Below are 72089 nucleotides of genomic sequence, written 5' to 3'. Positions count from 1 at the left end.
GCTCTTACAGTATAATCATGTGTGCATATTGATGATGATATGTGATGAAAGACTGTCTCCGCTGTTACTTGTAGCGGATGTTGCCCAGATCCGGGCCTGATCTGACCTCAGGGGTGTATAATAAAACAAGAGTTGGTTAAGCTATGAACTCTGTTATGACGGTGAAGTTGGTTCTGATTCTGTATGAGATTAAAAATTGTTTGATTCAGTATAACATGAATGAGAGTACTAATAAAGCATGTGTCTAGAACACAAATTATCGTGCGTGTTCTGTGTCACCCCCCAACACACACACCATTACACCCCACACAACCAGTAGGCGTAAGTCATTTAGAGAATGTCAGAAGGAAGTAGGTACATAATTGACTAATCTTTATGGAGAATACGGGGGGGGGGGGGGGGCTTGTTTCCTTTCAGTCTATGGAAAAAAGTGACTGCATGTAGAACGCACATTATTAAATAATAGATTGCGCCTGCGCCAGCTGACATGACTCACAGCAGATATGGAATTTTGTCTGCATTGGCTATGGTGCAAATTCCCTTACTATTCATTAAATTGAACATTATGACTGACCATATAAATCACTATATGTTTACTTAATAAACCATTGTAGGCATACATTTAAAAAGTCATTATATCACACAATTTGGTTAATTAGATTTTCTGTAGGCTAGCCTAACCATTATACCATACCCCCTCCCTACACACACTATTTCATCACACCCCATTATTATTACTTATACCGGTAATTCCGTTGGAGTAGCACGACAATGAACTACTTGAACTGATTAGACAGTGTTATTGTGTGTTCAATTTGCCCATACATGTAAATGTATGAAATTATTTAAAAAAAAGAAACTCAGAATGAAGAATGTTTTTATTTAAAAACTAAAAAGTCTGCATCATGAACAACAACGACATCATTCTGTTTAGTATTTTTTTTTTTTTACATTTTGGGACTAAACATTCAATTGATCCAATTTCGCGCACAGCACGGAAAGAACATGGACCAGTGCAGCTGGTCCGAACGAATGGGTCTCTAAACTAAAAGCAGAGTCGCAATCGTACATTTTGGCGTTTTGGATCATCTTCATCAGAGTCTGTCTGTGAAAAAAAAACATCAATCACAGCAAAACAACAAATTATTATAAGACCTATGGTATGGCATATGGTTTAAAACTAGGGCTGTGAATCGATTAAAAAATAAACTAAATCACATGCATCCATTTTTGGCTATTACATATTTTACATATTTAGACATATTTTAAAAACAATTTTGGCAGACGAGTGAATCAATGAAAAGCCAAACTAACATTATACACTTTTCTACAACTCAATGACTGAACTGAAGTGATATTAATTTGGCTACCCCAGCATCATTAACAGCTCAATCAGCACACTAGGCCTCCTTTCTGCATATCTGCAAACTGTAGTTAAAAATATTGGTGTCCTAGTTGATAGTTCTTTAAATTTTAGTAAACTAGTGAGCAGTGTGGTGAAGGGCCGCTTTTATCATCTAAGAACTTTAGCTAAGCTCAAACCTTTTTTTTTTAATATCACAACAATCACAAAAAACAATTATCCATGCTTTTATCACATCCCGCCTTGTAAATGTAAATCAGGTTTGGCATCAGTGTAGTGCCTAGAATCAGATTTTTAGCATGATAAATGCAAATGACTGAAGTTTCCATTCACTGTCAAAGATTAGTTTAGGTTAGATTCAACTTCATTGCCATTGATTGTGAAGAGTACAAGTACAAAGACAACAAAATGCAGTTTGCGTCTAACCAGAGGTGCAAATAAGCAGAAAAGTGCAATGTGATGATATACAGTACAGACAGGTGCATTGAGGTGATACTTCAGACTTGACGAACTATAATACTGTGATTGAATCATAATACTTACTTTGTTTTGTCTGCCATGTCTTCAGTGACACCCTGACAGATGTCAGCTGAATTGACATTGTGGACCAGGCTCCCTGCAAACCCATCCGCCAAGTCCATGGCCTCTCCCTCTGTAAGACAGCTGAAAATTGTCATTTTTGTTTTCTTTTTTGGTGGCTGCTGCAGTACCACTGGAGGCAGGTTTGCCCTTCTTCCCTAGAAAGAGAATGAAATTGAAAATTGTAAGGACTCTATTTCTTTTTGAATCTATAGCTTAAAAGTAAAAAAAGAGTCCCTATCTTTGTAGGATTTGGCAGCACAGTGGTAATTTGAAGAAGCTTGTTGGAGCCATTTTGGGTTGAATTTAGTTAAACCACATCTTGTTTTATATAGTGCGGTCTAAATTGGGTCAGGTACACTGTTTCTTGAAAAAAAAAAATAGTTAAACAATATCAAGAGGGGGTTGGATAATTTCACTGGCAACTGTATAGTGGGTTGAGGCAGCCGTGGCCTACTGGTTAGCGCTTCGGACTTGGAACCGGAGGGTTGCCTGTTCGAACCCCGATCAGTAGGCACGGCTGAAGTGCCCTTGAGCAAGGCACCTAACCCCTCACTGTTCCACGAGCCACTGTTGTTGCAGGCAGCTCACTGCACCGGGATTAGTGTGTGGTTCACGGTGTGCGGAGAGTGTTTCACTAATTCACAGATTGGGATAAATGCAGAGACCAAATTTCCCTCACAGGATCACAAGAGTATATATACTTATACTTACTTATCCTCAATGTGATTAGGAATATAAATTGGCACTACAGACATTTCATGAAAACCTACCCCAATAAGACTCCTGAAGACATTGGCCGACATGTTTTCACCTTTAATTCTTCGCTGTATTTCCGCCGGAGTCATTTTGTACATTTTTTTTTGGCCCCCGTGACCGCTAGGCGACCAGGGACTGCAATACTGCCTTGCTCCTCCTTTTCCTGGGCCAGTCTCTGGCCGTCCTCCTTTTCCTGGGCCAGTCCCTGTTCTTCTTCCTCCTTTTCCTGGACCTGTCCCTGTTCTTCTTCCTCCATTTCCTGGACCTGTCCCTGTTCTTCTTCCTCCATTTCCTGGACCTGTCCCTGTTCTTCTTCCTCCTTTTCCTGGACCTGTCCCTGTTCTTCTTCCTCCTTTTCCTGGACCTGTCCCTGTTCTTCTTCCTCCATTTCCTGGACCCTGCCCTGGTCTTCGTCCTTGCTGTCACTGCCCTCAAGGTTTCCCTTTCCCTGATCTTCTCCCCCTTCATCTCCTAACATATCTTCCTTCCTCCTTCCTTTCCTTCCTTCTTCTTCCATGTCTTCTCCCCATATACTCCCAAAAATCTGTCCCTTGTCTGCTAAATTTTTTCTGATCTCTGAAGTATAAAGATGAATGTAAGTGCTCTGTAGCATTTTAGAATCATGAATTCAAGTTCAGTACAACTAAGTTCACAATCAGTTCACATGCAGTTATCAATCATCTGTTAATGTTAAAAAAGTTTTATACTAAGTAAAATTAGAGTGATAAATTGTTGAACAGAATATGTACTCACCTTTACAATAGGCGCAAATAGGACACACTTTTGTTGCACAGCGTGCATGCCTGTAGGCAGCACAGCCATCACACTTGACCTTAAATGGAAAGAAAGTTGTCAAATACTAATAAAGTTACACTTTAAGGATTAAGGTTTTTAAATTTAGGAAGGTGTGTTAATTGTCATTCCTACATGGTGTACATCAGGGGTCTTCAATTGGCGGGCCGCGGTCTGGGTCCGGACCCGGACCCTGACGTGATCCTATCCGGACCCGGACCATATTGAGATTTTCACTACAGATTTTCACAGCTGCGCTAAATGTTTCGTAGGCTATAACACAGTGGTCTCCAACACAGTGCCCGCGGGCACCAGGTAGCCCGCAGAACGGCTATGAGGCGCCCCCAGCTCACCTTCTAAAAATAGCCATCAGGTCCCCTGCAGATCACGCTCTAAAAACACATTGTGAAGTTTTCAATAGATATTCTAGACCAGAACCATTTTAAGAATGTACAGTATGTAGCCACACATCTGTAACATTAAATTGATATTGGTGATACCTTACAAAAAACATTTAAAGTTGTTGATGGATGGGTTCAAGGAACCAGCTGTGGAATATCCCTCCTTGTCTCAGCTTAAATCTTATTTCAAGTTCACGTTAAGATCTTAAAATAGCTCAGGCTACTCTGTTTTACTCCCAAAAGCCGGATATATAGACAGAGACTTTCTAATAAAGAGACACAGCACTCAGAAAATCCTCTATAGAAATGCATTGGGTTAGTCTGTCTACACATATCCCACCCCTTCCGCGGCAAAACGTGGACATGTGAATACATTGAGCCAATCATGTGGTGTGTTGTGAAGACATTGTGCCAATCATGTGTTGTGATCTCGCAGCTGGAGCAAAGTTGGTGTTGTGAAGCCATGCGCATTTCTGCCGAATAGATGCCCGATAAGTCCCCAAAAAGCATTGAGATATCGCCGCCGAGTGGAGGGACTTGCCTAAAAGGACTTTGATATAGATAGATAAATAAAAAAGATAGATAGATAGATAGATAGATAGACAGATAGCCTATACAGGCATGTTAATCATTCAAATATTATGATGCTCCGGGCCATTGCTTGAGGAGGGCTTAAGTAATTGAATACCCCTGGTGTACATGAAGGGACGAAATAAGGGTACTCGAAGCAAAGTGAGAACGGAGAATAGGTCAAACAAATGATAGTTACACTCAAACATGATTTTTAAACTGCCCCAATAAAGATTATTCCCATAAATGGTTACATGGTATACTTCACCTTTGTTTCAGATCGCATTATCCGCCGGCAGTCGCTGCACTTTTGTGTCCTGTCTACAGATGAAATTAATTTAAAGTTAATACATAGAAACCATGCTGATGGTTAACCAATTTCATGTATACCATAAATTAACATGATTTGTATTCAGGGTTTCTTCCTCATCCTGTGTGTACTCACATCATCAGAATGTGTTGGTGGTAAAGCATAGTGGGCATTACAAAAAAAAAAGGTTATTTTTAGGCCTTTATAGTCCTAAAAGCGAAGGTGGAAGTCAAAGGTGGAAGTAAATAGCCTATAGCAAACTTATTTGGTGTCATTTGAATCATCTTTTTATGCACATTAAGAATATCAGGTGTCAGTGCCCAAATATTCGACAGAGCTACATAGAACAGAACAGATGTGGAATACAGTTACAAACTCGACTTTTGCCGCAGTGGGACTTTAAGTAAAAGCATAAACAAATCTATCCCATTTACTATGTATACTATGTATAATGTTAGATAACTGAAATACTTTACCTAATGACCTGAAAAGATCATGGCACAGCTGTGCTCGTATTTCGGACATCTCCCATCCAAAGTCCTTCACAATGCCCTGCTCAACTGCCCCACCATGTAAGAGCGCTTGTGCATACTGGGGAATGAAGAACAAAGTGGCCTAAAGATTAGAGAAATAAGCTTGTGACCAAAACCTTCTCCAGCAGACATGCTAAATGTTCCGGAAGATTGAACTGTACTTATAAGTAGCTTCCAGGTTTGAATATGTACAGTATGTGATGAGGGCACTGAAGAAATATAGTGAGTGCTATGTTGACAAAAATAATCACTGATTTAGTGCAACAATGCAATGCAATATCAACAAAAATTACCAGAATGACATGGACACCACAAGAGTGTCCATCTGTCTGCATTGGATGCTGGACATTAACAATCTCCCAGGGCCCATCACAGCCCCTCGCTGCAGCAAATGAGCTGGTCAGAATGGAGAAAAGATAATGAGGTAGTTATTTTGTATAGATTCAAGGAGTTATAACTGTAACTCGGCTACCACAGAAGGTGCATCATAGTTAGGAACTATGCATTAGGGAAATGGACCCCAGTATAGTGTTAATCAGGTAAAAAATAGGTTGCCACTGTTTGCGGATATCACCTCCAGTTGTTCAGGATATCCTGTTCCTTGGCTTTGGACTCTCCAAGGGAGTTCATATAAACTACAATTCTCCGTTCTATGCCTGCATACTAGAGCAGAGAACATTGTGAGTTTTACAGATTCCAAATTTCAACAGTTTTTATGCACGGAAAGCATGTGAAAAAGAGCAAGCAGCAGAGCACTTACAAAAAGAGTCCAATGGTTGCTGTTCTCCAGCATGGCTCCCACGACATACTTCTGGAAGATGTTCATCTAACAGGAGAGAAAGAAGAAGTTAAAAACGTCAAAATTTAAATGACCACAATAGGTATAGTAAGCCCAAGTCTGCTGACCTACTGCACATTAAGAAAATACACACACACACCTTCAAAAAGTAGGAGTTTCTGGCTCTAGAAGAACCCTCCGAGATTTTGGTCATTATGTGGCTTGGTACATTAATGGTACCTGGAGAGTCCTGCGTCAAACAAAAACACAGAAATAGTGAGATTACATTTAAAAACTTAGCCAAAGTATATTATCACATCCTGCATCTGCCTCATGAGTACTGATAATTAAATGCTCAGTATTAATAATAATACCTTGCAGAGCAGAAAAAGGAAAGAATCGATCACCTGTTGAAGAAACATAGTTAGATCAATTCAAATTCCTGCATGCATTCCAATGATTTTCTTTCAAATTACTCTTTGAACCCAAAATTTGCTGTACATTGTTTGCTGAACAGCACTAGTAGGTTAATAGGCAAATTCTACCATGCCCCCCCCCTCCAGCTTTTAATGTTGTATTTACATATTTTTTCAAATAGTAAAAGTAGCAATTTATCTGGTTTTAAAACTTAAAATCATATGTGACATAATTTCCATGCATCTACATTAACATATAGACACATGGCTGAAAATTAGTTGGAACCTCATCTGAAATATATGCGTCCTCGAAAAGATTCTTCAGACTAGACACATAGATAGTGTGAGGTCCAACCGTTCCAACAAGGTTATCTAATAAAAAGGAAAAGGATATCTTTAATTTGACATAATTTGAAATAAACTAATGATGACACTTTTTATCACGCAGCCTTTCACACTTACCAGGCATCCTGAAAGGTTTCCCAGTTTTCTGAAACATAGATTCAAATGATTAAAATAAGGTGTGGACAAAATAAGGATGAATGTCACTGTCATATGTGGGCCCAGGCTAAACATAATGCTGGTGGTCCTGGATCAACACTTAATGACAGCATAGAATAACTGCGGCTGTGATTGTCCAGGACTAACAATAAACAACAGTCCAGGATGAATGTCACTCTGTGATGGTCCTGGATCAACACTTAATGACAGCATAGAATAACTGTGGTTGTGATTGTCCAGGACTAACAATAAACAACAGTCCAGGATGAATGTCACTCTGTGATGGTCCTGGATCAACACTTAATGACAGCATAGAAAAACTGTGGCTGTGATTGTCCAGGACTAACAATAAACAACAGTCCAGGATGAATGTCACTCTGTGATGGTCCTGGGCTAACATTTTGCGATACCACAAGATAAATGTGATTCTGTGATGCTCCTGGACTAACGCTTTATTTTTTATTGCTTATCCGTTTCAATTCAAATTCACTTTCATCACCTCCACTGCTATCAATGAAGGTGTGATATTTCTGTCTGTCAGAAATAAATTGCCCCCCAACACCACCACTTTCATGTGAGGCGGGAGACTTGCAGCTAATTGTAGCATCGCGTGCATGCGTTGCTAATGCCATAAAGTTTGATTAAAACACACATTGCTAAGGAGTTTTGTCTGTAATGTTATTTATGCAAACATGTCTACAGACTCACACTGGCTATTAGCTTGAACATTTTAGTAGTAAGCTACCTTTAGGCTAGTTCATACCACCACAAGTCTGCTATTGCACTAGCTGGTCATGCTAGGTAGCCTGTTTTTCATAGGATCAAAGTGCTTAGCCTACAGCCTAATGACAGGCATTCCATCATGTTAAGAGATATAACTGGGCACTAATATTTTTTTTCGTATCAATATCAGACTTGGTAGCTCAACCTTTTCCAAATTTAGAACAGCTAACACACTACCTAGTTATGCTAGATATCATTATTAGATTGTTTTTAGACACATCCCTGATAGCACAGGGGCGTTGAATCCACGTTGAATCAACCTCCGCCGCTTCAAACAAACGTGGATTCAACGCCCCTCAACGCTCCTTTGCTATCTGGGATTAACTCTATAATGGTTTTGAAAACGTTCAAGAGGCAAATAATCGTTTTGAGTGCTTAAAACTCTTGGAAATAGGCTCTTACCTGTAAGGCACGATTGTAAAGAATCAAGAATCACACAGTGAAGAATCCACTTGTCTGCGATGCACGGCTAGTAGCTCTGAAATGTGAAATTGGCGGGAGCCTGTTTTTTTCACCTTCACGTCGCACTTTTAATCACATCACAATCCAAACTTGCCACTTATTGGTTGGTTGTAATGTTCATCCAGGGCAAATAACTTCGTTATTGATCCTGGACTGTTAGTTACTTGGTGATATCAGATCGTGCGTGGTGCCACGGAGACTGACAAATTACCTTGAAAGGAATAAACTAATTGATACCACGGTGCAAAAAGCTGGAATTCCTGGCTTCTCCGGGTGCTTAGAGCATACCAGCATGATTTGGCACCAAATTCAATTAGCAAAGCGTGAGAAGAGAGACCTGCACGTTGTGTTCTTGGATTTGGCTAATGCTTTTGGGTCTGTGCCGCATAGTCTGTTGTGGGAGGCCTTTGATTATTTCAGAATCCCAGGTAGCATTAAAAGCCTAGTAAAAGCATACTTTCTGGATATTCAATTATGTTTTACTACAGCTGATTACACCACAGGTTGGCAACAACTTGAGATAGGAATCATGGCCGGATGTACCATCTCCCCACTTGCTTTTACAATGGCAATGGAGGTCATTATTAGGGCCTCAAAATGGGTAGTGGGCGGGGAGAAGTTGCAGGGAGGGCCACGCCTCCCCCCGATTCGGGCTTTCATGGACGACATGACAACCTTGACGACAACCGTTCCATGCACCAACAGGTTGCTGGGTAAGTTAAATAGTAATCTGCAATGGGCCAGAATGAAGGTGAAACCAAGTAAGTCTAGGAGTCTCTCAATTATTAAAGGGAAGGTAACAGATAAGAAGTTTGCTATAAATAAGGAGGTGATTCCCACAGTTCTGGAGAAACCAGTGAAGAGCCTGGGAAGGTGGTATGATGCAAGCCTTAGTGATAAATCACAGGTTGAAGACTTGAGACAGGTCACTAGGCAAGGTATTGCAAAAATTGACAAGTCGGGGCTGCCAGGTAAGCTCAAGCTGTGGTGTTTGCAGTTTGGTTTGTTGCCTCGGCTAATGTGGCCATTGACAGTTTATGAAGTTCCTCTGTCAAAGGTAGAGAGGTTGGAAAAAATGATCAACTCCTTTGTCAGAAAATGGCTCGGAGTCCCACGCTGCTTAAGCAGTGTAGCCTTGTATGGGAAGGGTATTGTAGAGTTGCCAATATCTAGTCTGACAGAGGAATTTAAGTGTGCTAAGGCTAGATTGGAATTGACTCTTACTCAGTCCAAGGACCCAGTGGTGAGGAAAGTTGCACCCTCCGTTAATGCAGGGAGGAAGTGGAACCCAGAGCAGGCAGTTAAGCAAGCTCAATCAGCATTGAAGCATAGAGATATAATGGGCCATGTGCAGCACGGGCGGGGGGGTCTAGGGGTGGGTGCAAGTAAACCCTTGTGGAGTAAGGCTTCTGCAGGAGAAAAGAGGAAAATGGTAGTGGAGGAAATGCATAGACAGGAGGAGGCTGTAAGATGTACTAAGGCAGTGTCGCAGGCAAAACAAGGGCAGTGGGTGAACTGGGAAGGGGTGGAAAAAAGACAGATTAAATGGAAAGATCTATGGGGCATGGAAGCTAGTAAGATCAGATTTATGTTAGGTGCTACATATGATGTGCTCCCATCTCCCAAGAATTTAAGTCAATGGTTTGGTGAGGATGATAAATGCATACTTTGCTCATGTGTGGGCAGTCTCCACCATATCCTATCAGGATGCAAGGTAAGTCTCACCCAGGGGCGGTATACGTGGCGTCATAACCAGGTATTGAAATGTATGGCAGCGGCAATAGAGGATAAAAGAAGAGAAGTCAATTCATTAGCAGCTAGTAAAGGGGTAAGGCAAATTAACTTTGTACGTCAGGGGGATAAACCTTGTTCCGCGAAGGCCAGGTGTAAAACCGGCCAGTTGAAAAATGGGGTGGGCTGGGAAATGAAGGTTGATCTTGGCCAGCAGATGGCGGTACCTCCACATATAGTGAGTACTAAGCTACATCCTGACGTAATTCTATGGTCGGATTCAGAGAAGATAGTTTACTTCATTGAACTCACTGTTCCTTGGGAAGACAGAGTGGAAGTGGCCAATGAGCTGAAGAGAGCTAAATATACTGAAATAACAGAGGAGGCAGCTAAGCGAGGTTGGAGTGCACGATTAAGGCCTATTGAAATCGGTGCACGTGGGTTTGTGGCCAGATCTGCTATTGGCTTGCTGTCTGAATTGGGCATTTGTGGTCGAAGTCTAAGGCAGGTGGTTAGTAACATGTCCTTAGCAGCAGAACGGGCAAGCGAATGGTTGTGGGTAAGGAGAAGTTACCCTTCCTGGGGCGCAAGCTAAGGTAAGCTAACTGGCTCATTTGTTTTGGTGGTGGGTAAGGAGAAGTTACCCTTCCTGGGGCGCAAGCTAAGGTAAGCTAACTGGCTCATTTGTTTTGTGTTTGTGATGGACTGTGCCTAGGTTGATGGTACTTGGCTAAGGTTCTTTATGGTTTATGGTTCAGTCCACATCAACGGGACGGACCGACCTAGCCAACTTAAACCATGCCTAGGTTGGTTAAGGGTATTTGGATGCTTGTTGTGGTAATATAGGGCAGCATGGGGCGTAAGCTAACTGCTAACTGCTGGCTAATTTGTTTTGTGTTTGGGATGGGGCCTAAGATAATGGGCTAAGCTAACTGGCTAATTTGTTTTTTGTTTGTGATGGGCTGTGCCTAGGGTGATGGTACTTGGCTAAGGTTCTTTATGGTTTATGGTTCAGTCCACATCAACGGGACGGACCGACCTAGCCAACTTAGACCATGCCTGGGCTGGTTAAGAGTATTTTGAGTATTGGATATTTCAATGTGGTAATATGGTGGTAGCATGGAGGGGAGTGTCTCCAGGACGCTGGTTTCACTGTTAAGCCTTCATGAGGTGTCGTGGGCCTAACTTAACGAAACATCGGTGAATGAGGGTGCCCACTTGATAACCCCAATGACATGCCGCATACTATATAGGCTACTGCTGTTGGATAGGCCATTTGCATTGTGCTTGTGACCATTTGTTGGCGGATTTGTGGGTAGTGTGCTTGAGCAGGGGCTTCTGAATGTGTTTTTACCTTGGATTTTGGCACAAGGGATTTTAACATCTAATCCTGTGTATTAATGTAAAGCACTAAGCTACACTGAATGCATGGAAAGTTGCTAGCGGAGTTTACAGTTAGTCACGTTAGACTCGTGTGTATGAACTCGGTCATAATGAAAACATTAATAAACGTTCTCTAAGTTGCTAGAATTGCTACCAAATCCTAACAATACATGTAAAGTAATATAATACAGGTGGTATATCGAAGTTTTTAACGTAAACAACATTTTACAGTTACAAAATTAAAACAAAGTGGAGAGTGCCTTATACAGTCAACCTACCCAATGCAAAGCATACCGCTTCTGATCAGCTATTGCAACAATGCAAGGACAAAACGCAGCAGAGCTGCAGTATACCGTTTCTCCTAAGGGGGCTCCAAAACACCAATCTCAAAAAAGCTGCTTAATTACGGCGAAAATCACATACAAACACTAAACTATATTTCTAACTCTGTTACACCCCTCCCCCGAATTTCACCAAATTCAAGCAGCAACCAAATAGTACTTCCAAAGGCAAATAGTACACTACTTTCAAACACTAGACAGGGTCACCAATTACAGGACAGCCAACCACAAAGGTATCCAATAAGGATGAATTGGAAGAAGAGGTGTGCCTTATACACCCCACAAGACCATAAAGCCATAAACCATAAATTCCATAAATTATCCACAAAGCTAATCAGAAAAGCTAGATAAATAATAATATGTCATTAACTTTTATATTAGTATATAGTTTGTAAATAAACAGTTAACATTTAAATGATGTAAGAAATAACTGTTAATTAGTGCCAAAAAGACATTTAGTTAACTATTAACAAATATTAATACAATATTAGTTAATAGATTTGTTAAAATATTAACATACAGATTTTATGCAAACAACTAATATTGAATTAATGATGAAAAACTATTAACTTGTGCCAAATAGATATTTTAGTAACAATTAACAAATATTAACAAAGGCTTAGGTAATTACTAGTTTGCTATTTATTATGGCACCTTATTATGGAGTGTTACCTAATTCGGTGCATCTGTGCTGTATGTCACAATTGTATACAGTATGCTGTGAAGTTACATGCAGGTCTCTTTTACGGAGGAAACCCATGCTAAAATAAAACTCTGTAGTCACGAATTTGATCGTGTTGGTATGAATATATGTTGTAGTATGTGATTCCTACAGTGTACAAAAAATATGCTAACGTCTTAGAAACGTTGTAAAATGATTGAAATATATTAAGAAAGCCACCGCTATGGTGATTTCTAATGGTAGATTGATTTGTTTAGCTCCAGTGAAATTGCTGCCTTGGCAACGCTACGTCATGGCTTCGGGACTCTATTGTTATATATTATAGAATATCCTAGTGTGATCCTGTTTTCTGGCCACAGTAAAATTCTGTTAATATGATATGAGGTGTAATTTTAAAATTAAATGTCAATTTGAGGATGTAACTGTGTCATTTTGCACTTTTTTCAATTGTCTATGTGCTGTAAGTCTTGTCATTAAAACTAAAATACAGCTATCCATCATGATCCCATAGTGTCAGGTACACAGATAATGTGGATAATAAGCGCTTACCTTGAACGTGACATTACACATATAATGGCTGTGTATGAATGCACAGACACACACAAACACACACACATACAGTATATAGACACAAACTAACACACACACATATACACACACACACACACACACACATAAACACCACACCACACACATATACACGTTGTGTCAGAAGGCAACTACACCAGCCTAATGTTATGCTATAATAATGTAATGTTATGCTTGTCTCACACAACCTTTGTCTGTTGAACTACTGTAGTATTCTAGTAGTATTCTCCCTGTGAGATATTTGTGCAAATAGCAATTACACCTTATCTATCAGTTCTGTTATCAATATTTCCCATGGTCAGTATAATATAATCACTCATAAATGCGTAAAGAATATTCAACTAATGAAAAAATATAAAGCAAATATAGACCCAAGCATACCACTCCTTTACGATTCTGATATTCGCCTTGAGTTAATTATGATATTTCCCATGGTATTTCTCATGTTATCTTACTTCCTCACCGATACAAAAACAGCAAAGGTCACATAAGTAGAGGCAAATGTCTCTGCTCAAGTACCCACTTATCAGAACACCTTTTGTGCATTTCACTTGCTGCAGAGGCAGTTTGGAAATTCATTTATCGAGAGACATTCAATTGTTTTCTGCCAAGAACCTTTCTTGAATCTGACAGCTTTATCCATTCATTAGAACCTCATTAAGACTGAGTTGCTGGCTCTCGAGACTCTGGTTAAGGACAGTAGTGGGCCTTCAACATTCCAAGTCTCCAGGTACCCTATTAGGGATTTATTTTTGTCTTTAGAGGCATTTTGCATCTCTGTCACAGTGATCTTCACTTGGAGGTCTCCCAAAAGCCATCTTTATGGAAATGCTGTTCCAAGGACAGGCTGGTCCCTCTTCTCACGACTGTGTCCATTGGAAGGCCTTGTCTTGAAGCATCTTGACTAGTCTCTAGTTGAAGGGACAATAAAACTGCTGGAGGATTTCCCTTGTCACAAGCAACATGGGTTCAGGTCAGCTTTTCTCCTGGTATTGGAAGCTGGACTCTTAGTGATTTCAGCCAATAAAAATCAGCTAATTTCAGCTAATAAAAATAAATATATCCATTTAAACGTGTTTTACCTGCTAGGCAGCAGCTTAGCCACATAACACGGGTTCTCTGGCAGGTGTAATAGAAAGAAAGAAAATTCCAGTGGATATTTCACGTCTTCAAAGACTGGTGGCTGTTAAGAGCGACGTTTTTTGTCAAAAAAATAAAGCCAAAACACGTCCGTGAATTTAAGGATTTTAACCGCATGCTGTGAAGTTACATGCAGGTCTCTTTTACGGAGGAAACCCATGCTAAAATAAAACTCTGTAGTCACGAATTTGATCGTGTTGGTATGAATATATGTTGTAGTATGTGATTCCTACAGTGTACAAAAAATATAATAACGTCTTAGAAACGTTGTAAAATGATTGAAATATATTAAGAAAGCCACCGCTATGGTGATTTCTAATGGTAGATTGATTTGTTTAGATCCAGTGAAATTGCTGCCTTGGCAACGCTACGTCATGGCTTCGGGACTCTATTGTTATATATTATAGAATATCCTAGTGTGATCCTGTTTTCTGGCCACAGTAAAATTCTGTTAATATGATATGAGGTGTAATTTTAAAATTAAATGTCAATTTGAGGATGTAACTGTGTCATTTTGCACTTTTTTCAATTGTCTATGTGCTGTAAGTCTTGTCATTAAAACTAAAATACAGCTATCCATCATGATCCCATAGTGTCAGGTACACAGATAATGTGGATAATAAGCGCTTACCTTGAACGTGACATTACACATATAATGGCTGTGTATGAATGCACAGACACACACAAACACACACACATACAGTATATAGACACAAACTAACACACATACACACACACACACACACACACACACATAAACACCACACCACACACATATACACGTTGTGTCAGAAGGCAACTACACCAGCCTAAGCATACCACTCCTTTACGATTCTGATATTCGCCTTGAGTTAATTATGATATTTCCCATGGTATTTCTCATGTTATCTTACTTCCTCACCAATACAAAAACAGCAAAGGTCACATAAGTAGAGGCAAATGTCTCTGCTCAAGTACCCACTCATCAGAACACCTTTTGTGCATTTCACTTGCTGCAGAGGCAGTTTGGAAATTAATTTATCGAGAGACATTCAAATGTTTTCTGCCAAGAACCTTTCTTGAATCTGAAAGCTTTATCCATTCATTAGAACCTCATTAAGACTGAGTTGCTGGCTCTCGAGACTCTGGTTAAGGACAGTAGTGGGCCTTCAACATTCCAAGTCTCCAGGTACCCTATTAGGGATTTATTTTTGTCTTTAGAGGCATTTTGCATCTCTGTCACAGTGATCTTCACTTGGAGGTCTCCCAAAAGCCATCTTTATGGAAATGCTGTTCCAAGGACAGGCTGGTCCCTCTTCTCACGACTGTGTCCATTGGAAGGCCTTGTCTTGAAGCATCTTGACTAGTCTCTAGTTGAAGGGACAATAAAACTGCTGGAGGATTTCCCTTGTCACAAGCAACATGGGTTCAGGTCAGCTTTTCTCCTGGTATTGGAAGCTGGACTCTTAGTGATTTCAGCCTCTTTCTCTTCAGACAGGGGTCCTGAGGTGTACAATACAGACACACATTTACACAAATGTGCAATCATACAAATTGATAGGAGTGTGAGCAAGAACAAACTAACAGTCTTAACTTTCTGCTAAAGGTTAGGTTGTGTATCATCCAAAAATGAAAATGTTACCTAAACTGAGGAATTTGAAGACTTTGTGCATTGTTTTTTTGCAGTTGGCTGCATGATCCTCCAGGCGAAGCACTAAGATCTGCTCTTTGCTGTATACTCACAGCCAGTCCAGTAAATACACTATGTACAGGCCAACCTGGAGTCTTACCTGGTAGGAAACAGGGAGAAACAGACTATGGAAAATGTCAAAGACCAAACCAAATAATGTCTGTAGATTTTAGTTTCTTGTGTCAAAATGTCTTGTCTTTGTCTCATGAGAAATAAGGCAGCTTTTATTGAGATCTCACCTGTTTCTCCTAACTTAGGAGAAGGGACCCTTTGGAAAAACCAGTAAAATCCCATTTCAAATGTAATTCCTGGTGGCCTTGTATTACGTAACAACAGCTGTTGATTCAATGTACTGATAAAATCAGTAAAATATCAGTATGAAAAGCTTGAACAGCTTTATAGTTCTATGACCACAAGAGGTCCCCTGTCATTTGTCTCATTTACACTGCCAACCAGCAGAGTGCACCAAAGGCTATCCTTAAAAGATTCCCCCTCTAGATGGTCTCTACATGCCAGGGAGTTTTCAGAGGTGTCTGTGTTTATGGGCAAAGGCTTATGTCATTATGTGGATCATGTTTGTCAACCACCAGAGGCCTTCTACTGTGTTTTGTGCTACAAATTTATCCATTCTGGCCAAAGCAACCCAGACTGCAGCTGGTACAATCCATGTAAAAAACACTTTAGCAAATGAAGTCCAATGAAGTTGTCTAAGTACTCAGATACTCAGCACTCATCAAACGTTTGAAACCAACAGTTAGGACAGTCAAAGTGTGGCCAGAGGGAGATGACTCGGCACTTCAGCAGCGTTTTGAAAACACTGACTGGAGAGTGTTCGCAACTCAGGCCACCCATGACTCCCACACGGACATTGATTCATATGCCTACTCCGTTTTGGACTGCATCAATTCCAACATCAACAGTGTCACCACCCTCAAACGGATTACGACCTTCCCTAATCAGAAGCCATGGATGAACAGAGAAGTCAGACTCCTGCTGAAGGCACGAGACATCACATTCAGATCAGGTGATGCTCGCCTATAGCTCATCCAGGGCTAACGTGAAAAGGGGTATCAAGAAGGCCAAGCACAACCACAAGCTAAGGATTGAGGATCATTTCAAGAACAACTCTGACCCCAGAGGGCCTGTGCTGTGCAGCTGACTGAGGTTTGGACTGACATACTTAATCTGTCACTAGCCCAGGCGGCTGTCCCCGCGTCGTGCCGGTGCCAAAACACTCCACTGCAACAAGCCTTAATGACTTCTGTCCAGTTGCACTCACCATGAAGTGCTTCGCGAGGTTGGTCCTGGCCCATCTCAAGACCTGCTTACCACCCTCACTGGACCCCTTCCAGTTCGCCTACCGTCAGAACAGGAGCACAGAGGATGCCATCTCTACGGCACTTCACTCTGCCCTGTCCCACCTTGACAATAGTGTGATACAAGCAATGTAGCTCGACTACGCCACCCAATTGTAGAGCTGGGACTCTATTAAATAAATTAACCTTATATTTTACTCACAAGTTCCTTTAGTTTGGTGGGAGCAACACAACAGATTTACCCAGACAACAATTTTTGTATAAAAATATATTTATTACAATTTATGATTACAATAATAAAAAGGGGTACACCAAGCACACGCACACACTCAAGCTTAAAAGCTAGACATCAGATTCAAAAGTCCACTTGAAGTTCGTAGCTAAGAGCCCACAGTCCATAAGAGGTTCCTCTACACAAGTCAGTCTCACACCAGGCAGTGACGTCTACACAGCAGGCCACCTGTCAATCACTCGCACGCACCGGCACAACACTCACACAAACAAAGAGAAGGCCGCCAGTATCTCCATAGATAGCAAACACAGCAGAAGCACAGCACCACACTAGAAGAGCAACAATCGTGCAATACCAAATTAAATCACTGCAATTCGTGAATATGCATAGGCTGTATATATATATGGGAATATGACTACGGCAGACAGTCTGGAGCACTCCAATTTAGTGAGACGTAGATCTTAACCTCAGACGAGGGAAGACAGCATAGCCTGACACAGGGCGTCACTCACCAATAAACTGGGAGCAGACGAATCTGGCTCCCAGTCCTGTTGAACAGCGCTCCACAAAACCACAGGCTCAGGACGGACGAGGCAGGCTCCGGACAGCACAGCAGAGGAAGGCAGCAATCTTAGCGCAGCAGAGGACGGCAGCAATCTTTAGCGCAGCAGAGGGGGAGATGAGGACACGCAGCCAATGGATTGATAGCGGGACTGGCACATCAGCAAACTTCAGGCTTCGACACAAGCAGACAAAAATCCATACGATCGTGGCAACCAAATAAGACACTCTCGACTACCCAGCAATGGACGTAGGGAACAGGGCTGCAACAAGCAGAGTTCACGGGATATCAGACACGCACTGTTCCAGTTCATTTGCTTTTTTAAACAGTCTGTGATTTGGCGTGGCAATTACCAACAGCAGTTCATCTCCTAATCACCTGTGGTTGGGCACTTAAGAGAAACGGGGGCGTTGCCCCACATTCTAAATCACGGTCAAACAATCACTAAGATAATGCATGCATAGTAAAATAAATCACAAAAGAACACCAAATCAAATTAAGAAAAAGGGAAAACAGTGCCAAATACACACATGAAAACACAACATGAAATAAAATAGACCATAATCTCACCATATGACATCCCCCCACTCTTTAACATTGGCAGTCCCTGACAACATAGAAATATGCCCCCACTTTTTTTGCATTAGTAGTCCTTGACAACCATAGGTATCCAAGCGTCTAAGTGTCTCTATATCTCACTGGGGGCTGTCCCATATTGGAACGGGCAGACCTCCTAGGGGCCACATCATTACCCTGGTCATTGGGATCAAGAGGGTCTACCCATGGTACATACATCAGAGGTTGGGGTTCACAGACAGGAGGTACTGGCAGCTCAGGATGCAATGCGAGGGCACCTTGGGGTGGATTGATACAAGGTTTAAGAGAATTTCTATGCAGAACCCTCTCTTTCCCTGTGCGCTCAGATTTAACACGGTAGGTTAAACCCTCTTTATTCAACTGTTCTACCACTACATAGGGCTCCGGATCCCACTTCCCACAAAGCTTCCCCCTTCCCCCATCCCGCCTATTCCTTCGCCACACACGTTCCCCGGGAGCTAAAGGAAGTGACTTGGCCTGGCGGTCATATTGCTTTTTATACTGCTCTGCAGCCTGGCCCATAGACTTAGCCGCTAAAGAGTAGGCATACAACAGGTGCTGGTGGTGTTCACCCACCCAACTGTCCCAGCTATACCGAACTTGCTGGTTCTTTTCACCCAAGGCTACATCCACAGGCAATCGAACATGCCGTCCAAACATCAGGTACGAAGGTGCGTACCCGGTAGAGCTGTGTAAGGTGGCGTTGTAAGCTTGGACGATGGCAGGGAGATGTTCAGGCCAGCGACTTTGCTTTTCATCCTCCAAAGTCCGCAGCATGCTCAGGAGGGTCTGGTTAAGTCGTTCGCACATACCATTTCCCTGGGGGTGGTACGGAGTTGTCCTACTCTTAGAGATGCCATAAAGGCTACATAGTTCGGCCACCAGCTGGGATTCGAAATTTGGGCCTTGGTCCGAATGGAATCTCATCGGACACCCAAAGGTCTGTATAACAGATTGCCACAGGACCCTAGCAGTGGTCCTCGCTGTCTGGTCCCTTGTGGGGATAGCCCAGGCATAGCGGCTGAACATATCCGTCATTACTAGAATGTTTTGATATGGGTCATGGGGCCTCCCTAAAGAAAGGAAGTCCAGCTCGATAACCTCAAGGGGGAAGGACACAGTAAAGGGTTTCAGGGGCGCTTTAGGCGCAGCATCAACTTTTTTAACCTGGCAATGGGGACACAGGGAGTGGTATTGTTGTACCTGGGTCTGCATACCTGGCCAAAAGAAGTGTCGACGTAGGCAACTTATGGTTCTCTCCACTCCCAAGTGTCCAACAGCATTGTGATGTTTCTCCCACACCTCCTTGCATTGTTGAGTAGGGCAGACAACCTGGAGTCGAGCTTCATGGGTGTTATAGTCAGTAACTCGACGACACAAAACACCATCCCACATCACCAGCCTTGCCCTTTGTTGCAGCAGCTGTTTTACCCCAAGCGGAGCAGCTCGCCACTCTGGCCCCCTTGGAAACTTCCCACTTTCCACATACCTCCGCACTAGGTCCAGGTCCTTGTCCTCAAGTTGTTTCGCCAACCTTCCATTGTCTGTCCTGTTGATTGTTCATCTGCCACAGCCGCCACATCAGCACCTAGAGGGGTTTCAACAGGTACTCTGGAAAGGGCATCTGCATTGGCATTCTCCCTACCGGAACGATACTTCACGTGGTAGTCGAAGGCAGCTAGTTGGGCTACCCACCTTTGTTCCGTAGCCCCCAGGCGGGCGGTCTGCAAGTGGGCTACAGGATTATTGTCGGTGTAAACAATCACTCTGGCCCCCATCAAATAGTCTTTACATTTTTCTACTATGGCCCACTTTAAGGCCAGCAATTCCAATTTAAAGGAGCTGTAGTTAGCATCATTTTTCTCACTAAGATGCAGGCTCCTGCTAGCATAGGCCACAACTCGCTCACGCCCATCCTGTAGCTGGGCTAAGACAGCTCCCAGACCAGCATTACTTGCATAAGTGAATAACACAAAAGGTTCTGCGTAGTTGGCATAGGCTAAGATGGGGGCCTCAGTTAAAGCTGCTTTCAGGTGGTCAAAGGCTTGTTGACATTCGTCAGACCAAGAGATCCGGCGAGAGCCTGTTCTCTTATCTGCAGGGGCTCCCATTAAGAGGGCATTCAAGGGGCGTGCTATCTTTGCAAAATTGGCAACAAAGCGACGATAGTAACCTGCTAAGCCTAAAAAGGCACGTACCTCTTTTATGGTGGTTGGAACCGGCCATCCTGTGACAGCAGTGACCTTGGTAGGGTCTGGTTTCACTCCTTCTTCCGTGACCACATGGCCCAGGAACCTTACTTCCCTCCGTAACAGCTGGCACTTATCTACCCTCAGTTTGAGCCCATGGTGCTGCAGTCACTCAAAGACAGCCTCCAGGTGGCGCAAGTGAGAGGAAAAGTCTGGGGAGTAGACTATAATATCGTCCAAATAAACGAGTACAGAGTCAGCGATTTGGCCACTCAAGCATTGCTGCATAAGCCGTTGAAACGTGGCCGGCGCATTGCAGAGGCCAAAGGGCATCCTCTGAAACTCGTATAGTCCTAGTGGGGTGGAGAATGCGGTCTTGGGTCGGTCTCGGGGGTCAACTCCAACCTGCCAGTAGCCACTGGCTAAGTCAAGTGTGGTGAACCAGGAGGCTTAGGTCAGGGAGGTTAGAGTCTCCTCTATACGGGGGAGCGGGAAGGCATCTTTATGAGTCAAAGAGTTTAATTTACGATCGTCGACGCAAAAGCGCCAACTGCCGTCTTTCTTGCGGACCATCACAAGGGCTGGAGCTGGGCTGAATGACCTTCTTCTCCAACATATCTGCTAGCAGGACGCGCATTTCTTGGTACATCATAGGTGGTAGGGGGCGGTATTTTTCCCTTACTGGGGGCGCATTGCTAGTGTGGATTTGGTGTTGCACCGCATCAGTATGCCCAAAGTCCTCCTCATGGAGGGCAAACACCCTGACCCACCTCTGTAGAAGGGCTTTAAACTCTTGCTTCTGTTGTTCAGTCAAGTCATCTCGGCCTTGTAAATTTTTAAAAATACCTCGACCGGTGGTTCCACTTGTCCTCCCCTTCCGGCCTCCACAATATCCACCGCGACAGTCCCATCGTCTTGCACAGTCAGGCTTAGGTCTGTCTGACCGTGAACATCAGCACGGTCCACACGGAACACATTCGCCAGTCTCTGGTAGCGGCCTATAAAGACAGGGCAAGAGGACACATTCTGGATACGGATAGAAGTTGGCCATTTTTGACAAACGCCACAGAGAAAGTCCCTAGATCAGGCAGCGCTTCAATCAACCCACAATAGTCCTGCCCCCTCGGACCCATCCGTGCACGCCCCCAGACCACCACCTCACTTCTGGCTGGAATGGTTAGGCCCCTACGGCTTGCTGGACGCACAAACCCCATATAACCATCTTCCCCCTCTATTACAGCTGCCCGCTGGCACACAGCAAATGCCCCAGTCCAGGCTTTCCTTGTCCCTTGATCCTGGAAAGCAGTCTTCAGGCCCTGTGGTTGATTAAGTAAGTCACGCCAGCAGGTTGTGATAACATTCATACCAATCAGTAATGGGGCAGTTAGACAGTGGTCGGCTACAATAACAACCCCCCTCCCTGGAATTCTGGCACCACCCACTTCAAAATCCATCACTGCATAACCTTGATAGGGGATGGATAACCCATTGGCCGCTCTAAGTGTCAATTTGTTGGGGGCCACACCATGTGATAGGGCATCTGCTGGGTAGTGCTGATCAAATATACTCTGTCGCATTAAGGTCACTTGCGAGCCAGTGTCTATTAAGCCAATCAGAGGCACACCATTTACTTTCACCTCAACCTTGGGGCAGTCACCTACAAAAATGGTCCTTTGTGCTGCTTCCCCCAATTTCCCTGCTACTTGGACCTCAGTAGCAGGACAAACTAGTTTAAATCAGCATTTGACTCAGATGGGGGTCTACAGAACCTGGCAATATGTCCAGTGCGGCCACACCTGCGACATATAGGCTTACCGTCTGCAGCCCAGGTATTATGTGTATAGGACTGGAACCTCCTCCTAGGTGACGGCTGATAGGGGTGTTGCGGGCATTGCATAGGCTCACCTGCAGCGAGTTGTAACTGCCGGGTCATTTCTTGCCTTAACGCGTTCATCTGCCCCCTCACTTCCTGGAGGAGCTCCCGTCGGAAAGTCTCAGCCCAGTCATCCTTCCCTGTTGTTCATTTAGAAGCAGAGGACTCACCCACAGCTTGAGCTACGATTTCATGTCCAGCCCCAGGCCGCTGTTCACGTTCCAGCAAAAATATTTCTTCCAGTACTGTGTTAAAGGTGGCATCCGGGTTACGGCGTGCATAGGTCCTGATTGTGCTCCTCGGCTCTGCATTACGGAGTCCCATCAAGAGCTGGTCTAACAGGTGACTTTCATCAAGGGGGCCATCTGGGTCTCGTTTCTTTAGTCTACAAAACAACTCCCGCAGCCTGAGAACATAGGCTCTCACACTCTCACTAGCGGTTTGTATGCAGCTAAAAAATTGAGATCTTAAGTTTGCCACAGGGACCTGATCTCCATACAGGGTGTCTAGATGTTTTAAAATTTTTGCTACAGTATCACGGTCTGCACCCCCTAAAACACAAACCTCCCGCTTAGCTTCATCTGTTAATGCCCCCAATACTATACTGACTTTTTGCTGTTCATTAAACTCCCGTGCCTGCAGTAAACCCTGAATTTGTTCTTTCCACTCACTGAATTTTAAATCACCACCCACCCCTTTAAATTTAGGGATCCACGGTGCACCCGCATAAATTGGCATCATCATCATTTTTTTAAAAATAAACAAGAAAAATGTGTAAACAAAAGTTAAACAACTATACAGTTTGAGTGACCTGTGTGAAGCTCCAAACCAAATCCTGCCGACTACGCCAAATGTGATACAAGCAATGTAGCTCGACTACGCCACCCAATTGTAGAGCTGGGACTCTATTAAATAAATTAACCTTATATTTTACTCACAAGTTCGTTTAGTTTGGTGGGAGCAACACAACAAATTTTTGTATAAAAATATATTTATTACAATTTATGATTACAATAATAAAAAGGGGTACACCAAGCACACGCACACACAAGCTAGACATCAGATTCAAAAGTCCACTGGAAGTTCGTAGCTAAGAGCCCACAGTCCATAAGAGGTTCCTCTAAACAAGTCAGTCTCACACCAGGCAGTGACGTCTACACAGCAGGCCACCTGTCAATCACTCGCACGCACCGGCACAACACTCACACAAACAAAGAGAAGGCCGCCAGTATCTCCATAGATAGCAAACACAGCAGAAGCACAGCACCACACTAGAAGAGCAACAATCGTGCAATACCAAATTAAATCACTGCAATTCGTGAATATGCATAGGCTGTATATATATATGGGAATATGACTACGGCAGACAGTCTGGAGCACTCCAATTTAGTGAGCCGTAGATCTTAACCTCAGACGAGGGAAGTAAGCATAGCCTGACACAGGGCGTCACTCACCAATAAACTGGGAGCAGACGAATCTGGCTCCCAGTCCTGTTGAACAGCGCTCCACAAAACCACAGGCTCAGGACGGACGAGGCAGGCTCCGGACAGCACAGCAGAGGAAGGCAGCAATCTTAGCGCAGCAGAGGACGGCAGCAATCTTTAGCGCAGCAGAGGGGGAGATGAGGACACGCAGCCAACGGATTGATAGCGGGACTGTCACATCAGCAAACTTCAGGCTTCGACACAAGCAGACAATAATCCATACGATCGTGGCAACCAAATAAGACACTCACGACTACCCAGCAATGGACGTAGGGAACAGGGCTGCAACAAGCAGAGTTCACGGGATATCAGACACACACTGTTCCAGTTCATTTGCTTTTTTAAACAGTCTGTGATTTGGTGTGGCAATTACCAACAGCTGTTCATCTCCTAATCACCTGTGGTTGGGCACTTAAGAGAAACGGGGGCGTTGCCCCACATTCTAAATCACGGTCAAACTAAGATAATGCATGCATAGTAAAATAAATCACAAAAGAACACCAAATCAAATTAAGAAAAAGGGAAAACAGTGTCAAATACACACATGAAAACACAACATGAAATAAAATAGACCATAATCTCACCATATGACATCAGCATTCAACACCATCATCTCCTGATCAAACTGATCACCAAACTCAGTGAACTGGGCATCAATACCTTCCTCTGTAACTGGATTCTGGACTACCCAACCAACAGACCTCAGTCTGTTAGGTTAGATAATCACACATCCTCAACCATCTCCTGAACACCGGCGTACCACAGGGATGTGTGCTGAGCCCCCTCCTCTACTCCCTCTTCACCTACGACTGCACACCTGTACATGGCTCTAACACCATTGTCAGGTTTACAGACGACACTACGGTGATTGGTCTCATCAGCAACAACGATGAAATGCCCTACAGGGAGGAGGTCCAGCACCTTTCATCGTGGTGCACTGACAACAACCTGGCTCTCAACACCAAAAAGACCAAAGAGCTCATTGTAGACTTCAGAGAGTCTAAAGCTGGCAAACGCACCCCCATTCTCATCAACGGGACTGAGGTGGAATGTGTCACCAGCTTCAAGTCCTTGGGTGTCCACATCTCTGAGGACCTCTCTTGGACCCTCAACACCTCTACCCTGATCAAGAAGGTTCACCAGTGTCTTTTTTCTTTCTGAGGAGACTAAAGAAGGTCCACTTGTCTCCCCAGATCCTGGTGAACTTCTACCGCTGCACCATCGAGAGCACCCTCACCAACTGCTGACCGAAAAGCACTGCAGAGGGTGGTGAAAACTGCCCAACGCATCACCGGTCTCACATTACTCCCCTCATCACTCCCCTCCATCGAGGCCATCCAGGGCAAGCGATGCTTGCGTCACTCCGCACCCGAACCAGCAGGTTCAGCGGAAGCTTCTTTCCTGCGGCTGTCACCTTACTGAACTCTAACTCTGCATCCCGGTGACAACCAATCAACTAAGCCCCAACCATTATCCTGACTCATGTCACCTGAGTCCACAGCATTCAAGCCCTATCGAGACAACAGAAGTCGACCAAGAAGTCATTCAGTGCTGAGCTTACACATTAAGGCCCATTATAAATAATATATCTGCGTTCTGGACACACTCCTGATCTCGGCCTGTTTCTTTTCAAGTAAATGATTGTAATGAGGCATTATCAGCACACCCCTTAGACATATGATAGCAGAGGTGTGACCAGTTGGCCCCATCCTTGTTAATCACATGCTTCTCTACTGGCTCCACCTCGGCAGCACAAACCTCCTAATGTGTCACATTTACACCACCGAACGACTTCACACTTCACAGCTCAAACCAATTCTGGAGATGTGTCCCCATCAAACAGGCTGGAGGCTAACTCAAGGGCATGGCGACATTGAGGGAGGTGTTGCACGTCTCGAACAGCTGCAGGGACTCGGACACTTTCTCGTGGAAGTCCTCCACGGACTTGTTGGCCAGGCCGAAGTACAAGTATTCAGAATAGAGTCTGGGGGAGAAGGACAAAGCCACACAGCATTGACATGAGGAGGGGAGCTGAACACAACCCAGAACAGACTCTTGGATCAATTAATCAACCAATCAGTCTTTATTTCTACTAGGGGTGTAACGGTACACAGAAGTCACGGTTCGGTTCATACCTCGGTTCGGACATCACGGTTCGGTACGAGTTCGGTACAATGGAGGGAAAAGCAAAACAAAAATGCAGAAAGCATTTTTTTTATTGTGCATGTCTCAGGCTGTACCACCTAGTGTCATACAGTCTCTTCCCTGAGCTATCTGCAACAGCCTGAAGTGTGTAAGATATAGGCTAAACAGTACAATAAGTACCCAGACTCCATCTGTAACTTGTAAACAAAATAAGACAATCAGCTCTAAAACTGAAAATAGGCCTACAGCATCTCTTATTTCTGAAAGTGCAAATTACATAGAAAAATGATTTTTAAAAATCCACTTAAGCAAGACCTTCAACATCTGTGTTTAGTTGTATATGGAAGGGTCTACAATTTGCCTCAATATTTTTCATTGTGTGTAAAGTAATAATCTAGCCTAACTGTGAAAATATCACACTATTTTGCCTTTTTTTTAAAAACGAAATTGCTCCTTTCATTTCATAAACAGACTACAACTAGAAGTCACGTGACTTTGCCCTTTGACGTTAACTCACTGTACTAGCATGGTTTGTTTATTAGCCTGGTTAGCGTTGTCACTTTATTTTACTGTCTATGCACTTAACACTACCAGCTCCTCATGTGAGAAGTTACAAGTTACCCCAACATAAAGGTAATTACCACGCGATTTACATAGCTTTCTGTCATTACGAAATCATTTAATTTAAGCCATAGGTTTTGGCCCTATTTGTATGTGTATCCAAAGGCTGCTGAAGCGCAGGGGAAGTTTTTTTCCCCTCGTTTCAGTGATTGGTAGCCTACATCATCTGGGTGATGGCTTCGAATATGTGTAGCATTTATTCCACTCACATACCCAATAACTGCTGAACAACGCTGACACACAGTTTCATCTTATCCACCACTCTTTCGCCTGTACTAACGTTACTGTAACTGAAGTTCTCAAACTTGCGATCTTAAATAGACCAGCGGATCCTCTAACTCTTGTGGGTCTAACCAGAGAATGTCTAATAAGGGGAGAACTGCCACTCTCGGAAAACTTCCGGTTTCTAAACTGTTCTGAACTGGTTGCAGTTCCTTCTGTGGTTCCACATGAGGGCGCTCGTCCACGAGTGCAGAATGCATGGAGGTCTATGGAGCTGTACCCCTTAAAATCCACTTTTCTCGGGATATAATTTTTTTCCAAGTAATTTGAATATTGTTTTCGAAAGGGGAGGCAAAGAAAATACACTTGGTTGAGTATTATATTTTTTAACGTCACTTAATTGTTCTAAAAAGCCTTTCAAACGTGTCAATGACGTCATTCATTAGCACAATGCTAGCGTGTTATGGGCAACAACGACCCAACCTGTAAGAAATCAAAAGGACATAAGTACTCGTTCATTCAACTTTTGACCTATAACCCATGTTGAAGTTATACAAACTACAATCAAATCTGAGATTTGTCAACGACAATCAGGTGAAAGAGGCAAATTTAGCCGTCTAGCTCCATTGACTCCCATTCATTCTGCACTCATGGCGATCGCCCCCAGTGGAACTCTGGTGGAACTGCAACCAAAATTCGGTACAATGGGACTTAATACGGAGTGGCAAGGCTCTCCGTAGACGGGCTCTGGTCTAACCTTAGTGCTGCTAATGACTGACGGACTCGACTGACGACCTGACAAAAAAAAACATAGGCGCCAATCAGAGCTTCAGAGCTAAGGCGAGGCTACAGATTAGCGTTAGGTGTCGCTAAAGAACTCCCGTAACTCTCGCTACTTAACAGTAATTGCGCATACATTAATTAATCCGCACACGAGTTTTATGTATTTTTTATACCGTGTATTCTCCATGTAAATTCATGCACCGAACCGTGACGCCCGTACCGTTTCGGTTCAATACGAATACATGAACCGTTACACCCCTAATTTCTACGTGTGTATGCTTGAAATAAATACAATAAAAATATATCACAAATAAAGATCTCAACTTGATCTTTATTTTCTAATTTCTTATGAAACACACTTATTAACATCAATGCACATGCCGATGCTGTGAATATACTGTGTATTATTCTTGAAAGGGACTTATTACATGCAATAAGTCATTACAATTCTGTAAAACATACACAGGAAAGTCTGAGTCAGACATTCCTGTAGTTTGACTGCAGCTCCACCAAACCAAAGAGGACACTGACTCATAGTGTGCCTACCACACAGCAAACATGGCTTGTTTTAATGATTTTTTCCCTCAAGTATGTTTTCTTAGTGATTTTCATGATATGACAAAATGGCTTTATGATGTATGTGTATATGACTATAGCACTGTCTAGACCACAATATGTCAATCTTATATTTATCTTATGTCATTTTTACTTGATACAAAGGATGCAGGGGTGTAGTGAAGGCTAAACGCAAGTAAACACAGTTTATCCACCTCTGAAATTTCAGAAATAGAGTTTATCCACCTCTCAAAAGTGTTTATTCACCAATTGCAATTTTTAACATTCAAAAATCACACTGTATTATCCACATTCACAATATGTAGGTCTACACTCATCAAGACTCTAGGAACAATTTAATACCTCTGGTATTGTTATAAGCATTGGACAATAATCTCTGCCATCATCAAACATATTCTGAATGCCTTTTTTAAAAAAAATAAATAAAGAATGGCGGCTCCTCCTCTTTCCCGTTATGGTAGAAATACACGCAGGCATTGTTGTCTCACATAGTTGATGCACTGGCCTCACCTGACAAAAACAAGGTATTATCCCATGACCATTTCTTCACATCTCTACTTAACAAATAGTAAAAATCCATTATTTTTTAAACTTATTTTCACCAGGGGTATAATATGATATCAGATATAGTTAGTTATGCCTGGGCATATAGCATTTTCTGATTGAAGGTAGACACGGCACTGCCAGGTTGTGATGTGAGGGTAGTTTTCAAAGGCTTGTCTTGGAGGACTCGGTTTGATGTTTGCTAGCTTTGTCCACTTGAAGACGAATGAATTCCATCTGAGATGAGAGTTCTAATACTAAATTATGGCTTAGCACTCCTTATGTTACCATAGGTTTTGTTTCTATTTCAATATGTAATGTAGATGCTAATCTCTATCACAGAGACCAATACCAACAGGCCAACACAGCTTAATTAGAATTAGTAACATATAAAACTACATTATAATCAATGTTGTTGTTTCGTGTAGATGACTATAAAACTTCCATTCCCCCTATTTGTGCATGCAAACTCAATAAACTGGTCAATGTGAGGACAACGGTGTTGTCGTCCAATATCACCCCACAGCAGTTTTTTTCCAGAGGCAAGCAGGGTAAAACACATGAAAAGTATAGTTTTTCCTTCAAAACCTTTAGTGTCCATTGTAAAACTTCAATCTCAAGTGAGCCAGTTAAAAAAAAAAATGTTGCATTATTCCATCCACAGTAAACCCTTGTGGTTCATGAGCAATGTCTGAAGGTGAGGTTGAGGCATCTAGAGAATCTGATTTGTACTGTACTGCTCTCCCACTCACAAATATAACAAGCTTCTTCAAACATCTCCCTAAACTGCTCCCGTTAGTAAATGGCTGAAAATATTCATGAATTTGCTGAAAAAATTCCTCTTCCGTATCCACTTAAGTGTTTGAGAAAGTGAAGGCACTTTCAAAAGGTGACCTCCGGAGTGTCCCTTTGTCTCTATCCTTCGTCTTCTTGTTAATTGGGTGAGTGCATCCCTGGCTCTTAAGCTCTTCCTTATTAAAAAGGATCAAATGTGCCGCTGTCATGGGCAGGCTTTCATCAACTACAATAGAATCTCACCATCTCCCTGAAGTCATCTTCTTGTGCTGCAAACGCATCTTTGCTCCACTTAAATGCTCTGTCTCTGCTTTGCTATTATAAAGTCTAAGGACAAGGTGTGTAAGAGAGGACAGAAACTGATGAGTCCGGACAAGTTTGTGTTCTTCCTCCTCTTTTGCGGTACAGCCACACACACACTAAAGAATGCAAACTGTGCTTCCATCCCAATCTGATTAAGTGCTCAGATTGACATTGCCTACTACACTGTGCAGACATACTAATCAAATGTAGCAATAGCACTACTGATGTATAGAGGGGGATATGCCAAACAATGCATTACTGATCCATATATAAACCGCACTGCATAGTTTTAGGAAATTGCACTGTGAAGGTGCTGCCCCCTGGTGTGAGAATTGGTCATTTTACCAAGAAGATACCAAGAAGATTTCAATGTTAGTTTTTTTTTTAGTGCACACCTTTTAATTGAGCATTAAATGTCAAACACATTTGTTCGTTTACACAAATCGACATTCAACATGTAGATGTGGCACACATATCAATGACCTCAGTCATTTCCCTGCAGGTAATGGCATTTGAAAGGTTTGCAAGAAAGGAGCTTTAATAGGCTGTGTTCACACAAAGAAATACTGCACTATAGTTTTCCGTTCTTCTTTCTCCTTTCTTAAATGCAAAAAGTGCAATCTCAATCATATGGCAAGAGAACCCCATGTAAAAGGAAGTGTTACTGGATTCAAAGGACAAACCCACATTAAGGACAAACCCACATTAAGTAAATGTCAAACAGTCCTGCTTACCTCCTGTGACAGGAAGACGTACAAGGACAGATAGCAGGAAGTAGAATGAAAGTGTTCAGGAAGATTTATGATTTATTGGAGTGGTAAAAATTATTCTGTTATTTACATTAATATTTTGTGTGTGTGTGTGTGTATTTGTCTGTGTGAGAGACAGAGAGGGAGGTACAATTTGGCAGATTTAAAGGCCCCAAAGGACAGAGAGAAGTCACAGGTCACAGGTGATGCAGACACTGACAAAAGGCCTGGGCAATGAGGCCGGTCACATGAAGTTTTCTTTCTTGACCAGAGTGAGGCTGATAAACCTGTGTAGATCTGCAGATGAACACCTACAAGTACCTTCTGTTCAGGTTAGCAGTGGCATCACTGCAGGTACATGGGTAGTTTCACAATCAGGGTAAGCGCTTTGTTTAGGCCTAAATATTAAACCTACGGTATTTGAAATATCATTATTTATGTTTTTTTTTTGTTTTGTTTTGTTTAATCTACATCTGTTGAAGGGTGAAAAGGTGCTTCATGGCAACTGGTCACTGACAGTTCTTAGATATGTATACTTCCAGTGATATTAGAGTGTTGGAGTGGACATCTGAAAACAAATATAGTGTCTAGTATGAGGTTAAATTTGTGTAAACAATATTTTGTTGGTAAGCTGTTTCTTAGTTGGATGCATATCTGAAGTATTTCCTCTGTGAAATCAGTTCAACTAGGTCAGCTATATTTCTGGCCTATTCATTTAAAATACCCATCATTTCCATTAAAATGATGATAATTTGGGCCTCTGTGCTGTACTTCACAACTACAACATATTATAGAATGTCTTAGTGCGGTATGTGGTGTAATTTTAAAATGAAATGTCAATTTGAGAATGTAACTGTTTCATTTTGCACTTTTTTCAATCGTCTATGTGCTTGTCATTAATACTATAATACAGCTATCCATCATGATCCCATAGTTTGAGGTACACCGACATAATGGATAATGTGGATGATAAGCGCTTACCTTGAACATGACACTACCCATATAATGGCTGTGTATAAATGCATGCACACACACACACACACACACACACACACACACACACACACACACACACTAACTCACACACACACACATACACATTGTGTTAGAAAGCAACTACACCAGCTTAATGTAATGTTATGTTTGTCTCACACACCCTTTGTTTGTTGAACTATATAAGTCAAACTCTACTAGTAGTATTCTCCCTGTGAGATATTTGTGCAAATAGCAGATACACCTTCTCTATCAGTTGTATTATCAATATTTCCCATGGTCAGTATAATGTAATCACCCATAATTGTGTAAAGTATATTCAACCAATGAAAAAAATATAAACAAGTCAAAAGAGTACGAATAAAGTTACCTGCACTTATTTAAATACCTGTCTCTCATATGAGTATCATACCAGGTAATCAGCTAAATGTGGCTTATAGACCTACTGACAGAACGCTTTCAGAATAACATGACAGGAATGGATGTTATAGTACACACATGTTAATTTGTGCATCAGTGTAAAATGTATTACTATGCATGAAAGGCATGATGAATGGTAAACAGCACTGTCTTTATGTTGATGTTACACATAACCACTCATTTCAGAAGAAGCCAATATAGACCCCAGCACACCACTCCTTTAGGATTCTGATATTCGCCTTAAGTTAATTATGATATTTCCCATGGTTTTTCTCATGTTATCTTACTTCCTCACCGATACAAAAACAGAAAAGGTCACATAAGTAGAGACACCCACTCATCATCAGAACATCTTTTGTGCATTTCACTTGCTGCAGAGGCAGTTTGGAAATTCATTTATAGAGAGACATTCAATTATTTTCTGCCAAGGACATTTCTTGAATCTGACAGCTTTAGCCATTCATTAGAACCTCATGAAGACTGAGTTGCTGGCTCTCGAGACTCTGGTTAAGGACAGTAGTGTGGCTTCAACATTCTGAGTCCAAGTCTCCAGGTATCCATACATACCTATAATGATAGGGATTTATTTTTGTCTTTAGAAGCATTTTGCATCTCTGTCACAGTGGAGTGTCTCCATTTGGAGGTCTCCTAAAAGCCATCTATATGGAAATGCTGTTCCAAAGACAAACTGGTTCTTCTTCTCAGGACTGTGTCCATAGGAAGGCCTTGTCTTGAAGCATCTTGGCTAGTCTCTGGTTGAAGGGCCAATAAAACTGCTGGAGGATGTCCCTTGTCACAGGCAACATGGGTCCCAGGTTCAGGTCAGCTTTTCTCCTGGTGTTGGAAGCTGGACTCTTAGTGATTTCAGCCTCCTTCTCTTCCGACAGAGGTCCTGAGGTGTACAATTCACAACACACATTTACACAAATGTGTAATCCTACAAATTGACAGGACTGTGAGCAAGAATAAACTTACAGTCTCTACAGTTTAGGGTGTATCCTGTTTGCAACTTGGTATCATGGTTTTGCGTAAATATACACACCACTTCAAAAATAGCCAACAGTCAATTTTTTGACTGTTATCTGCACGCATTTTGAGCTATCAGCTTGTATGTCAACGCCGCGTAAACATACACGCCACTTATTGTCTCACTTCCCCGTGTAGGTCAACGCCAAGTATATGGCGCCCTCTAGGGTTAGGGTTAGGTTTATGGTTAGGTTATGGCGTTGATAAACACGCCAAAATGCTATTATGCGTTAGATAACACGCTAGTGGCCATTGCCGTGTCATACATACGCAGTTCATGATATCAGTCTGTATCATCCAAAAATGTTTGGGTCTTACCTAAACTGAGGAATTTGAAGACTTTGTGCATTGTTTTTTTGCAGTTTGCTGCATGATCCTCCAGGCGAAGCACTAAGATCTGCTCTTTGCTGTACACTGACAGCCAGTCCAGTAAATACACTATGTACAGGCCAACCTGGAGTCTTACCTGGAAGGAAACAGGGAGAAACAGGCTATGGAAAATGTCAAAGACCAAACAAACAAAATAATGTCGTTGGGTTTTAGTTTCTTGTGTTGAAATGTCTTGTCTTTGTCTCATGAGAAATAAGGCAGCTTTTATTGAGATCTCACCTGTTTCTCCTAGCTTAGGAGAAGGGACCCCTCGGAAAAACCAGTGAAATCACATTTCAAATGTTATTCCTGGTGGCCTTGTATTACGTAACAACAGCTGATGATTCAATGTACTGATAAAATCAGTAAAATATCAGTATGAAAAGCTTGAACAGCTTTATAGTTCTATGGCCACAAGGGGTCCCCTGTCATTTGTCTCATTTACACCGCCAACCAGCAGAGTGCACCAAAGGCTATCCTTAAAAGATTCCCCCTCTAGATGGTCTCTACATGCCAGGGAGTTTTCAGAGGTACCTGTGTTCATGAAAAAAGGCTTATGTCATTTTTGTCAACCACCAGAGGCCTTCTACTGTGTTTTGTGCTACAAATTTATCCATTATGACCAAAGCAACCCAGACTGCAGCTGGTACAATCCATGTAAAAACACTTTAACAAATGAAGTCCAATGAAGTTCTCTATCCTCTCGAGATGCAGCAAATCTACAGCTCTGAAGCAGAGCCAAGCTGTTTGGGCATGTTCCATGAGGGGACACTAATGGACCATCACTGAGCACCATGGCGTCAGACACAGACAAGAGAGCAGTGGGACACTATCATGTCACCTGAGTCCACATCATTCAAGCCCAATCGAGACAACAGAAGTGTCATTGTTTTTGTGTCAGTGAGACACAGCCGCATCTCAGGAAGCCATCGACACAAGGAACATTAGCCCCTAAAGGCTGTGAGAAATAACCCTCTCTCTGGCTAATAAGCCCACGACCATGCCACTTGGCTTTAATTTAGCTGGTACTAAGTACATATTTAAAAAGGAAAACAAATGTACAGTTCATCAGTTCATCAAACAGGCTGGAGGCTAACTCACGGGCATGGCCACATTGAGGGAGGTGTTGTAGACGCAGGAGCGCAGTGAGCTCACAGACAGGCACGTCTCCAACAGCTGCAGGGACTCGGACACCCTCTCGTGGAAGTCCTCCACGGACTTGTTGGCCAGGCCGAAGTACAAGTAATCAGAGTAGAGTCTGGGGGAGGAGGACAAAACCACACAGCAGACATGAGCACGGCGTGGGAGAGCAGACACAGAGCGACTCCCGAGAGGCAACACAACACAAACGGACATGGACACGAGGAGGGGTGCTGAACACAACCCAGGACAGACTCTTTGGTTTAGGGATCAATCAATCGACCAATCAGTCTTTATTTATATGTATGTTATGTATGCTTGAAATAAATACATTAAAAGTAAGTAAGATAAAAACGTCTCAACTTAATCTTTGCTTTCTAATTTCTTATGAAACACACTTACAGTATTAACATCAATGCACATGCCGATGCTGTGAATATACTGTGTATTAGTCTTGAAAGGGACTAATTACATGCAATAAGTCATTAAAATTCTGTAAAACATACACAGGAAAGTCTGAGTCAGACATTCCTGTAGTTTGACTGCAGCTCCACCAAACCAAAGAGGAAGACGCTGACTCATAGTGCCTACCACACAACAAACATGGCTTGTTTTAATGATTTTTTCCCCCATAAACAATGTTTTCTGGGTGATTTTCATGATATGACAAAATGGCTTTATGATGTATGTGTATTTGACAACAGTACTTCCTCGACCACAATATGTCAATCTTATGTTTATCTTATGTCTAGCATTTTTACTTGCTACAAAGGATGGTATTTAGTGTGGTTACAGTTTAGTGGATTACAGTATAAAGTTAATCAAAGTAAACAAATATGGTTTGTATGAATAAGCAAATTTATGCACATTTTAATCCATGACCAGAGTAGTGAATGAAGTGTGCTATTTTGAGGGCATTTCTATACATCTGAATAAACAGCCTGTATATCTTATATGAAAAACTATAAGAGGATACTGTACCTCTCTACTGGATCTCTGAGCATCACAATAAATTTGGCATCAGGTTGAACAGCATGAATGAAGTCCAGCACCAAGAATGGTGGCTCCTCCTCTGTCCCGTTATGGTAGAAATACACCCAGGCATTGTTGTCCCACATAGTTGATGCACTGGCCTCACCTGACAAAAACAAGGTACTATCCCATGACCATTTCTTCACATCTCTACTCAAGAAATAATAAAAATCCATTATTTTTAAAACTTATTCTCATATAATATGATATCAGATATAGTTAGTTATGTCTGGGCATATAGCATTTTCTGTTTGAAGGTAGACATGGCACTGCCAGGTTGTGATGTGAGGGTAGTTTTCAAAGGCTTGTCTTGGAGGACTCGCTTTGATGTTTGTTAGCTTTGTCCACTTGAAGACGAATTAATTCCATCTGAGATGTGAGCTTTAATAGCCACATGAGTCTGAATTTAGATGAGGGCCTTGCACTGACTGCATCTAATAATACCCCACTCAGTGCTCCGACATGCACAGCAGGTATCCGGCATGATGTCCTGCAAATTCCTGATGAGGTCTCCCATTTATCAGCAACGCTGTGGTCAGTATGATGATAAATCAACTCTGACATTCATAGTCCAGACAGCGCAGTGCCAGACGAGGTAAAATATAAGCAGTAAGAGCTGAGACCTGCATGACCTTCTCACTGGCAGAGTCAAAAATCTACTCTTTAATTCCAAATGAGCTCCTTCACACAAACTGTCACCCTTACTTATTGTTGACAGGGTAAGCTTTTGCGCCTGCGAGCACCATGTCCTTTACAATTAAAGTGATTTAATTGAATTTGCTTTGATAAGGACTGGGCAGTCACCATATAGAGCTAAACATACAGCCAAAAGAGAATAACATAACAGAGCACACATCTTTAAAAAAAAAAAAAAAAAACATGTACCCGTAATATAGGTAATAATAGGTAACAGTGCACAAATAAGAGCATGGTCATGTCCTTCACTGTGCCCTTGGTCATGAGGGTTGGGCAGATTATAATAGCATCCTCACGCCACATATCAGTGATCCTGTTTTATCACAAGATCACAAATCAGCCACTGCCTCAGTCTTGGACACCGCAGAAACCCCTAACCATTTCAGATTAAAGGATTAAGACACCGGATTTCACCTCCACAGCAAGTGTGAGGGAAAAGAAAACTTGTTTTTGCCGAGGGTCCACCTTGACTACAAAAACGGGCTTGGAATTGATGCATTGCTGTTTACTTTTGCATCATGATGTAATTTACCAATAATGATATCCCGCTTAGTGCGACCTTTGGATCGGTTCCCCAAGAGATTGTCGTGAATCTGAAAAGCTGCCAGGTCAAGCAGATCCAGGTAGTCCTTCATGGGGTAGCGGGCCTGGAAGGCATCACTCAGCCTAATGATACCTGAGTCAGAAAGACAATCAGTATTCAGTCACCTGTGTAGGGTCATATGAATCTCATTCATTCATTCATTCATTAGATTGTTGTTCCCCATCAGTCCTATTCAGACTGTTCAAGCCAGTGTGTAGTGCAGCTCCCGTTATTCACACAAATTATCGGTTTGGACACCTTGTTGTGTGGCTGTATTAGTTAAATGTTAAAGTCTTATCAGAACATGTCATGCATATCAGTAATGCTTCCCCAGATCAGACATACACACATAACACATTCATATAGATACACACTCAGACACACACACACACACACACACACACACACACACACAACAAACAAAAGACAAAGGCATTCACAACAAATGGAAAATACCATGTGATCTTTGCAGCTTGAAAGTGTTTCATGCTTTTTGGTCACAGTGCTGGTATGAAATGTGATTATCCTGATACCACTGGGCAGAAAATGGCAATTTTGTAAATTGTTACAAGGCTGATGAAGATGAAAAATGCACCAGTCCCTGATGTTTTCCTCAAAGCTACATGGGCCTGTTTGACAGAAGTGGCTAGCAAAACCACTAAAAAGTTCTATTTCAGAATAAGTCACACATTTATGTAACAGTATGTCCTAAAGTTACTCAGTAATCATAAACAAACAAATATGTTAAGTGGTTTACATTTCATTTTTAAAAGCATTACCTAATGAGTTGATAGTTTAAATCGTGTTGTATTTACTTAAGGATTTGCCGAATGTATCCTTGTCAGAAAAAGCCTGATAACACATTTGATGGCTGAGTTTGATTTGAGTCTGAGTTCTCTCTGTAAATCAACTAGATTCTAGAGGCTGCAGAATACAAATGAGTCACATGAGTTAGAGTGGCCTATAAATATTTAACACCTCCATAGACGCTATATCACAGAACAGCTTCACAAGCACTTTGGAAATGCTTGTGTCAATGACCATAAATAGTCACCCAGTGTGTTATTTCATCACACACAAGCCAGCTGTGATATATAGTGCACACAGAGTGAGTCTAATTATGGGTACAGACACTGGTGTGTTTGTATATCTCTCACTTTCATTACGATACCATGCAGCACGCGCAATAAGATGTTTGTGAAGGGAGTACAGCATGGATATTACACCACACCTCTGACAGAGTTGAATCTTGCACAATTTAAAAATTGCTACTGTATTTCATGCTCATTTCTCTCTCTCTCTCTCCCTTCTCTCTCTCTCTCTCTCTCTCTCTCTCTCTCTCTCTCTGTCTGTTTCTTCATGTGTGCCTAGATTTGCTGACTAAGCAGAGGCTGTTCTGTTCACACACCCACAGGAGCACATATGTGGCCCTCGTTTGTCAGAGATGAAGGCATCAGTGCAGTGCCATAGCAAGGCACCATGGTCTCCTCAGTTCTGCGCGCCCCCTCCAGACTGAATTTGGGTCTGGAGTCCCTCCATTAAGAAGTCTATATCTAATATGCCTAGACAAGCTGTGTTCAGACCAATCAAAAAATGTGGGTAGACTTTATACAATGATGGACAGATGAGCAACAGTCAGTTACATAATCATTAACGTCAACCTGAGTACACTTGAGTTGATTTTGTTTTCAACAAAAAGGCAGCGGCTAAGCGAGATGTTTAGATTCCGCTGTTATACAAGATATTGACAGCGCAATAGCTTTAAAAGATGAACAGAAAACAGTGATTAAGGCATTTGTCCAGAATCTATTTATGTGCAAATGCATTTTTTCCCTGTATCGGTTGAAATTCGTCCCATAATCAAATCTAAATTATGGGTTTCCAGACTAAAATTCTAATAAGAAATCTAGTCTGGCTACGCCAGGCTAATCCTACCCCATATTTACCTTTTTATGATTACCTTTCATACACATTTGGGTTCTGTCACAATGACACAACCTTTGGCATTAGCAAAGTTAAAGCTGAAGTTTGGTGGCATTGTCTGCAAGAATTTTTCAACTAAAGTTCCATTGAACTTAACTCCTTACCAAATCTTCTTCTGGTCCACCAGTGGGGCTCCTTCATAGTTGTGAAGCGGACGTCAGGGTGCCGGCGTAGCCGGTCGTACAGGTCCGTAGTGCCACACTTCGGCTGGCCCATGATATAGAAGTAAGGGAGGCATCGCAGGCGGTACCGTTTCCCTCCGTGCTCGTACAGATGTTCCATCAAAGCATTCCTCAGGTATTTGTAGATGGCCTGGAAGCGGCGTGAGTAGAGGGTGTACACGTTCTTCCCGTAGGCGTCAGCAGTGGCATTCCCAATATGCTCCTCGTACCAGCAAGGATTTTTGATGCTGGTGAGGAACTTACGGGGGATGACGGAGAATATCTGTGTTGTCAATGCAGAGAAGTTGGTTTCAGAAGTTGGTAATGTGAAGTGAAGGCTAGAGGTGATCTAATCATGTCACTTTTAATTATATAATGTTAGCTTATTTTAAAACAAATGGGTATGAACAGCGCTTTCTAGACAAGGGAAATAAATTCATAATTAAATTAATAAATAATTAAATAAAAATATACATAAATAAGGGAATAAGAGTTCAAAATACCAAACTGAAAGTCATATGAAAGCAACAAGAAGGGAAGGATAAAAAGGGGAAAAACAGAATAACACAAAGACAAAAAGATTAAAAAAAGACAAAATAGTGTCTAACAAGCACTAATGAGGTCAGACAAATCAGCTCGAAGATGCTTTGAAAACATTGAAATGCATAAAAAGCATTAAACTTACATGTGGTTCACTTTCCAGCAGTTCTTTGAGATCAGGCACTCTTCGATGGCTGAACTCCACTTTGGCTACAATGCTCTTCACCACCTCTTTAACACCGGCATAGTCTCTGTCAAAGGTCAGGTTATAAGGGTGATGTCCTGTATTGCTCACAACCTGGAAGTGGTATGGCGATGGGGTCAGCAGGAGACCCTTCTTGTCACCATTAAGGACATAGGATGCTGTGATCAGAAAGGCCACTGTCAGTCCAAACAGGAAACTATAAAGCTTGGCCTTCTTGTTGCCCCAGGGCCACCATTGCCCTCTGTTCACCTCCACTAGAGCCAACAGGCTCATCGACCTATTGCCTGCATTTTGCAGGATAGGCTCTCTTCTGTAGTCCTCAGCCTGGGCAGGGAGGCTAAGGCGGCCATATTTGTAGTCCATTTGGGAGATGCCTCAAAATCAAGCGGATTGCAGTGTGGGAGAGTCGCAGATAATTAAATTGGACTCAGGAGATGGAGGCTTCCAGATCACCCGGAATGCCGCGGGACACATCTGGGAAGGGATGAATGGGCCTCTCCATCAGAGCCACGGCCAGATGCTGCTCTGGAGGCCGCACCAGCGATCACTCCAGATGGCGGTGCGGTCGTCGGTCCTGCAGACCAGGAGTCAGCTCCTACCTCAGTCTCCCTTCATCCTGCGGAGATAAAGAGGCATTATGAGCGCACTCTAAAGTAATCAGAACGACGAATAGAGATGCAGGTCTTTTCAGGGGAACATAATCGATTAGACTTAACTGTTCTCTCTGAGATTTTTTTTAACCTTTTGCTTGCACTTTCATGCAGCTTCATAAGCAACTGAAAGGAAGTATCATAAAAGAAAAGATAGATATGTTTTCCCTGGTCAATGCAAAATGGGCATTGACCATTTTGCACCAATGCACCAGACACCAAGTGGTACTCTGCAGCTGCCAAGAGGGAGCATGTTTTTGTGTGTTTTGGGAGCAGGTTTAAGTACTAATCCATTTCTGGCCATCAGCCTCAGGCGAGAACTAATGAAGACCAGCCAGAGACCAGCTGCTAACCTTCTCACTCTTCTCTCATGCTGCACACACTATAGTAGCTTCTGTCTGTGGATACATGCATACAGTAGGTAAATAACTGTGTTCACATCGGTGTGTGTGTGTGTGTGTGTCAACATGCAGGTGCCAAAGTGTTTATGACTAAAGGCATGCATATGTATATATATTTATGTTTGCAAGTCTCTGTGCATGTGTTCACGCAAGCGTGCGTGTGTGTGTGTGTGTGTGTGTGTGTGTGCTTATTCTACAGCAATTTACCATTCTAAATAATACAAGAAAATGTAGGTATGTAGGTATAATGTAGGTTTCTATGACTATTCTAATGAAGATGTAAAAGAGAAAAAAAAGCAGGACAACCCAAATAAACTGTAGATTCTTGTTTGTTTGGGAAATCCGGGAGGTGATTGCTGTGCACTGAAGAAAGTGATGTACATTTAAGAAATGTTCCAGTATAGTGCACAAGGTTTCTTAAGAACAAGAAAGCTGTCTGAAAAAATGTCCTTCATCAACTGTGTAAGACTGCTCCCAAAGCGAATATACAGATGTACAATGCTAGCCTAGCATAATAGATTAGGACACGCATTTTAAAAAGACCTCAACATAGTCACCTTGTCTAGAACATTTCTACCTCTGCTTTCCTTACTTTCTGCATTTTCCAGTTATTCTTTAGTTTTCTCCCCTGCATATAATGTATATGTATCTTAAGCATAGAATAACTCATGGAAAATCTGAGGTTCATTTTCCTTTAATGTTAAACTCTAACAAAAACGTGCATAACTCATGAAATTATGCCCTGTGGTCAGTCCACTTTTAAGGTGTGTCATGCAATAGCCTGTCTGGGCATTTCAAAGTGAAGAGTTAAATACCACTATTAAGGGCTTTGCCGTTTTTGCAGCTTCATTTCTTTGAATGTAAATATGAAGACTGAGTAAAGTGGGCTTAATTTATAGTACTGCATAAACCAGTGATATTATTACCTGCTGGGCCAATGTGGGTGGCCATACCCCTCTTGTTGACTGACAGGGCTTACTTCTGTATGTGTATCATGACTGTGTGTGTGTGTGTGTGTGTGTGTATGCTGGCACCTGCATTACCATATATGTTTAAATTGGAGCCTGCAATAAACTAACAGCCAGCAACAGCAAACGGCTTGTCTGAACATGAGCCCAATCCCGTCAACAACCATCATCGCCCCTGGCAACCCAGTCAGTCAGTCTTTCAGCCATGCGTCGCACCAGGGTGTGCGCACAGTAAATAGTATAGTATGTGTGTGTGCCCATGAGGGTGTGAATGTCAAATGTCGACAACAAATGTGTCTGGCTCTGCAAAAATGTCTGATACAGTACATTGTCAGTAGATGTGCACATGTATAGAACTCTTGCTTAGATTAGCCCTTATCAAATGTACAGGGAACACACTGCGATCAGCGTGAACTGCCATCAAATCAGTAGGAGCTGAGCACTCAAAGTCAAACAGGGCCGACCCATACTGCCGTGCGCTAAACGGCGTCACTGTGACCACAAAAACATTACGGTCACGCAGAGGCTCGTAACAACATCTGCAGGCAGCTGGCTTCTCTCGGCTTGACATCGCCAAGCTCCAACCCCTCGGTCACTGACACAGATGGGCAAGGAAAAGAAGTTAGCACTTTTAGCTAAAAGGCCAATTATGGCTCTTTGGCACCGTTTGGGAGTTGTGTTATTACTGGAATCGAAAACTGAGTGTGTGTGTGTGTGTGTGTGTGTGTGTGTGTGTGTGTGTGGCGGGGGGGATTCCCAACCTCGAACACTACCCACACTCACTCTTATTGGACTCATAACTCTTTTATTTTACTTTCCTCCAGCGCTTTTGCAGATTACACAGCCCTCAGGAGTGGGTTATAAAGCTCCGAGTACAGCATGGTGTGCCTGTGTGTGTGTGTGTGTGTGTGTGTGTGTGTGTGTGTATGTGTGTATGTGTTTCCCCTCCTTGAGGCTAACTTGCTGTAAATACAATGCTGGGGTCTCCTCTACAGATGCATACCAACAGCCGAGGTTGTTAGAAAACATACAGCAGTGGTGGCAGGTTTTCATACGCCACACATGAGATTCACCACAGTGCCTATGCACCTCTATGTGTGTGTGTGTGTGTGTGTGTGTGTGTGTGTGTGTGTGTGTGTGTGTGTGTGAGGGAGAAAGAGAGACAGAGAGAGAGAGATAGAAAAAGAGAAAGAGAGAATATATGCTCATCCTCTGCCCACAGGCAACACATCGGTCTCTCTCTCTCTCTCTCTCTCTCTCTCTCTCTCTCTCTCTGTCTCTCCGATCAAGCATCCGCTGTCTTGCTGCCTCCCCCACATTGTCCTCCTCTTCCTCCCATCAGTAGTGATGAAGAGGCTCTCGGTGGAGACACTCAGAACCATTAGTGGTTATTGACCCTCCGGATCCTCATTACTGTCTGGGCAGATGTGGGAGGGGATGCTGGTGGTGGTGGTGTTGGGGGTCGTGCTGGTGTGAGTTTATGTGTGTGTGTGTGTGTGTGGGGGGGGGTAGAGATGTTGGAGTGGGTGGGTGTGGGGGGGTTGAGAGAAGGATCTGGTGTGGGGTGAGGATGTGTGTGATGAGAGGAGGAGACTGTACTGGCTCCCACGGGGGAAGGGAGGCTGTCGCGATCGATCTGTTGGCATGCGAGTCCAACAGCAGCCACGGTAAGGTAGAAAAGAAGGGTAGAACATTACTCTCGTAAAGATAAGCCTTGTAGCAGATGGAATTCTCTTCTTCTCAAATTTACCCCGTCTGAGAAAAAATGGCCATTATGTTATACAGAGGAAAGAAAGACGGGGGTTTCAAAATGACTTTGCAAGCTGTGTAGAACTTATCATTGTTGTGGATGAGGAAACATTTGCCTCTCTCTCAATTCACAACAGGACATGTTTTAGAGCGGCGTTTAAAATGATAATGAAGCAGTCCCGATGCTTGAGTTTATTTATGGCCATGAGTGACAGCAGGAGAACATCTCTGATGATTTGGTGCAGATTTGGAACATTTTCAATGCTGAAACAGACACCGAGAGAGAGAGAGAGAGAGGGGGAGGAAGAATGAGATAAAAAGGGAGGGGAAAAAGGAAGGGGAAGATATCCATGGGGGAGATGGAGTTCCATGTAAACCTTTGATAATTCATCAGAGAGATCCTCCCCGTGTGTTGCTCATCAGCGCACAGAGGGGGAGGAGGTAAAGTAGAGCAGCACCAGAACATTCTAGAATGGCACCAGCTTGGCTGGATAAAGCCACCTCAAGTTTGCCACAGTGTGACTAACAAGAATGTATTCAATGTGTTCCGGGTGCAGGGCTTCAAATGAACAGTTCCTGTTAGTTTTTCTCCCCATACAAGCTCAGAGGGAACATTCTTGTCTTTTTTGTCTTATCGTGGCTTGTCCTGTTTTTTTTCTTGTCTATTTGACTGGTGGAGGTCTTGTAGAGTGACTCATAGTGATTTATTTGGTTCAAAGTTATTTTCATGGAATTTTATTGAAGCTTCAAACTTCTTCTCTTTACTTCTGACATTTCAGAGCAATATTTGACCATTTCTTTAATCAAAGTATTTACAAAATAGCATCCATATTTTTTCCCATTAATTTCATATCCTGTTTACAAAGCCTTTGGGAACACATCCCTCAGAGCCTCACAGGGAAAAAAGCTGAAAACCAGTCCTTTTGATGGCAGGAAGATGCTGTCTAATTGAAGTTCCTCTTGATGAGGTTGATAAGCCGGTGCGAAGGCAGTACATCAGAAAGCTACAAAAAATGCACTGAAGTGGGTGCCAAACGCAAGGATCAAGAGTCTGGCCTCAAGTTGCTCTTCATCACAGTAATAGCCCTGGGAGTGCAATGGATATAAAAAGGATGTCAGTCAAACGAGATGAGCCTTTCCGCAGGCTCTGATTGTCAGTTGCTGCAGCCAATCAGCATTTAGCTTGATAGCCAGCCAGACAGTGTGATATCCTGATTCTTTAGCTGAGAGTTTAGTGGAAAAAAGTAGTAATCCAGATGAGATCCATGCGATCCATGTAACTATGGCACCATCCATGTAACTATGGAACTGGAGCACATTGAGATCGGTTTGAAAATGCTGTGTGAAAATTACTTATTTACAGGTGATGTCTCTGTTAATGGCGGTCATCACACCGATCACTTGTAGAGCTTAAACACGTAAAAGCCTGTTTGGTCCATTAGTGTTCCATCAGATGTGCTGTCCAGGTTGGCAACACTCCAGTTTATTTTACCCTGGATGATTCATGTGTGACCCAGCCGAGAGCTAATCTCTACTGGACATTCTTGACTCTGGAATCACATTCTTGAGAAAGAGTATGGTTGTGTTTGCATGTCAGTGCCAAAGCATTTATCTGAGATGTGTGTGTGTGTTTGTGTGTGTGTAGAGGAGGAAGGGGCCTACATGTACAGTGTTTCCCACAGAATTTGACTGAATTTGTGGCGGTAGCATGACTTGGACAACGCGGGGGGGGGGGGGCCTCCCCACTCTCTATTAATCCCATACAAACCGAATTTGGCTGCAGTTCACCAGAGTTCACCTAGATGGCGATCGCGGGCGAGTCCAAAATACATGGGGTCATATGGAGCACATTGTTTTCACCTATTTAACAACTGAAACCCTCAGGTTTTATTTAATTTTTCGCAAAATGGATATGGATTATCAATCAAAAGTGAAATAATCCGGGAGTCATGTCCTTTCGTTTTCTTACAGGTTGGGTCGTTGTTGCCCATAACACGCTAGCATTGATGCTATGCTATGCTATGATCATGCTAATGAATGACGTCATTGACACGTTTGAAAGGCTTTTTTAGAACAATTAAGTGACTTTAAAAAATATAATACTCAACCAAGTGTATTGTCTTTGCCCCCCCTTTCGAATACAATATTCAAATTACTTATTATATCCTGAGAAAAGTGGATTTTGAGGGGTACAGCTCCATAGACCTCCATTCATTCTGGACTCGCCCGCGAGCGCCCCTTGATGCAGTACCACACCGGAAGAGTTCCGAGAGTGAAGGTTCTCCCCTTATTAGACATTCTCTGGTATAGGTCTAATTGAGTGCCTGTCACTTTAAGACGTTCGTGAGGGAACCCCACAGTTAAAAGGCTGCTGATGTGTGGATGCAATTCATAACGTTTTCTACATAGTTAGTTAAAATAAAGGTTCGTACTTCTCATTGGGACAAGCACTTTTGAGTCTTGGAAATAACTCTTTTCCATTTACATCGGGATTTGGCAAACATTCAGTGTCAGAGTCAATGAAATGAGCCCTGCATGAGTAACGAAATTGGCAAACAGCTGTAAGCATGCTAAACTCGACCCAAACAGTATTCTAACGTTAGCTTTGAGATACTGCTTGATTGCACTTAACTTAGTTTAGTCTCCTCAATGTACTATGTTCTGATAAGACCTTAGCAGAGTTAACTTTAATGCAGCAGTTTTGAACAAATTTGGGCGGCATTGTCACGATGCTAAGCGGATTTAATAGCAATTTAGCCCGCTGTCTTCTATGCAATGCTTCTATGTGGCAACAACAATCCTACAACAATCCTTAATGTTTTGTTAAATGCACATGCAGAGGAGGGGCAGCGGGCTCCTTACGAGAGAGAGCGGGGCGGGGCAAGGAAAGGCTGCGTGCGTAAAAAGCGATTTTATCTTATCTTTAATTTAAATAGTACAACATAGAATATCCATGTGTGGCGACCGGTTTTGATTTCATGGCGCCCCGCCACAGATTAGTCAACATATGGGAAACACTGATGTATCAGCATGAAATGAATGAAAGAGCAAACCTTAATGCTTTTTTCCCCTTTTGGGGGGGGGGGGGGGGTGTCAGTGAGACAAGCTCAAACCTCTAACCCTGCCTGTAAACTCTCCTCTTCACTTGCGCACAGTATACAAGAGGAGACAGTGGAAAGCTCCTGATCTGGGCCAGACCAAAGAGATAGTCCCCTCGGACTGGAGCCACAGACGAGCCTGGAGGAGGGGCGTGGACATTACAGCAGCGGGCAGTGGGGGAGGGGAGGGGCAGAGTTGGCACCGTCCCCATCCAGTGCTAGACTGTGCCTGTCTGAGCGCACAATGTGCCTCTGTTAGTGGCAGGCGGTGCCATGATGAATGGATCAGCAGGCAGCGGAGTGGGGAACCGTGGACTGGAATGCCAACAATCTGGGTCCGAGGTCGGGCCTGCCACGCCTACCCACTCGCAGGAGCACCACCGCGGAAGGGAACGTGATACTGTAGCGCACTGTGTTGGGCCACGGTGGGCAGGGGTGAGAGGTATGTGTGTGTGTGTGTGTGTGTGGGGAGGGGGGGGGGGGGGGGGGCAGGGAGAGACCACAGGAACACGCGCTTGGAAAATCTTAAAAATAGATCTGTGGAGGGCTCTGTGAGTGTATGTGTGTTTATGTTTATGTACTTGAGTGTGTGTGTATGTGTGTGTGTGTCTCTGTGTGTATGTGTGTGTGACTGTGTGTGTGTGTGTGTGTGTGTGTGAGAGAGTGAGTGTGTGTGTGTGTGTGTGTGTGTGTGTGTGTGTTATCCATTTACCCACTACTGTGTGTTTATGTACTTGTTTCTGTGTGTATGCGTACACATGTATGCATGCATGTGTGTGTGTGTGTGTGTGTGTGTGTGTGTGTGTGTGTGTATGTGTGACTGTGTTTGTGCAAGCTAATGTCTGTGTACACACATGCAGTGCAAGTTGATGGCTACATTGCAGTGAAGGGCTGTGTGTGTTTAAATGTGTGCATCATACATAAAACATTTTTTTTTTTTTTTTTTTTAAAAACACTTGCACAGGTGTGTCACAATTCAAAATCAGACAGACAAGCCATAACAACAGCGCCTTATCACGGCCCTGTCTGAGGCACAGTTCAGTTCTTGATGCGGATCATTACTGAATGCCATCCAGAATGTGTCTTACATAACTAATCATCCTGTTTCACCCAAATGGGCCAGGACAAAGACGCACAAAAACAAATCAAACCAAAACAAAACGGAGACTGAAATTCAATTCATAATGAAGCCTGTACACAAACAAGGCCACATTAATATTCAGTCACCCGCACCGTTCTCCCAAATCAAAAATATGGACAGGTAAGAAAACTATAACTCCCTCATTCATTGCCCTCCTTCCCCCCCAAAAAAAAATCTCTCCTGCTACAGACTCTTGAGAACTCCATCTTCTTATAGTCTTACAGCTCTGGCAACACTGCCAAGTCTGTTGGCTTTTTTTCTGCTGTATCCACTGATGCCACGTTCTTTGTGCGGCGGCGTTAGGCAAGCCGAGTGCCAGCTTCTGCCGCAGGGCACGATGGCGCAGAGACCCCCGGCAGCCATTAAATGTTCATCACAATTAATTTAAGATGGGGGGGAGGATTTCAAAGTAACGAGAGAAAGAGTCCCAGTGAATAATGCATACGGAGGCAGTACCAGGGGTGTTCGAAAAGGCTGCAGGTTATGCAGTCATGTACGGAAACACACACAGATCAGCTCACACACACACACACACACACACACACAAACACACACACTCACACACACACTCACACAGGATGATACAAGGGTAGAAAAACTGATGGTTAGGAACACACACACACACACACACACACACAAACACAAAAGAGCTGATGGAGAAAGGGTCTCTCCCAGAGGAACAGATGTACTTTTTCAAAAGCTGAATATACTAGTACATACTCTCACAGAAGGAGCACATTCACATTCGGGTTCACACACACACACACACACACACACACTTTGATCTGTGCTCGAAAGAAAGTTAAAGTATTTTTTGGTAAAAACTAGTATAGTGTAGGCAGAATCATCCAATGCACCATAGCATAAATCATGAGGTAATTACTCCTACAACAAACTCCCCAACCCCACCGCACTGTCTCACACTGACATCTCTCATTGGTTGGACATTCAGGCTACTGGCAGCGCATTTGGTACCGTGAAGAAGAGCCGTTACGTATCCTGGGCACAACATGCAGCGTGTTTGTGATTGGCCACCGGCCAGCTGTGCATTGCTGTTTTATCTTGCGTCATGTTGTGTGATATTAAATAGTCTTGGTTGCTGATTGGCCACTGTGGAAATCTCCTACTTACAGCACAAGGAATTTATCACCTCTCCTGTGTATATCTGAAAAACTCATCTCACTTGTCTCACACTCATCTTACATATCTCACTCTGACATCTCTCTCATCTCCGCTCAGATATCCCTCTGCTCAGGGGTGTAGCCAATCTGATGGATGAGGCGAGTCTTCTCAATTTGTGGACCTTTTTAGTGTATGCACAACCACTGTCAGACAATCTTATTTCAGAAGTGGAGTACCAGAGAGCTTTAGATTCACAGCATCAAAATAGTCAACTATTGTGTATTTTGTTGTGTAAGCTTACATCGCCTATGCCATAGATGAGGGTCTACGGGGGACTATTTACACTATTTTTTAAAACTATTTTTTGCAAGATGAATCTGCCTAGTTTCTCTGACTTTGGTATGAAAAATCTATCTCCATTTTAATTGCAGCCATTTTACCCATATAAAGCCAACCAATGATGACCAATGAAATCGTGTCCTGCATGGTGCAGCTACAGGGATGGTCAGTAATTTTGATATATGTATTTCAAATAGAAAATAGCATTTTGTTATTTGTATTTTATTGGTTTGAAGAAAATGGCAGTGTATTTTATATCAAAATACTTTATATATGTGTATTTTTGTAGTTTAAAAATGCTGCCAAAATATTTCTGGTAAAACCAATACTTTTGGTGATATTAGTAATTTGCCCAGACTACCGAGATTCAGGAAGATTATCCAGTGCCAGATGAGCCACATGTTATTTGCTTACACCAACCCACTAACTCAACTCAAGTCAAGTTTGCCTGTTTTTGGTAGAACTTTGGAACAACTTTGACTGTGATGTGTAAGCTTATGTGTCCTCCAAAGCTGATGACCTTTCCGAGCAATGTTGCTGGGCAATGTTCCTGAGTATTATTGTTCTGGCATGTTCCCTTTGATATTGGGCAACTTATTTTTCAGTAGGAAAATTAACACGATCATCCAATCTGAACTCATGGCACCGGTTATGTGGTTGGCCTGCTCAAAAAGTTGCCTCCTGGACATGCACTGACGATGTCAGAGACTTCATCCTCCATTTTATATGTCAGTGTACCATGAGTTTGAAGTTGTTAAGGGCTTGTTTACACGTATCTAGATTTTTTGTTTAAATGGATATTTTTGTATGCATTTGTTTTTTTCATCGCGTTTACACGACATTCGATTAAAAAATATATCCATACACACTGGAAAACAAAATGATTCCAAAGGTGAATGTTTATGTAGAACCTAGAATAAAGTGTTGTCTATGTCGTCTGCGTTGCTCGCCCTCCCTCCCATCAATTAGCCTCTAGCCAGGGGTCGGCTACCTTTTTTGCCTGAAGAGCCACTTTTACGTTTGTTTTTTTTTAATCTCAGAAGAGCCACATAAAGACGGTTATAAGAAAAAGTTTGGATATTTAACGTACAGTTAGGTTACTTTCATTCAACAGAGGATTTTTAAATATATTTTCTACTAGTTTTAAAAGTATGTGCAAGTAACTTGAAATGTAAAGTGGAATGACAGAAGTAGGCTATATAGGCCTTAGGCTTCCCATGTAGGCTAAACACCACCCCCTATTTTCCCAGTGTCCTTTGGTATGCAAAGTATCAACACACTCAATTTTCGTTGACATGTCATTGGCGAAATTGAACATTAGGCCTACCAGAGATTAGATTTGGTGATGGCCTTGGAGTCTGGCTGGCTCATATTCAGTGAGGTGAAGTTTCATGCAAGAATTGAGGCTGTCATCATTTAAGGGCAACTCCACGCAAAACTGTCATATATCCATAACGCCAACTAAATAGCCTACCATGGGATTGTGTTGGCGTTATGGATGTGAAAGTTTTGCGCGGAATTGCCCTTAAACGTGAGCACAGGTTTGTTTTTATATTTTTCATATGTGAGAAAGATTTCTCACATGCAGGTGGAATAGGGTTAACACAGCAATACTAGCTCGTTGCAGTGTGCGATAACGGGCAGTTCATTTTGCGTTTTCAGAATCAGTCTTCGGATGGAAACTTATCCATTTCAGCCCGCTTGTGTTCGCGCTCGCAAGCTGTGGTCGCTGACGTTTCCTTTTTGACATTTTCCTAATCTAGTTTACAGCAAGTGCACACATCAACAATAACAATTAAAGTGTTGTCGTTGACTGGAATGGAGGGAAATCGGTGATTTTGTTTGATATTGACATGGCAACGAATCACGAATGTAGGCCTACCAATATTGTTCAGGCTACGGTTATGGAGTCAAGTGAGGTGGAAAGTTATATAAATTAGGCTACTCAGACAGAGCTACAATATTACATTTTGAAAATGAACTAACTAAAATAAAATACATTTTAATTAAATACTCTTAAATAATAAAGCTGAGCCGCATCAGAGGGATCAAAGAGCCGCAGGTTGCCGACCCCTGGCCTATGCCTACTGGCAAGGAGAAAGACACGTTGGTTTACCAGTGCTAGTTTATCAGTTTGGCAGAAATTACATGCACAACACAGTAGGCTATGATAGGCCAACAATATACAATATGAGATGGAGATGAGTTGTCAGTTATGTTATATCGTGGCAAGCATTGATTAAAATGTGCAAAAGCCTACCATCTCGCGGTTCACTTTACACTGTAATTGTGCTATCCCAGTCAAAGTTCAATTGCATATCCGAGAATAAACAGGTAGCCTACATATAAAATGTACAGAAGGCTACGCGTTTTGGGCTGATTAAACCGAAGGGAAATATGGCAAAAAGCGACTCATAAAGCAGCTCATACATTTGGACCGATGACGAGGTAGGCTAGAACTACTTTCTCTTTGTAGGCTACACTGGGGTCCCCAACCTTTTATGTACCATGGACCGGTTTGATTCCTATTTTTTTTTCACGGACCGGCGGGGTGGGGGTTCGGGGGTTCCATGTTCATATGTGTTGTGCATGCATTACTTGAAAAGAACTAGCTCCATGCAGTTATGTATGAACAGTGAAGGTAACGATCTCTTGTGAAAAACGTGAACTTGAAGAAGTGAAAATTGATGAACCATGATTATTGAACAACTTGAAGCTATCTATAAGTGTGAACATGCTTAACAAAATATGGGAACAAAACATGGGAACTAAACGTGCATTACGATATAATCAGTGGGAGCCCTGCTTGTTTCCCTGCAACAAGAAGCTTCCATATGGGGGTGATGGAAGACAGTGACACCCTCAGTGTGTTTGAAATGTCCAGTCGATTGCGCAATTTGGTCTTATAGTTGCAGTCATTGCCGAAAACCCGGCCTCGCATAGATACGTGGTGGGAAACGTTTTCAGCGCTTTTACCGCTATCTCGGGATATTCTGCTTTGGTTTTGATCCAAAACCCCGCCAGAGAGGTTTCCTTATACACACTCTTAAGACCACCGTCATTTGCAATTTCGATCAACTGCTCTTCCTCCTGCGCTGACAAGTTAGGACTATTCGGGATATTGACAAATGGGTTGCGGACCCACTCATTGGTTTGCCGTGGATCTTTGGAGGATGGATAACGCTCAAACTCATTTGAAAGTGCAACAAGGTGATCGCGCACCAGCTGCGAGAGAAAGGGCCCTGCAGTCTCTCCCAAAACCCCAACTACTGTTTGGAACATATCAAATACACCCCGGTCCACTCGTTGTCCCCACAAATCAAGCTTGGCTTTAAATGCAGCGACTTTATCTGCCAGTTTAAAGACAGTCGTCATTCTCCCCTGGAGTGACAGGTTGAGGTCATTAAGCAACCCGAATACGTCACACAGGTAAGCGAGTTTTGACACCCAGTCCTCATCACTAAAATGTGCAGCTAACGGTGACTTTTTTTCTGTAAGAAATCTCTGCAGCGGCTCTCGCAACTCAAACACTCTGGCAAGTGACCTGCTAAAGATGCTTGTTTTTGTTGCTCATTCTAGCAGTTTAGCTAACTTGTGACACTACCGTTCGCCAAGAACTGATCAAGTGAAGTGAGCTGACCTAAGGCTGCGCAGCGCTGAAGGCAATATGTAAAAGTGTTGAAGGCGGGACAGATAGACGTAATAAAACAGACCTTGCAAAATGCAAACATGCGTGCAATCAAACAACTGCATATAGGCCTATGCCATGTAAAAACGTGACATTATTGCGAATTAAATTTAGTTTAGTTTGCATGCATTTTTTTTTTAAACTCATGTCGTAGGCTACGGCCCGGTTAGGAATGTCCTGCAATGTCCTGGTTGGGGACCGCTGGTCTACAGTATAAAGTGAGGAAAGTTCAGGAGGGCACGGATTATGCTATTACAGCCTATAAACATTAGCTCTCGCCCATGTTCATTTTGTCAAAGTACCTCTTGGAGGAAAAAAGGTTGGCGACGCATATCAACACCAGCAATTGCCACTTAGCCTAAGTCAATAATGAAAATACTGATGCGCTGTTAGATGTTGCACTGCTTGCTGGAATGACGGATGTCAGTTTACACCCAAAAGACACCCATGGCCATAAAAAACTTAAGAACTATAACATGCGATTAGGGTCAAAATGCCTAATAACAAAACGCCTACAGGTGTAAAAACATTAGGCTACATTTATTTAGCTATCCACACACCTTGCGATCTTACATCCAATAATAGGCCTAGGCTACAGTAATTCATGAGAATATCTGCATTTTAAATAAAGACATGTAATAACACTGCCGTGATGTAAGTGTGGTAGGCTATTGAGTATCTATGAGTTGCTGGCAAGTGCTCATGGACAATGACCCAGCTAGTAGTCTGCACATAGCACACATAGGGCCTTTTAACCAGGGGCGTAGATTTGCGTGGGGACCGAAGGACGTTTTGACCAATGTCAAAATACGACTGAAATGTCCCCACCAATATTCAGGTTGAAATGGGGGGAAAAGCGCTCACATGCGCTACACAAGGAGTTAAATCATGTCTCACTTCAGTGCTGCGGATCATCTCGTACAGATCTTGTAATGTGCAGTAGCCTATAAGGGTAAATCGCGCTGATTTTAAGTTACCTATAATAACTACCAGTGAGCCGCAGTCTCCTGCGCAGCATGCAGCACTTCAGCTTTACTTCACTACAAGCATGAAGTGCGTCCAAATTCACCTATTCTTCTCTGTTGAACTCCTCGAGAAGTAGGCTACTCATCACACATGTGTCACATGAAAGCCTTTTCTCAGCTTTTAAACGGTGCTAGCTAGCCACTGTTTGCTGTGATAAACAGTTCGCGAGAAAAATAACTTCAAGAGATTTAATAATTATTCTCTGCGCCCATCTCCACATCCATTCGTCTCGGTGGAATATCGTAGGCCTACACACTCTTCACGCAACACATGACAAACCATATATCAGAATAAACAGCAGACCTTACCGAACACAAAGGTGTAATGCATTCCCGTGTATAGTTAGCTGTTCCAGAGTAATCCGGTTTTGAAATAAATTATAGCAAAATTCAACATGGTCTTTCGGCTGCATTTCTTAAAACTGAGTTGTGCTTACATCGCCTAGATATCTGTAAATATTAGAATCAGAGAATATACAGGCAGCTCACGGTTAAGAGTTTGTCAATTTAGCCTTAATGATTTATTTTCACAAAATGCTAAGCATGCATGTATTTAAGTTAGTTTCTTAAAACTGAGCTGAACATGATTTCATAACAGACCAAATAGAAAATAAATGTTAAATATAGCCTGTAGCCTACATATTAAAATCATATTATGTAGGCTACACAGTGTAGTTAGATCAAGTTGGACATTAGCACATTTTAATCATGGATAGTAGTTGGACAGTAGCACATTTTAATCATTTTATATATCTTTGACTGGTGAAAGAGTTGAGTGCTTTTTTGTTGTTTTTTTCGTGTGGGTGGTTAGTGGGTAGTGTCCCCACCAAAGCTCAGACCAAACCTACGCCCTTGCTTTTAACTGAGAACTGTAATGGGGCGGCTGTTTTAATGACCGTGTTGGCAGCAGAGCCGACATCACAACACTTTCAATGCGCTAATGCTAAAACTCGCACGGTAGGCCTATGCCAAAACTGACCAGAATAGCAAACCCACTGCCAAAACTCACCATAGCATAACTTCTCAGATACGGCAATTAATCATGCCACAGCGGGCCAGAATAACAAACAGCCTACCTTATCTTCTACATACGTGTATATCCTCTAGATTTGGAAATGAAGATGACTTAATCCAACATGTTATCCATTGAGTAGGCCTAGTCTAGGCTATGTTAGCGTCACAAGACGAGACTTACTTACATGAAGTAAACAACTCTATAATTAACTCAGAAGTCAACAGACAGTTGTGCGAACCTGTGTGAGGTGAGCACGAAATAGTATGCGAAATATTACAAATAATCGCATATTAGGTGTGGTGTGTAGGCTACAGTCTGTGTTAAATGTTCAGGCAGGCACTGCACTGCACGTCAAAAGCTCCGCTCTAGAATCTTTGCTGCACAAATGAAATCGAATTGACACACGACACAATCGAACGCGTCATCGTTTTAATACATTTTCACTTTGGAGTTCATTTGTAAAAGTAACAAGTTTACGTGTAAACGAAAGGGCAAAACGCATACCAAAGTATGCGTTTATACAAATATCTAGATATGTGTAAACGGGCCCTTAGTTAAGTTGTATTAGAATTGCATTGGTTTGCTTTCTCATAGGTTCGGTGGTTATTAGTTAGTAGTTCAGTTGTGACTTTTTTTTTTAAGTAGCCTATATTTTTGGGGCTTTTTGCCTTTATTTGGACAGGACAGAGGAGAGTGAAACAGGAAGCAAGTGGGAGAGAGAGATGGGGTGGGATCGGGAAATGACTGCAGGTCGGATTCGAGCCTGTGTCCCTGTGGGCACTCGGACCCGAATATGGTAGGCCTACAGGCGCTGTTTTCATGTGGACAGGGAGTTTTTCTCAAGTTTTTCTAAATAACCATTTCAGTGACTAAAAACTGAGTTTTCATTTGAACGAAATGGTAAAAAAATGCTTAAAAAACATAGATATGACACTCCCACCCCCTACTCTCGTCTCACACTGCCTCACACCGATATCTCTCTCTTGCCTCACACTGATATCCTTCTCTCTCTTGCCTCACACTGATATCCTTCTCTCTCTTGCCTCACACTGATATATCCCTCTCTCGTCTCACACCAATGTCTTTCACATATCTTCATATTCTGAAAGAAATAGATTTCTATGAACCTCATTTATAACCCTTATAAATCTTCCAGGACAGCTTTGCCAGATGACATTCACAATGCTGCAAAGTCATGTTTTTTGTGTTTTTTGCCTTTATTTGAGAGGACAGTGGAGACAGAAGAGAGAGTGGTGGGGTTGAGATAGGGAAATGATCCCAGATTGGGAATCGAACCCAGATCCCTGTGAGTACTAAGACCCAAATATGGTTAGGAGGCTGCCATGTGCATCATGTCTCCCTCTGCTGTCATGCTGTCAAGTCATCTTGGTGTGTTATAAATAATCAGAACCTAAAGCTTCAATTCTCAAGGTGTTCCTATGTTTCAAACACACTTTCTCAACCAAAGTGATTCAGCTCTAGCAAGAAGGAGAACATTCTTTCCAAGAACACTTAAAGCAACACCAAAGAGTTTTTTGTACCTTAAAATAATGTTTCCAAAATCGTTTCAGTGGTTCATCAACTTGTAACAGGGTGAACGGCACTTCTGCATTCGCTTCACAGCCCTCTATCGGCTATAACCGCAGTATGTAAGTTTGCCAGATCGGGTAGCGGATCTGTAGTTCGATGGAATGAGACATAAGAAACTACAAATTTCACTTGCATCTGATGTCGCAATACATCGTACTTTCATAAATCGTGCAACATATTCTACCTTGTCTATGGACATCGTTATTTGCAAAGCCGGTGCTGGATAAACAAATAGCATGCGTGCGACAGAGGGAAAGTTCTTTGGTGTTGCTTTAAGAACTCTGAAGGTCTGTCTTATATATTCCTCTATTGGCCATTACAGCTTATTTATTTAAGACCAATTTAGCTCAATTTGGAAGCAATATTCATGAGGCTGGCAGTAGTTTTCACAGGCTGGCGTTATTGTCAAAACATGCCATAAATTATTGTCTCAGCTCCAATCTTCCCAATGCCATCATCCACGGCTGTGTGAAATAAGACTAGAAAGAAGCTGTGGAGGAAGCAGTCTCCTAAGACTTCCGAGGAAGAAGTCCTAGATGGCGCATGAGAAAATGGCTGTTACGGTGCTATATCACATACAAGTCTTTGAATTAGAGCGACTTGATGCCGGACATCTACAATGTACACATTGTGTAATTTCCTATGCCTCAGAGATGTTCTGCCACTCAGGTGTGTGGCATGCTCTCCAATGTGTAAAATGAACCAATCACGGAGAGTTTTGGTGTGTCTATTACATAAAATGTATGCAAGGGCTATGCAAGAGGTTCCGTGTGAACTAATCAGTAGGTTTTTTTTTTTACTCTCTTCAAGACTTCAAGCCATTACAGACCAAACCTATATATGTGTGTGTGAGTGTGTGTATGTGCAGTAGACAAGACATTAATGTTGGACAGTTTCCACCATTCCCACTAGCGATCATAATGATTTGACAGACTTTGAAGAGAAACCTCCTACCCAGATCAAAGGCAACACCTTCAATCTGTTCATGATCATTTCCTCCTGGTGATGTCCCCACCACTACCCAGCTCTCTTTCGGGCACTGTGCTCTGATTCTTAACAGTAGACCAGTCACATCTCCAGAAGAAGATCCAGCTCATTCAAAGTCTATGCTCAACACAACAGTACAGAGCTTGGTTTAGCCAATGCAAAAATGCTTGACGTGTAGCCTGGCACTCTATACAGCCAGTCCATACACTGGAATATATTATGGTATGCTTAGAGCAGGCAATATTTACCCATCAATAAAATTACCATCTTCTCTCTGCCAACCCTATCTTAAGCCCAATGCATCGTGGCGCTACAGTAGGTGGGACACAAAGTGTCTTCACTAGTTTGTGACCAACGCAGTTATCATCTTCCTGTCCATGCACACGGTGTCAAATGGTGGTCATTCATGCATTCTAGGAATAATGAGAACAGAGATGTCATTGTTCTTATAAAGTGTTCATGTGTTTTGCAGTTGGAATGTGGATGTGAAACACATGGACGACACTACAAAGATGAAAACATACACAGATAATAATAAATCAATAAACAACTGTATTTGCTCAAAAATATGGTGTGAGGTGCTTGTGAATGAAAGATATGCTGCTTTCAAGTGACAAAAATGGCAATATTTGTCAAGTTTACAAGTCCACTAGGAAAAGCAGATTCCTCTACAGAGATGTGTTGATTCATCATAATAGCAACGCATCATGATTAAAGCACTCCTGGCTTTTAAAGGGGATGGGAGAAGGTGCTCTCATTGGATGTTATGCCAAAACACACCCGTGATTAATTGAGAAACGTAAGTAACCTTTTTAAGGCATGCACCTGGCGTTTATTTATTTATTTCACCATCAAACTAGCAAATGTGACTTATATACACTTTAAATACACTTAAACCATACACTTCAGACCACACATTTTAGATCAAATAGGGCCCAGCATCTTCATTTGTGACCACTACAGTATATGAGCAACATCTGTTGTGCTGACTTGTTTACATAGCCTGACATCGCCAAAACAAATGTCACAAGCCCAGTTCTGAATGACTATCATCTGAATTAGCAATGAAGCTGAAGCCCTTGAGTCTTCATTAGCTGGACCTGGAACCTTTAAGTTAAGACCAATCGGTGATATGTGAGGAATGGTTCTAGTAATGGCAAAAAAGAAGTGTGTTTTGAAGAACCAGCTACAAATAGTTAGCACATATGCTGCCAGTAAATCTGTTGGCATCGTGAGATATGTAAATAAATCTGCTGAAAGCTGAACTGAGAGTGGAGCTCCCCTCGTGGGAGAAGGTGTCTTCAGGAGGAGTTTGATACACCAGCTGGCTCCCCTGCCAATCCAGTCAGTGATAAGGAAATTGACCGTTTGAAAGGCTGATCCAGTCTCATTCAGTCATTCTGTGAAGCCCATTAGACCACCATGATTGCAGTGAAAATTGTGGGGGATGGAAACACCCGCCCCGGTGTTGACCTACACTGGGATGAAATGAAACCGCTCTGACACGGGAGAGAGCCAAGCCCAGGTAGATTTAATTGTGTTGAGACGAAAGAGGGGCGAAAATCGAGAGGCTGACAGGCTGCTGGGCAAAACTGGACAGAGGGGGAGATGAGGCGCACTGTCAAGACACAACACCACTGACAGGCAGGAGGAAGATGAGCATGTGACATTTTAATTAAAACCATGGTGATGTTTCATTCTGATTCTTTGTCATATCATCTAATATGACATGATCCACGAAATGACTGCTTAGGAAAACAGTAAACAAAATGCACGGGTCACTATTATGTTTTTCATTATTATTTATTTATGCAATTGAGTACAAAACCAAAGTGACTGGTCCATTTTTCCACCTGTCATCTGATTGAACATTAGAGCTCTGACCACAGGGAAATGCCTGAGTCTGCCTCACAGTGGATTTGTTTTTGATTTATTACTCATTCCAGCTATTATCTGAAAGTCTGCAATCTGCAAGATATCCTCAGAGCCAGAAAATGTGCATTAAATTGTGCATCACGTAAAACAGTAAATACCACCACTTCTGCTCTCTCTCTGTCTCTCTCTCTCTGTCTCTCTCCCTCTCTCAGAAAATGTAGCGATATCTGCTGTAAATTGGTCCTCCAAGGTCTTGCCCCTGTGACCAGAGCTCTGTTGAAAAGGACAGATCCTTGTCAGCTGAGCAATCCATAAATATCCCCTACCCCTCTCCATCTCTGTGAGAGCAATACGAGGATGGGGGGTGTGAAAGGCATTTTGTAGCCCACGCACACAGCTACGCACAACCATGCATCTGTTGCTCTGGCAAACAATAGGCTATTAACCAACTGCATCTCGTGACCGCTTATGTATTTGGGCAGTGTGGCATTTGTTATTGAAAAAAAAAAACACAGATTCACACACAAAAGAAATTATGCTGCCATCCGAAATGACATTGAGAAAATGAGTTGTTGACAGATTAACGGAACACTAACACCCCATGAGGTCCGTCCAACCGACATCTGGAAAGCAGATGTGGGCTGCAAGCGACATTTGTCAGCTGCCCGCTAACGTGAGATTTGCTGTTTTTTTTTTGTTTCATTTCCACCAGGCTTCTGTGCTGCTGTGTCATAATAACAAACAGATTGACACGCAGAAGCATCCTCCTACTGTTTCGCAGGTGTATTCCCACAGACGTGACCAAGGATTTCCTTTTGTCCTCCTTTTTTTTAATGCCTTGCGTCGCTTCCCTTTCCTCTCAGCTCCAGGCAAAGATTCATTGTAATGTTCCGTTTCTTCTGACAAAAGAAACTTCTGAGGAAATAATCCACCTCGCATTTAGCGTTGAAAGACGTGAGGTAGAAGGGGAATTAAAAGTGAACCAAAGAGAGGAGAGAGCAGCTTGTCTGCCGGCGGCTTCCCCAGTTTACCTCAGCTGGCTGTGTTACTAAACACACACACACTCATACACACAAACACCAGGTAATAACACACCCATTCATGTGCTGAGAAATTTCACAGAAGTTTTGAGTGCCACACTATAACAGTCCATGGCCAAGGCCTTTCCCCCTTATGCATAAAGCAATTGCAAGGCACTACTCAACGACAGGCCGCACTTGTGATTTGAAGTGGCAATAAGAAGGCTCCTCAAATGGCCTGGCCCATAAAATGTGTAAAGCCTGACCCTGGCTAATTACACGTCCTGAGGAAGGGCAGTAAATCTCTCACGGCTCACCACACACTATACCTGCAAAGGAGTCGATGAAATAGAGCAGGTGCCATCGACACCGGAGAATCAGAACACAATCTCCAGGTCCAGGCAAATTTATCTCTCATCAAATGTATCCTTTAGTCTCTCACCTAGTCACATTTTCATTCATTCATTCATTCGTTCATAAATTCATTTCTACCCACAAGAGTTTGTGCATTCAGCCTAATATTTGCATGTCTTTTGTCAGAATCAAAAGCCTGTTATCATGGTTACCCCCACAGTTTGAACACATGAAAAGCAGCCGCGTGCATTCAGCACACTTCCCCCTCTTCTCTCCTACTCCACTACAGGCGGCGAGGAAGCCGTCCAGAGGATTCTGTATGCGCCGTTAAAAAAAGACAGCCAACAGCCTCGAACATTTGGCAGAGTCCAGTCCAACGGGGACCAGTCAAAGCCGCTCGACCGCTTCCGCACTTCACCGTCCATCTGTCCGTGGCTCACCTCTGTTTATGTTTCTATTTCAAATGGAGATGAAAAGCGCCTGCCTGGTGTGAAGGTTACGGGATGAGGGAGACTGGGGCAACAGGAGGGGCATGGGGGTGGGGTGGGTAAGCACCAACATGGCTGGGTGGTCCAGGGGATGGAGAGTGGGTAGAGGGGGGCTGAGGAGGCCTGGCTCAATCCCCAAGCCATCGGAGAAGAGCCAGGCTCTCTCAAGCCTTATCTGCCCATGCAGAGCAGCTGAGGAGCTTTCCAGTGCCTTGAGGGGTGTGTGTAACATACTCACACACACACACACACACATATTCATGAACACAAACACAAATACATGTACAACACACACAAACATATGCACATACAATTGTGCATTTATCACATATTCATGTGTTACATGCACTCATAAACTCACAACAAGCTTAGCATGATGCATGATATACAAATAAATAAAAATGTGCACCAGCCAGGCCTATAGTGTATAACAAAGCATATCTTTGTCGGTTCACATGGAAAGCACAGTTGGAAGTTCTCAAGAGCCTCGAGAGAGACTAAATATTTTCTCTAGATGGGTTCAATGACCTGTTGTCTCTCTTACATGCGTGACATGAACCAACAACAGATTGTGATATATTTCTACATTGTCGTTATTTACCACAGGCTACACGGCTGTGAGATTGTAAAGCACTGCCGCCTAATTCCTCATCAGCGCCACCAGTGGCTCCAGTGGCTTTGAAAGATTGCCCGTCCTGCCGAGAGGCAGAAACACTGGACATGGGCAGGCATGAATCACCAGCCATCGAGAGGCACAAATCACATTAGAATCAAATTACTCTCTCCATCAGGTTTGCAATCCCATCACTCTCTTGCTTTCTTCCCTCTCTCTCCTTGTTTCTCTCTCTCTCTCTCTCACTGTCTTTCTGTTTTTCTGCCTAGAACTCTCTAGGTTTTTTACCCTCCCATTCACTCACTCGTTCTTTCAATCAATCATTATCTATTTATCTGTCTCTTTACTTCTCTTCACCTCTATATATCTTGATTTGGCTTGGATTATAGTGGTTGACGGAGCATTCAAGAGACAGGTTGAGTCTCTCTGTCAGTCCATGTGTAAAGGACAATCAGTCCTTATTGTACTGAGAAATGTTTTTTCCCCTTTGTCATAGTTCTAGAACCACAAAAATGAACAGTGCCACTCTTCCAGTGCATTTTATCTAGATTTGTGTGACACAAACTCCATGACAGCATTTTCCAGCTGATAAAATTTGCTAATACAACACAAGCATTGAAAAATGTTCCTCAAGCAATGCGAGGTGAGCTAGCTTGCCCTGTGCTTTAAATGTTGCCGTATGAATGGCATCACAGCTGTAAAAGTACACGAGCACTATTGTATCCCTAAACTTCAAAAGTTTTCCATTCCTGGGACACTGAAATACACAAAGGAGTGAAAAAGAGCACCAAGAGATGTTGGCTATATCTGAGTTTAGGCAGGTAGAACTGAGCTTGTCTGGTTCATTACTGGAAAACTTAAGTCTCTGGACAATTACCTCATCCCCACTCAGTGCTACCTGCTCTGAAGTTTGAGAAGTTTCTTTTAAAGAGCTTTGCGTGAGTCTCACAATATGCATGATGGCCAGGGTGGATGGTGGACCTAAAGGTCATCTGTCTGCCCAGTGCCATGCTTCATTTCATTTGCTGCCAAGAGGGGAAGTAAGCTAAATGTCAGGGGGAAACGGCCCTGGCTCGTTTGACATCTGAGAAATCCAAGTTTTCCTGTGAGTTGTGCCACATTCCCCGTAGTGACTGCAGCAGCATCAACACACACCCCAAACACATCTGTAAAAAACTAACCATCACATTAGAGAATACATAAAATGTAGGAAGCTTAGACTCTGTCCTTAAAACACAGATTAATCCACAGTTTTAAATGCTAATGTGCACAATGTTGACAATGTGTCAAGAGATGAATCCAGAGCCCAAAACAGTAACGTGGACAACTGGGTGGTAATTTGGTGCTGTTGCCATTCTGACGGTTATTGTGCAGCTGTGAGAGGGGAAAAAACAGAGGAATGACGCCTAATGAGTGTCTGCTGTTTTCCTTTCAAAGCATTTGGCAGCTACCTCCCAGGTAGCCAATCAGATGGAGCCATAACAACCCAAACCTTTGATGACCTTTGAGGTGGTCCTCCACTGAGGTTCCTGACGTTATTGCATCTGTTTAATGCAAAATGGCTCCACGTTTGGAATAAGTGGGTGTGAGACTATGGCGAATAATTTCCATCGGACAGAACCTTTCCACCTACTATTTGGACAGGCACTGTTTTTCCCTGTCTCACACTGTGCTGTAAACGAGCAAGGTCTCTTGTCCATGCAGGCCCTTACACTGAGGACTAAAAACAATACAAAAATGCAAGGTGCAAATAAAACTCATCTACCATGTATTCAACAGAAATAGCAGTGTTAGTGTGTGTGTGTGTGTGTGCGCGCGCGCATGTGTGTGTGTGTGTGCGCGCGCGCATGTATGTCTGAGCGTCTGTCTCAGTTTTAAGTCACTAATGTTTGCCCCTGATGGCATCCATATAGTTGGCTGTGTTGACTTGGCAAGAAGTATGAGAGGGTTTCCTTGATGAAACATTATAAGCCTTCATTTGGACAGATAAGGCCAACCCTGCCACTGTCTGATGGTTCACTGACAACATCATTGCAGGACATGGAGCAACACAATCTTTGGGCAGTTACCTTATATATAGGCTAATGTCCATCAATCTATACCCTACCTGAAACCTGAATTTATGTTTATTTTTCCTCTACCCTTCAGTTTGTTGATCATACAGACCAATAGGCTATTAGTCTCACGATTTATAAAAGGAAAATCACGTTCACGTCCTATACATTAAGCCAATATGATGCGCATGCAACATCTGGAAAATGACATTGGTTCATGTCCAAATGTTGTGTTTCTTGAACTGATCTGTGATAAAAAAAAAAAAAAAAATCTTGTTCCGTTCTTATACCTTGTTCGCGCTGCCATAATAATCGCAAGCAACAATGCAATACTGTGCGCGCTGACACACGGGGTCCGGACCGAACAGTCTTGTTGCCAATGTTTCCAAAACTACACTTCGGAACCTGATTTCAAAGAACACACTCCAATAGCCTAGGCTACTTACCAAACATTAACATTTCAAGATAGATTAGCCTACGATCAGCAGACCATCTAACTGTTCATTTACCATCATCTTTCCAGATGAACCGGGGCAGACGGAACCGAATTCCATGCCGCCCAAGCAAACTAATGACCGTTTGTTGCCATTTAAATAGTTATGTTTGCCGGTTTCATACTTAATACAAGCACAAGTAGCCTTAAACAAAAAATGAGGCTTACGGTAAGACCATGTTTTGGTGGCGAATTCAAGTCATTTATTTGACGAAAGACACGCGAAAACGGATATCATTAGCCTGCTTCCTATAACATGTACAAGTGGTCTTTACGTTAGCCCTGAGCTCCAGTGTAGGCTATAGAATCCATGAGGCTATGATGCCCAACTTGAGAAACGTGAACGTACCATGCTTTTCCATTTAAGTTCCTTTGGTTTATTCCGGGGACGTCCTTCGTTCTTCGTCTTGATAAATGTTAAATATCCCAACCAAGGAATGATTGCTTTTACATTGAAATTTGAAAATTTCACGGCATTCAGATGTCCTCACAAGTTTGTCTGCCTTATTCATCTGCTAATTTTCGACTTGCGCTGAAGCCCCCCTCTCTCGGCACACACACTCTCTCTCTGACACACACACGCCCGGTCGGTCATGCTCAGGTTTTCTGAGCTGTCAGTGTGGCGACAGGGGGTAGTGAAACACCGGAGAGCAGAAACAGGAAAACGCGCATCACTCAAATTTCTCCAATCAGCTGACTGTCATCATGTTACGGCAGCGAGTCCGATCTCTCCCAACTGTTTTGGAAAATTACGTTTCATAGTTGACCCTGAGAGGATACTCGAAACGAATTCAAACCAATAGATGGGTGCGAGATGCGTATCTCCTTCAACCAGGAGCCTTAATGAACCATAGGCCTACATTAGGCAACTATTTAGGCTAATGAATTAACATTTAATACATTTTGCAGTTAGCCTACATATTGCTGATATGAAGAAAGTGAAAGCCCCTTCCATGTAACTTGGAGTTAACACTTCAATATCAAAGACAACACAGCTTAAAGCAATTCAAGCAACTCTTTAGTTTAGGCTATGTCTGTAACTGTATGCTATTTGAATGCAGACTTGTAAAATCACCACAATCACAAACCAACCCCAAGCCCTCAGACACTTGTACTCCCATCACAGCTGACAACTAGGCCTACTTATGATCAACTGTGAAACTGTACTTTTATTTACTTGGTTCAGTAATTATTTTAACAAATTGTGGAGTCCATCAAAACAGGTAAGCTAGACCTATACCCCACTGTAATTCTGCTATTCGTTTTGATAGTAAAGAAAGTGAGTGAGTAGATCACCACATCAAAACCACATTGCAGGACTACTCCATCTACTCCTTACACCCTGTCTAGCAGTCAGTGTCTCTTCTATTTGTCTGTAGTTAGGCCAGTCATGTACACGCCTCTCTTCCTTTCTCTCTCTGACCATCTCCCCATTAGTTTGACCCTTGCTCCTTCTAAATTATGTATTGTCAGTCCATCTAGAGACATGTTTGGCATCATACTCAAAATCACTGTGTCAATCATACGAGAAGTGCCAGAAGCACATTCGCTGATGTGTAGAGTTTTCATGGACTTACACACATGCACAGAGCAAAGTGCAGGGTATGCACATCCACATAAAACTGGCACAGGTGCTAGGTCAAAAAACTGAACTGAACGAAACAAAAAACCCGCAGACCATATAGACCGTACAGTTTTTTTTTACAATTGTTTACACACATTTTCAAAACTCTGTGTCTATGTTTCAAAACTCTATACACACAAAACCCACAATTGCTCACACAAAATGCAAAATGCTTCAAATCTCCAGCAAAATGACACACAACATTCAAAATGTCACAAACACATCTCTAAAGCAAACATTCGCCTCACATTATGGACACTTTTGTCATAATATGACATTTTGTACACACTGTTGCTCAAAAGCTCTTCTGTCTTTCATGCGCTTCTATCATACAAGTGTGAAAGTTATCTACAGAGAGAAGTTGAAATACACAGTAAACATGTAAGCAATATTGAAACCAAAAATAGTGATTTTCCCCAAATAATTTGCTGTTGCGAATATAGTATTTTACAGCCAACAAGAAGCAAAAGGAAGCAAATGGAGTTTTGAAAAGGCCCAGAAATTACTGTATTTCCAAAGAAAGAAATTACTGACTATCAAATTACTTTGCTTTTTAAAAAAACAAATACAGTATTACTGTGTCTGTCTGTGTGTGTGTGTGTGTGTGTGTGTGTGTGTGTGTGTGTGTGTGTGTGTGTGTGTGTGTGTGTGTTTGGGGAGGGGGTGCAGTTGGGCATGTATATTCATAAGCCTATAGACCCTTCAACTGCAGAAACAAACATGTGCACAGAAAACATTAAGCTAATGGTAACTTCGGGACAAAAGACAAGTTTTACGTCAAGTCGACTTTTTGTAAAACATGATGCTAAAGTCAAATTTTTTTTCATTTCAAGGTATCTGCATTGGTTCTGAACACTTCCACTAGGAAATCCTCTAGGAACAGATTGAAAGGATCTATGCCTTTATATAGAGTATATCTATTCATAGGCCTATACTAAGGCAATGATCGGATAGTGTTCAGTAAAGTAGTGAGTGTTTGTACATTGAGGACTGAGTGTGAATAAGTGGCGAATAAGTGTGGCATTTTGATAGGGTTGTGTTTGAAAAAACGAAATCAAGTTACTTCCTGTTCGATTTTTATGCTATGTAAAAAAAATTGTGTGTGGTGTTTTGCAAAATGTGTTTTAGGAAATTGAAATTTAAACTGATTCAAACACTGAGAATTAGTGTACAGTATGGTTTTGCAGAGTTGGTGTGGGGTTATGGTGTTTGAAAGACTTTTGTCACAGAAAATTGTGTGACAAGCAAAGATTTAGTGTGTAAGCAGCTGAAAAAAAACTGTAAATGGCATGCACGTGCTTGTGCTGTGCAGAGGTGTGTGAGGCCTGACCGAGACATTGCTGAGAATAAATAAATAAGAAAAAAAATAAAAAAGCTCATGAAAGACAGAGGAGCTTTAGGTTTTGAGCAACAGTGTATATGATGTATCCAAAATGTCATGACAAAAGTGTTTATAATATGAGGTGAATGTTTGCTTTAGAGATGTGTTTATGATATTTTGAATGTTGTGTGTCATTTTGCTGGAGATTTGAGGCATTTTGCATTTTGTGTGAGCAATTGTGGGTTTTGTGTGTAGAGTTTTGGAAAATGGACAGGGTTTTGAAAATGTGTGTAAACAGTTAAAAACTGTAAGCTCCTGCATTATACACAAACGTTAAAGATTACCTGTCCTGTGCAATCAATTTGAAGAGCCGAGTGTTGTTTCATGTTCTTCAAACAGAGAAAAAAACGGTTACACTTTACTTGACAATGTCGACATAAGTGACATGACACTGTCATGAACGTGTCATAAACAAGTCATAAACATTTATGACGCTTCTGTTATTAAGTGACAATAGGATTAGCGTTAGAGGTTAGGATTAGGGTTAGGTTTCATGTGTCATGACAGTGTCATGTCACTCTTATGTCGATACTGTCAAGTAAAGTGTTAACAAAAAAACAATGACAGGTTGAACATGATTAGGATGACATAATTGTTATCAACTTGTTTAATGGAATCAGCTTAATTTGATCTGCCTTTACAGCAATGCATGTATTTGAATTTAAAGGATAATTCCCGTATTTAGCACTTTGAGTCCCTTTTCTGGTTTGTTTTGGATGAACTAGAGTGGTGGTCACTGACATTTTCTGACTCGTTTTGAATCGCCTTTACTGCTTCAGAGTGGCTGCCTATGGGCATGCACAAACAACCCTTAACGTTTGTTTTCAAAACTGTGCAACTCACCGAGTGGTTAGTGGTGTTCGTTGATTATTAAAAACAAATATCGGCGCAATGTATGATTTCCAGAAATACAGAAATACGCGTGCGCAAGGCTTCACGACACCAATCTTGCTCCAGCAGCGAGATTACAACACATTATTGGCTCAATGTATTCACAACACAGCACATGATTGGCTCAATGTATTCACATGTCGACATTTTGCCGCGGAAGTGGTGTGATATGTGTAGACAACTGCCATATTGGGATTACAAACTAACCCCATGCATTTCTATGGAGGATTTTTTGAGTGATGTGTCTCCTCATTAGAAAGTCTCTGGTAATATCAACGTGCAATGAGACTTCCAACAGAAATCAGTGAAATTTTACAAAATGCCAAATAAAACACATCAGAAACTGTATTTCGCTATGCTACTTGTTTTTGGAACATCAACGAACACCACTAACCACTCGGTAAGTTGCACAGTTTTGAAAATGAATGTTAAGGGTTGTTTTAAGGATATGTTTATGCATGCCCATAGGCAACCACTCTGAAGTAGTCAAAGGCGATTCAAAACGAGTCAGAAAAGTCGTTTCATTCTGTTGTTCAAGTAAAATAATTTTCAATTCATTAGAAATGTTCCCATGCAGGCAAATAATTGAATCACACTAGTGTAGTTCAGCAAGTGCAAGGGTTTTTGTAAGGGGACAGGAGAGAGTTTGTATGACGGGCCACTGTGATCCACATTTTGTTCCAAACGTAGTGCGATTTATTATCCCAGAGACTTGGGAATCCATCAAAGGCGATAATAGCACACTGTGCTACAGTAACAAAAAAGAAAAAACCCTTGCATCCATCAAGACATGTATTCTTTGTCTTGTGTTCATTCTCTGTGAAGAAAAGGGACCATTTTGTTCCCTTGATGTACTGTATAGCATTACCAGAAAAGGAGAGACTAGCCTTGCCTTGTTTGATATGTACCAAGTATTGTATCTCTCTCTCTCTCTCTCTCTCTCTTCTCTCGCTCTCATACAAACACAATATACAAAAAGGGTAAAATTCCAGAATTTAATTGAAACATAACCTAAATTCCAATTCAGTTCTCGAATTCCACTTGCATTTCAATTGAGGTAGCAAACAGGAAGCAGAATTGCAATTTGAATTTTGTACAACCCTGATAGACACTCACTACAGACACTCCAAAAATCTCTCACAATACACAAGTTAAACAAAAGTGAAGTATGAAATAGTGCCACACAATAACCAGAATGGTGTCAAAGCCACAGATGACCTTGAGAGGGCAGAGAAATTGAGGGCAGTGTGGGCCAGAGCAAGGCTGCCTGGCTTTTCTGATGCATCGTTGTCCAAGGCCACTAGATAAGCCATGATTGATGCTAAAGGAGAAGAAGAACCCTCTGGCTAGATATGAATTCCCTCAGTGACGGTGTGAATCTAATATTCAAAGGATAAGGTGACTTCTGAGCCAAAGATTGTGATTGGCAGGTCCCTCACTGAGCCTATATGACGTCTTTAGTAGGCCGTCACAACGCTGTCATGGATGTCGTGTTTGCACCTGCATAGAGACTTGAAATGAGCTCTGGCCTGTCAGCATTGAATACAGATTCCGCCAATAAACTAGTGTTCGCTTATAAGTATAACCTCTTGGGATGGAATATGAGTAATCAGGGACAGAGATTAGCATTAGTGAAACAACTCATTCTCATGGTACAAAAAACACATCCCCACGCTCACACAAACCATTTACATTTACAGTATGACTCTTCAAAGAAACCTATAATGCAGATAGCCATTGTAATGAGTGTCCATATGTGTCCATGTGAGGCTTGTGTGCTTCCCTGGATTCAAACCCATCTCTTGGTGCTGTTGGCACCTTTGTGCACAGGGACACATTAATGGCTCACTATAATCTCACTGTATGAAGGGACAGCACCACCCACAGCAAAATGATTCAGTAGAGAACACCTACATACCGTCAGTACCAGCAGAATAATGGTGTTGGAGTATTTCACACAATCATTGCATGGTATTATCCTCAGGGGTAAGGCAATGGGATGGAGGATGGCTGATGCAAGTAAAAACCTGAGCTATGACCTGAAATCTGCTCCTGAATTAATTCATTTTTCTTTTGTAATGAACAGTAGCAATGAGTGTTATTCAAACTGAGCATATATTTAGAGCATTCTGCCATTGTGCTTTATAACCCTATTGTTTTATGTTTAATTTATGCATAGTGACAAAAGAATATTCATCTTCATTTCTGCCACGGTTGGCTTGATATACACCAAAGGGAGCAATTTATTTTCCATAAGACTTGCTTAATTACTTAGTTGAAAAGCCTTTGGCCATTTGGTTAGGTGTGAATGGGAAAAGTCAAAACTGTATTTGTCACAGGTACAAAAAAGTGCCACCAAAACTGACACAGTTTGTGCTCTTTTGAGGAAAAAATCTGCTAAACTGCATTTACATCCTGATATTTTTAGTACTTTATAGAAAAATTAGCCTTTGCTTCTTGAGAGGTGCACTTAAGTAAATGTTTAAGCCCAATCCATCAAGGCATCCTGACCTGCCAGTCATTTTGCATGTGCTTAACATATCATATGAGGGGATAGAAGTTTTGTGAAAAATGTTTGAAGCATCTTCAGTAACTTTTATGAATGAAATCGCACATGTTGTCTGGCATCTTTGTTGTTGCTCTACTTATAATTCCAAAAACAATTTTGCATCTTGCTGAAATTTTGCTTAAGCTCTGTCCCAAAATGATCCTCGTAAGAGGAATGGAGAAAAACAGCTATACTTCTCTGTAGTGCAGTCTCTCTCTCTCTCTCTCTCTCTCTCTCTAACTCTCTCTCTTTCTCTCTCTCTGTCATTTCATATGTTGTGTTGTCTGATTGTTGATAGTGCATTACAATGTTCTACTTTCCATCTCCCGACTCTGCAGTGGAGTGCCTACACTTGCCAATGACCTGGGGCTGTTTATAGTTGAAGTTTTTCCCCTGTCTACTGGAATTGCCCAATGGGAAATTAAAACTTAATTCCCCATAGCCAATGAGATTTAAGAAAACACAAAATCCCTCCATGGCATTTTACAAGCACTTTTGTTTGAAGATATAAATAAACTAATCTACTGGACAAAACACAAATCGTGCACAGCAATGCAGTACCACCAAAACAGAAGGTGTGAATTTCAAAACGGGAAAGAAGTTAATAAGGAGGAATCAGTCTCTTGTTCGAGGAAAATCGTCGTTCTCATATATGGCAGGGAATCATTGGCTTTATTGCTTTGCTGAAATGGTTTTATTTGTTGTTCATCCCCCTGCTGCTCACTCCGTTTCCGAAGCTGCGAGGACACCAGTGAAACTGCAAACATCTGCTCGCCTTTATTGCTGGAATTGAAGGATAGACAGGCTTTAGAAATCCCTGTGTGTTTCTAATCAATCAAGCACTGCTTCAGATGAGAGGTATTATGGAGAAAGATCACTTGGGCTTGTCTTGACTAGAAGCTTCTCTTTAGACCACATGATTTGTGGAACTTCAACCATGAATGTGGAAATGCACCCCTAAATGCACTCCTACACGTATTGCCATGCCTTCAATAAACAAGGACTAAGTCAATCACCACTGCCAGATCAATGTTAATGAAGAATATTATATAAAATT

General features: G+C 42.3%; 2 protein-coding genes across 6 annotated transcripts; both read right to left on the bottom strand.

The window, feature by feature from the left end:
- Positions 1–929: 929 nt before the first annotated feature.
- Positions 930–8356, bottom strand: LOC143124827 (uncharacterized). Of its 4 annotated transcripts, XM_076286515.1 has the most exons (13): positions 8188–8356; positions 6964–6991; positions 6788–6873; positions 6460–6492; positions 6246–6335; positions 6068–6133; positions 5882–5970; positions 5601–5703; positions 5251–5365; positions 4733–4785; positions 3455–3533; positions 1907–2100; positions 930–1105 (listed from the first exon to the last, which is right to left on the bottom strand). In XM_076286515.1, exons 2-12 carry the CDS (start codon positions 6968–6970, stop codon positions 1949–1951), a joined length of 873 nt encoding a protein of 290 aa, XP_076142630.1. In that variant the 5' UTR covers positions 6971–6991; positions 8188–8356; the 3' UTR covers positions 930–1105; positions 1907–1948. The 4 variants fall into 4 exon arrangements, 3 of the variants coding, with proteins under 3 accessions (XP_076142630.1, XP_076142631.1, XP_076142632.1); XM_076286516.1 differs by lacking the exons at positions 6460–6492; positions 6788–6873; XR_012987103.1 differs by lacking the exons at positions 930–1105; positions 4733–4785 and having other exon boundaries at positions 2033–2100.
- Positions 8357–15818: 7462 nt separating this feature from the next.
- chst15 (carbohydrate (N-acetylgalactosamine 4-sulfate 6-O) sulfotransferase 15) lies at positions 15819–65189 on the bottom strand. Of its 2 annotated transcripts, XM_076285356.1 has the most exons (8): positions 64938–65189; positions 39860–40535; positions 39118–39457; positions 36980–37123; positions 35701–35857; positions 34681–34837; positions 33529–33676; positions 30284–33076 (listed from the first exon to the last, which is right to left on the bottom strand). In XM_076285356.1, exons 2-8 carry the CDS (start codon positions 40280–40282, stop codon positions 32886–32888), a joined length of 1560 nt encoding a protein of 519 aa, XP_076141471.1. In that variant the 5' UTR covers positions 40283–40535; positions 64938–65189; the 3' UTR covers positions 30284–32885. The 2 variants fall into 2 exon arrangements, with proteins under 2 accessions (XP_076141472.1, XP_076141471.1); XM_076285357.1 differs by lacking the exons at positions 30284–33076; positions 33529–33676 and adding an exon at positions 15819–15881.
- Between the last annotated feature and the right edge of the window lie 6900 nt (positions 65190–72089).

The sequence above is a fragment of the Alosa pseudoharengus genome, unplaced genomic scaffold (genome assembly GCF_046254945.1).
Source record: "Alosa pseudoharengus isolate Yale_2024_CS ecotype anadromous, Long Island Sound unplaced genomic scaffold, YU_APseudo_1.1 YU_APseudo_1.1_scf_15, whole genome shotgun sequence".
Lineage (NCBI taxonomy): Eukaryota > Metazoa > Chordata > Actinopteri > Clupeiformes > Clupeidae > Alosa > Alosa pseudoharengus.
This window is presented reverse-complemented; position numbering and strand designations above follow the sequence as displayed.

Bases quoted from the DNA above. Each gene is read 5' to 3' on its own strand.
- LOC143124827 (XM_076286515.1), bottom strand. The intron at 6,134-6,245 runs GTGTGTGTGTGT...CTCTCCTGTTAG, and splicing joins GAAACTCCTACTTTTTGAAG to ATGAACATCTTCCAGAAGTA. The intron at 5,366-5,600 runs GTAATTTTTGTT...TTCATTCCCCAG, and splicing joins GTGGTGTCCATGTCATTCTG to TATGCACAAGCGCTCTTACA.
- chst15 (XM_076285356.1), bottom strand. From the start codon at position 40,282: ATGGACTACAAATATGGCCGCCTTAGCCTCCCTGCCCAGGCTGAGGAC. The intron at 37,124-39,117 runs GTAAGGAGTTAA...TTTCTGACTCAG, and splicing joins GTGGACCAGAAGAAGATTTG to GTATCATTAGGCTGAGTGAT. The intron at 33,677-34,680 runs GTGAGTTAGCCT...GTTTCCTTCCAG, and splicing joins CCCTCAATGTGGCCATGCCC to GTAAGACTCCAGGTTGGCCT.